The 70,330-nt window shown below is 48.8% G+C and overlaps 1 protein-coding gene across 4 annotated transcripts; it reads right to left on the bottom strand.

The window, feature by feature from the left end:
- Positions 1–10,038: 10,038 nt before the first annotated feature.
- ACP7 (acid phosphatase 7, tartrate resistant (putative)) lies at positions 10,039–39,378 on the bottom strand. Of its 4 annotated transcripts, XM_030796844.1 has the most exons (14): positions 38,732–39,378; positions 38,100–38,634; positions 37,109–37,407; positions 23,462–23,662; positions 22,975–23,157; positions 21,766–21,889; positions 21,474–21,536; positions 21,264–21,378; positions 21,060–21,167; positions 20,909–20,966; positions 20,761–20,828; positions 20,579–20,650; positions 14,155–14,292; positions 10,039–11,162 (listed from the first exon to the last, which is right to left on the bottom strand). In XM_030796844.1, the coding sequence occupies exons 3-14, from the start codon at positions 37,227–37,229 to the stop codon at positions 11,097–11,099; spliced, it is 1,317 nt and encodes a 438-aa protein (XP_030652704.1). In that variant the 5' UTR covers positions 37,230–37,407; positions 38,100–38,634; positions 38,732–39,378; the 3' UTR covers positions 10,039–11,096. The 4 variants fall into 4 exon arrangements, with proteins under 4 accessions (XP_030652704.1, XP_030652703.1, XP_030652705.1 ...); XM_030796843.1 differs by having other exon boundaries at positions 38,100–39,378; XM_030796845.1 differs by having other exon boundaries at positions 38,540–39,378.
- Between the last annotated feature and the right edge of the window lie 30,952 nt (positions 39,379–70,330).

The raw sequence follows: 70,330 nt of genomic DNA, 5'->3' as shown, positions 1-70,330 counted from the left end.
CAATCCCAGGGACAGATCCACCCCAGGGGCTTACTCAGGGTGAGCAATCAGGCCCTGCTACTGCAGGACCCTGGGAGAGGAAAATCAGACTCCAAAGAGCCTCCTACAGAGGCCTTCCCAGTAAGGGTGTTGAGGAGGTGACCCTTGAGGGATGGAAAAAGGCGAGGAGGGTGAAGAGGATTTGGCTTCATAAAAATGATACATTTCAGTACAACAAGGAAAAAGATAAGTTGCAACATATGGATGGCAAGCAAAGCTTCCTGTCCTTCATATGTAAAGAACATCTGCAGATCAATAAGAGAAAAAGGTAAACATACAACAGAAAAAAATAAGCAAAGGACCTAAAATAAATAAATAAATAAATAAATAAATAAATAAATAACAGTGAATACAAAAAATTGAATTGGTGAACAAGCAATTAATGAAATAAATATTAAACTGAGATTTGCTTTTGGTCTCTCAGAAAAATGTTTTTAAATATTACATATATTATAATACATAATCAGTGCTGATTAAAGTAGACGCTATCAGCACTCTCATACCCCACTGTGGACTGGATCTGGGCAGCTTTTTGGTGATCTTTATCAAGAGACTTAATATTCCTATCTACCTCTTGATACAGCAATTCTAATTCTAGGAACTGATCTTAAAGGAAACGAAAGACTAGTGTTGCTTTCTTTAGGAAAAAAACATAGATAAAAGTGTATATATGCAAATATTCATCATTAGTAAGTACTATTTTAATGTTTATTAGAACTATTGCTTTTTATATGTAATATTATTGATGTATCATAATGTACTTGGGCCGGGCACAGTGCCTCATGCCTATAATTCCAGCACTTTGGGAGGCCAAGGCAGGCAGATCATTTGAGATGAGGAGTTCAAGACCAGCCTGGCCAACATAGCGAAACCCCAGCTCTACTAAAATACAAAAATTAGCTCAGTGTGGTGGCACATGCCTGTAATCCCAGCTACTCTGGGCACTCAGGCTGGGCATGGTGGTTCATGCCTATAGTCCAGCACTTTGGGAGGCTGAGGTGGGAGGATCACTTGAGCCAGTTGGGGAGGGGGTGTATGTGGAGGTTGCAGTGAGCTGAGATCGGCCACTGCCCTCCAGCCTGGGTGACAGAGCAAAACCCTGTCTCAAAAAAAAAAAAAAAGTACTTGAATCCCCTATTATTGGACATTTGGTTTGCTTCCAAGTTTTTCCCTGCCCTCTTCGCCAGACCCTCTCTAAATCCACTTTACCTACATATTTTTTGTTTTGTTTTAAAAACAGGGTCTCTGTGTCACCCAGGCTGGAGTACAATGGTTGGATCATAAAGCTCACTATAACCTCTTATTCCTGGGTTCAAGTGATTCTTCTGCCTCAGCCTCCTGAGTATCTGGGACTACAGGCATGTGCCACCACACCCAGCTCATTTTTAAATTTTGTGTAGAGACAGTGTCTCAATATGTTGGCCAGGCTGGTCTCCAACTCCTGGCTTCAAGTGATCCTCCCACTTTCACCTCCCAAAGTGCTGGGCTATAGGCATGAACCAGCGTGCCCAGCCTAACTACTGGATCTTATCTAATTGTCACTATTTATATTTAAAGTGGGATCTTTAGCCCCACTTAACAGATAAGGAAATTGAGGCATAGGAGTAGAGTGGAAAGTAGAACAAAGTCCCACCACCTGGAAGCAACTCTGCTGGGCTTGCAACCAGGAAATCTTGATTTCAAAACTGATGCTTATGCTGGGCGTGGTGGTCACGCCGATAATCCCAGCACTTTGGGAGGCTGAGGCAGGTGAATCACTTGAGGCCAGGAGCTCAAGACCAGCCTGGTCAACACAGTGAAACCCCATCTCTACTAAAAATACAAAAAATTGACCAGGCACGGTGGCTCATGCCTGTAATCCCAGCACTTTAGGAGGCCGAGGCGGGCTGATCACAAGGTCAGGAGATTGAGACCATCCTGGCTAACACAGTGAAACTCCGTCTCTACTAAAAATACAAAAAATTAGTCGGGCGTGGTGGCGGGCACCTGTAGTCCCAGCTACTAGGGAGGCTGAGGCAGGAGAATCGCTTGAACCTGGGAGGCAGAGGTTACAGTGAGCCGAGATTGCACCACTGCTCTCCAGCCTGGGAGACAGAGCGAGATTCCGTCTCAAAAAAAAAAAAATTAGCCGGGTGTGGTGGCACACTCCTGTAATCCCAGCTACTCGGGAGACTGAGGCAGGAGAATCACTTGAACCGGGAGGCAGAGGTTGCAGTGAGCCAGACTGCACCACTGCACTCCAGCCTGGGTGACAGAGTGAAATCCTGTCTCAAAAAAAAAAAAAAAAAAAGGCCGGGCGCAGTGGCACACGCCTGTAATCCCAGCACTTTGGGAGGCCGAGGCTGACGGATCATGAGGTCAGGAGATTGAGACCATCCTGGCTAACGCGGTGAAACCCCATCTCTACTAAAAATACAAAAAATTAGCCGGGTGTGGTGGCGGGCGCCTGTAGTTCCAGCTACTCAAGAGGCTGAGGCAGGAGAATGGCATGAATCCAAGAGGTGGAGCTTGCAATGAGCCGAGATCTCGCCACTGCACTCCAGCCTGGGCAACAGAGCGAGATTCCGTCTCAAAAAAAAATAAATTATATCTCAATAGGGTTATATTAAAAATGTTTTAAAAATGCAGTAGAATAAAATTTGGATTTTAGTTAATAATAATATATCAATATTGGTTTATCAATTTTAACAAAAGGCCATACTAATATACTTTTTTTTTTTTTTGGAGACGGAGTCTTTGTCATCAGGCTGGAGTGCAGTGGCGCAATCTAGGCTCACTGCAACCTCCACCTGCCGGGTTCAAGTGATCCTTCTGCCTCAGCTTCCAGAGTAGCGGGGATTACAGGTGCACACCACCATGCCTGGCTAATTTCTTTTTGTATTTTTAGTAGAGACGGGATTTTACCATGTTGGCCAGGCTGATCTCGAACTTCTAACTTCAGGTGATCTGCCCTCCTCAGCCTCTCAAAGTGCTGGGATTACAGGAGTGAGCCACCGTGCCTGGCCTACATTCTTTTTGTTTTATTTTATTATTTTTTTTTATTTAGCTAGCTAGGTAGCAAGGATGGGGAGAGTGTCTCACTTTGTTGCCCATGCTGGTCTTGAACTCCTGGCCTCAAGCGATCCTCCTGCCTTGGCCTCCCAAAGTGCTGGGATCTCAGCCCTCTTTTTTAAAATTAACAGATAAAAGTGTATGTATTTAACATGTACAACACGATGTTTGAAGTATATATACATTTTGGGATGACTAACTCTAGCTAATTAACATATGCATTACCTCACATAACTATCATGTTTGTGTCTGCTTTATTCTTTTTTGCATGGTTTGAGTTTATATATTTTTAGCAATGAACGTGTGGCTTTCTCACCTGAAATAAAATAAAACTATTACCATTTTTAAAATTTGCTGAAAAGAAGCACCGAAGATCTGGAGGGAGGAAGGGGCTGGGAGGAGGGACTCCTGTCCAAGGAGGGAGCCCATATAACAGAAGCCCTTGCGAAAAACCTCCAAGAGTTTTGTCTCTTTGGCTCTGTTTGTAGGATCTGCAAGTCTCCTGCTCAACTTTTTGCCCACTCCACATGCTCTGTTCTCATCTCCTTCCATGTCCCCCTTGCTCAATCTTAGGGTGGCCAAATTTAGCCAATAAAAACATAAGATGCAGGCCGCGCATGGTGGCTCACGCCTGGAATCCCAGCACTTTGGGAGGCAGGAGGGTCACCTGAGCCCAGGAGTTCAAGACTAGCCTGGGAAACATAGCAAGACCCGCCCCCTATCCCTCGCCCCCCACTGCAGTCTCTGCAAAAAAAAAAATTTAGAAAATTAGCCAGGCATGGTGGCACTCACCTGTGGTCCCAGTTACTTGGGAGGCTGAGGCAGGAGGACTACTTGAGCCCTGGACGTTGAGGCTGCAGTGAGCTGTAATTGCACCACTGCACGCCAGCCTGGGCAACTGAGCAAGACCCTGTCTCAAAAAATAAAATAAAAATAGGCCAGGTGCAGTGGGTCATGCCTGCAATCCCAGCACTTTGGGAGGCCAAGGCAGTGGATTACCTGAGGTCAGGAGTTCAAGACCAGCCTGGCCAACATGGTGAAACCCCGTCTCTACCAAAAATACAAAAACTAGCCAGGTGTGGTGGCAGGCACCTGTAATCCCAGCTACTCAGGAGGCTAAGGCAGGAGAATCGCTTGAACCCGGGAGGCGGAGGTTGCAGTGAGCCAAAATTGCACCACTGCACTCCAGCCTGGACAACAAAAGCAAAACACTCCATCTCAAAAAATAAGAATAAAAGAAGAACTCATCCAGGTGCTGAGAGGGTGGTGTGCCCCAACTCCATGGGGACAGAAGCTGCTATGCTCACACCCTATGCATCTCTTCATCAAAATATCCTTAGTCATAAACCTGCAAATGTAACTGTTTCCCTGAGTTCTGTGAGCCGCTCTAGCAAATAAATCGAACCCCAAGAGGAGGTCGTGGAAACCCTAGCTTGAAGCTGGCCAGTCAGAAGTTCCGGAGACCCAGACATGCGACTGGGGAGGGAGGGAGCAGTCTGTGGGACTGAACCCTCAACCTGTGGGATCTGAGGCCATCTTTGGGTAGATGGTGTCAGAAATGAGTTGGAGGACACCCAGCTGGTGTCTGCTGCCTGGTCTGTGGAGGAACCCACCCCCTGTGTTTGATCACATTCTAGGTTGATGATTGTCGTTGTGGTGTTTTGTTTTGTTTTGTTTTGTTTTGTTTTTTGAGATGGAGTCTTGCTCTGTTGCCCAGGCTGGAGTGCAGTGGTGCGATCTCGGCTCACTGCAACCTCCGCCTCCTGGGTTCAAGGGATTCTCCTGCCTCAGCCTCCCGAGTACCTGGGATTACAGGCGCCTGCCACCACGCCTGGCTAATTTTTGTATTTTTAGTAGAGACGAGGTTTCACCATGTTGGCCAGGCTGGTCTCCAACTCCTGGCCTCAAGTGATCCGCCCGCCTCGGCCTCCCAAAGTGCTGGGATTACAGGCATGAGCCACCGCGCCTGACCGTTGTGGTGTGAGAGCAGTGAAAAAACACAGTTTCAAAGTTTTTCCCTTCATAGGGGGTCCATGTTTCTTTCATGGTTCTCAGTTGCCATCAACAGAAACCACTTCTGGCTGATTTGAGCAACAAAGGAGTTTAATAAATAAATACGTATTGATGAATGAATCCAGAGCTTCACAGATCCCCAGCCTTCCCGTGAGCTCTCCCCATGGCCCTGCTTCCCTTTCTGGGACCACCCGCTACCTCCCAACCCCAGCCTGCAGCGTAGGAATCTGTGCAACCTTTGAAAGCCTTGTGGCGGGGGACTTGGTGGCTCACACCTGTAATCCCAACACTTTGGAAGGTCAAGGCTGGCTGATTGCTTGAGCCCAGGAGTTGGAGGCCAGCCTGGGCACCATAACAAGACCCCATCTCTACAAAAAATACAAAAATTAGCTGGGTATGGTGGCACGCCTAGTAGTTCCAGATACTCGGGAGGCTGAAGTGGGAGGATCATTTGAGCCTGGGGAGGTCACGGCTGCAGTGAGCCATGATTGTGCCACTGTACTCCAACCTGGGTGACACAGTGAGACCCTGCTCAAAAAAAAAAAAAGAAAAAAAAGACCTTGCTCAGCTTCACATCTCAGAAGCTTCAGGGTCTCTGGCCCTGCAACCTGCAACTTCCTGTGCACGTCACACAGGGCAGGTGTTGCAACCAGTCCTGCGTGCCTATCTGCTGCGCACCCAGCCACGGGGAGCTCCCAAGGGCTGAGCCTTTATCTGAGTCACGTTAAGTCACTGTCATTCCTACTGATAAGCATCTCTCAGTGCCAGGCCCTGTGCTAAGCTTACCTTTATTTCTTATTCCTTCCTTCTTTCTTCCATGTAAACCACGTTTACTGAGCACCTACTATATACCAGTGACCAAGATAACAGCGGGGGACAGAACTGGCAAAAAACAAACAAACAAACAAAAAAACCCTGTGGTCCAGGGAACTCACATTCTCTTGTGAGAGAAAAGGAAAAAATAATCAAACATGTATCTATATAGTGGGTCACAAGATCTAAATGCTTTTTTTTTTTTTGAGATGGAGTCTTGCTCTGTCACCCAGGCTGGAGTGCAGGTGGTGCTATCTTGGATCACTGCAACCTCTGCCTCCCAGGTTCAAGCGATTCTCCTGCCTCAGCCTCCCGAGTAGCTGGGATTACAGGTGTGCATGACCACGCCAGGCTAATTTTGTATTTTTACTAGAGACGGAGTTTCACCATGTTGGCCAGCCCGATGACCTCAGGTTGGTCTTGAACTCCTGACCTCAGGTGACCCGCCCACCCTGGCCTCCCGAAGTGCTGGGATTATAGGCGTGGAACCATCGCTCCTAGCCCTCAGTGTCTTGAAGGAATATAAGGCAGAGAAGGGAGATGGGAGGTGTGTGGAGGGTAAAGCTGTTTTATTTTATTATTAATTATTAATTTTTTAAGAATTTATTTTTTTATTTTTTTATTTTTGAGACAGGATCTCACTCTGTCATCCAGGCTGGAGTGCAATGGCACGATCTTGGCTCATTGCAGCCTCAACTTCCCGGACTCCAGCGATTTTCCCACTTCAGCCTCCTGAGTAGCTGGACCACAGGTGCACGCCACCAGGCCCAGCTAATTGTATTTTTGCTAGAGACGGGGTTTCACCATGTTGGCCAGGCTGGTCTCAAACTCCTGAGTTCAAGTGATCCTCCCAGCTTGGCCTCCCAAAGTGGTGGGGTTACAGGTATAAGCCACAGTGCCCAGCCTTAGGTTTTAATTTTTGTTAGGTCCATAGTAAGTGTATGTATTTATGGGGTACATGAGATATTTTGACACAGGCATGGGGTATCCATCCCCTTAAGCATTTATCCTTTGTGTTACAACCCAATTACACTCTTTTAGTTATTTAAAAATGTACAATTATTATTGAGAATAGTCACCTTGTTGTGTGATCAAATAGTAGGTCTTATTCATTCTATTTTTTTAACCCATTAACAAAACTGAGGCTGGGTGCAGTGGCTCACGCCTGTAATCCCAGCATTTTGGAAGGCCAAGGCGGGTGGATCATTTGAGATCAGCAGTTCAAGACCAGCCTGGCCAACATGGTGGAACCCTGTCTCTGCTAAAAATATAAAAATTAGTCAGGTGTGGTGGCGGGTTCCTGTAATCCCAGATACTCAGGAGGCTGAGGCAGGAGAATTGCTTGAACCCAGGAGGCAGAGGTTGCAGTGAGCCGGTATCTCACCATTACATTCCAGCATGGGTGAAAGAGCAAGACTCCGTCTCAAAAAACAAAAACAAAAACAAAAAAAGCCCTTGCCCTGCAGCCTCCCAGCACCCTTCCCAGCCTCTGGTCACCATCCTTCTAACTTGCTGTGTCCATGAGATCAATTGTTTTGATTTTTAGCTCCCACAAATGAGTGAGACCATGCGAGGTTTGTCTTTCTGTGCCTGGCTTATTTCACTGAACCTGATGACCTCTGGGTAGGTGGAGCTGTTTTAAACAAGAGGGTGAGAGAGGGTGGCACTAAGCAAAGACCTGAGAGGGGGTAAAGGGAGTCATACAGATCCCTGGGGGAACAGTGTCCCCGGCAGAAGGAACTGCCAGTGCAAAAGTGGGCGGGGAGTCCAATGCAGAGGCCAGTGTGGCTCCAGCAGAGTGGGCAAGAGGGGTGATTGGAGGGGGTGAGGACGGGGGTGATTGGAGGGGGTGAGGACAGAGGGGTGATGGGGGCAGATCGTCTAGCGCCTCGTGGACCTGAGATGGAGCCACAGGAGGGCTGTGAGCAGGGGCGGAAGTGATCTGATGCAGGTGTTCACAGGTGCCTTTGGTTGGGTGTGGGGAACAGACTCCAGGGACAAGGAGAGAGGAGGGAGTCCAAGGAGTCTGTAGGAAATGAGTGTAGACAGGACCAATGTGGGGGCTTTGGGCGTGGCAAAAGTGTAGAGAATCTAGATCGAGCCAGGCGTGGTGGCTCACGCCTGTAATTCCAGCACTTTGAGAGACCGAGGCAGGTGGATCACCTGAGGTCATGAGTTTGAGACCAGCCTGGCCAACATGGTGAAACCCCATCTTTACTAAAAATACAAAAATTAGCCAGGCGTGGTGGCACGCTCCTGTAATCCCAGCTACTTAGGAGGCTGAGGCAGGAGAACTGCTTGAACTCGGGAGGCAGAGTTTGCAGTGAGCCGAGATCACATCACTGCACTCCAGCCTGGGTGAGAAGAGTGAAACTCCATGTTAAAAAAAAAAAAAAAAAAGAGTCTAGATCGATTTCGAAGGCAAGGCAAACAGGATTTTCTAGATACTTGGATGTGGAGCATGAGAAAAAGAGGAATCAAGATCGATCCCAAGGCTTTCAATCTCATTTAACCCCAAGGCAGCCTCACAGAGTATTATCATTCTTGGGTTACAGATGAAGAAACAGAGATTCAGAGAGGATTGCTGACTTGCCCATGGTCACACAGGAATTGGTGGAGCTGGGATTTGAACCAGTTTCTGTTTGACTCCAGTGTCCAACCTCTGCCCTCTGTGGAGGTTGCCACCTCCCGGCATGTCCACAGCCTCACCCAGCCCGGGACAGGGCATGCCAGGCCCACACAGGGCACCAGTTCAGTCAGTGGCCACAGCACTCCATGACTGTCCAGCTTGTGACCTCACAGTCTTGGCCCAGCCGGCCATGGGATTCTCTCCCTGCTCATCACCTGTGTTGAGTAACCGTGTTTCCCTGCCTGCCTGCGAGCTCCCAGAAGGCATGACTGTAGCTGATTCATCGCTGTCCCTGGCATTGCCCAGCTGGAGCCTGGCATGTGGTGGCCTTCATTAGGGCAATCCGTATTTATTAAGCATCTATCTTGTGCTGGGCAATGCTGGGACGCAGCTCTGGGCCCCATCCCTCTGAAGTTGACGTCCTGTGGGGGAGTCAGAGAGACCCATCCCCAGACAGTGATGGCCTAGAATGTGCAGGACTGGAACTAGCGGGGAGCCCAGAGTCCCCAACCCAGCCCGAGAAGGGGCCTGGGAGGATTTGGCAGAGGCGTTGAACTCATGGTCACCACCCTCACAGACTTAGCCTTGCGGGTGTAAACAGTCAATGAACAAGTTAACCAGTCAAGGAGAGAATTACAGATAGAAGTAAAACGGGGATGGGGCAGGCAGCAACAGAGGCTATTTTAGCTGGAGTTAGCAGGGAAGGCCTCTGAGGAGGGGACACCGAGGCTGAGACCTGAGGTTGAGAAGGTGCCAGCCTGGGATGAGCTGGGGAGAGGGCACACAGGGGGCATACAGCCAGCGGCCAGTCCCCGCAGTGAGAAAGAGCTGGCTGTGTTCCAGGAACGGCGAGGAGTCCTGCGTGACTTGGGCCAAGTGAGGGGTGGGTGGGAGGGAATAAAATCTGCGGAGGCACAAACCGTGCCCCGTGATGGGGGAATAGATAGATCTCAGGTCATCCGGCAGGGCTGGGAGCCCGCAGGCCCTGGGGCAGCCGTCAGCCCTGGGGCCTTTGCCTGTGACATCACTTCCTTCACCTGCTCAGAACCTCCCCTGGCTCCACCCAAAGTCCTCACCGTGGCCTGTAAGGCCCCGTACAAGCTGTCCCCACCACTGCCCTGTCCTCAAGCTTGTCTCCCTCTCACTCTCCCTGCTCCAGCCACAGTGGCCTCCTCGTGGACGCTCTAACAGGGCAAGCATGTTTCTTTGTTTTATTTTTCTCTTTTTAAAACTTTTTTATTTATATATATACATTTTGAGACAGGATCTTGCTCTGTTGCCCAGGCTGGGGTGCAGTGGCACTATCATGGCTCATTGCAGCCGCAACCTCCTGGGCTCAAGCCATCCTCCCGCCTCAGCCTCCTGAGCAGCTGGGACTACAGGCACACACCACCATGCCCAGCTAAATTTCATATTTTTGGTAGAGACAGGGTTTCGCTGCATTGCCCAGGCTGATCTCAAACTCCTGGGCTCAAGTGATCCACCCGCCTCAGCCTCCCAAAGTGCTGGGACTACAGATGTGAGTTACTGTACCCAGCCGGCCAGGCACATTTCTGTCTCAGGGCCTTTGTACTGGCTGTTCCTCTGCCTGGAATGCTCCTTCCCCATCTCCTTCAGATCAAATGCTGCCCTCTCAGTGAGATCCCCCTGAAAATTGAAACTGCTGTCTTACCGTCCCTGCATTTTCTACTCACAAATCGCTATTTAACCAACTCATTTATCGTGATTTGTGTCCAACTCTCTGGTTAGGATGTCAGCTCTGTGAGGGCCGAGATCTCTGTCTCATTCACAGCTGTCTCTCCAGCACTGAGAACAGAGCCTGGCACATGGTAGATGCTCAATAAATTATGATTCAATAAATAAAAGAAGAGAAAGAAAGGAAGGAAAGAGGGAAGGAACTGGCAAGTCTGTGGCTCTTGCGGTTCATCTTCTGTCCTAGCTGGGAGAGAAGAGTGTTAACACGTCTCCTCTTCCCAGATAAGATGGTGCCAGGCTGGGAAACTGAGGCATGAAGGGACTCTCCGTAGCAGTCCTGGAGCAGTGAAGCGGGAGCCAGGCTTCAGACCAACTCTCAGTGCCAGGCTCAGAAGAAAAAGCCCCTGACGCCACCTGCTGGTGAATAGTGTCATGATGGTTGTGCCCCCCTGGTGATGCCCTTGCCGGGTGGGCAGGAGAGGAGGAAGCCCAGGGGCATCCCCGGCAGATGTGCAGAGTCCATGGAGCCACAGCTTAAGCCTTTTGATTCCTGAAGCCCTGTGGGCACCTCTCCCGATCAGAGCTATGCAGGGGGGTGGGGCCCTGCCAGCAGAGACCTGCCCTGTGTCACTCTGTGCCCGCACACCTGCTCTCCCTCCACAGCCAGCCAGGACTCCCACCTCTGCAGGAGGGAACAGCTGCCCCAGCTCCACAGGGCTGCATGCAGCCTGCATGGGGCCTCTGGAGGGCAGGGGAGTCAGGGCCCACCCAACTCCCCACCCAGGCCTGGGCAATTTCTGGTCACAGCAGCCAAGGCAGCAAAATGTAGGCTTCTGAAGGAGAGCTGCCACCGTCCCTAGAGGTATGTCCTCCGGCCAAACAGGGGTCTCACCACCCAGACATCATCTACGATCTTCCCATCCTGTGAGGGACAAAAACAGGGGCAGTAGTTAGAGCTGAAAGCCTGAACTCGGGGGCCAGATGGCCTGGGTTCCAATCCCCTCTGCCCTCTGATGGGCTGTACCACCCTGAGCAAGTGGCTAGACCTCTCTGGGCCTCAGTTTTCCTTATCTGAAAAGTGCTAGGGAGTGTAACAGTACCCACATCATAGATGTTGTGGGAGTTCAACGAGATAGTGTTTGTAAACAGAGCCCAGCATATGGAAAGGGCTATGTAAGTGTGGGCTATTATTAGAGCACAGACTCTGGAGTCAGACAGACCTTGCTTTATATATCCACTCTTTCTCTCTCTTCTTTTTTTTTTTTTTTTTTTTTTTTGTGACACAGTCTTGCTCTGTCACCCAGGCTGGAGTGCAGTGACGTGATCTTGACTCACTGCAACCTCCGCTTCCCAGGCTCAAGCCATTCGCCCGCCTCAGCCTCCCAAGTAGCTGGGATTACAGGCATGCACCACCATGCCTGGCTAATTTTTGTATTTTTGTATTTTGTATTTTTACCAACATTTTCACCATGTTGATCAGGCTGGTCTCGAACTCCTGACCTCAAGTGATCTGCCTGCCTCAGCCTCCTAAAGGCATGAGCCGCTGAGCCTGGCCAGCGCATCCACCCTCTAGGTGGCCTTAAGCATGTTGCTGGATCCTCTGAGTATAACTTCCATGTTCTATGCAATGCACAAAGTAATAGATGCCCAGAGTCATCGCAAGAACAGAGTGAGATCATGCACACAAAAGCCTGAGCCCGGTGCATGTGCCACTCAATAAATGGTAGCTACCAGATCCCAGCTCGGCCGTCCTCCAGCTGTGTGACCCTGGGAAAATTACTTCCCCTCCCTGAGCCTCAGTTCCCTCACCTATAAAATGGAGAGGAAATTCACTCCTATGGGATTGTTTTGGTGTATAAAGTGCTACTGCGGCTGGATGCGGTGGCTCACGCCTGTAATCCCAGCACTTTGGGAGGCTGAGGTGGGTGGATCACCTGAGGTCAGGAGTTCAAGACCAGCCTGGCTAACATGGCGAAACCCCATCTCTACTAAAAATACAAAAAATTAGCCAGGTGTGGTGGCACATGCCTGTAATCCCAGCTACTCGGGAGTCTGAGGCAGGAAAGTTGCTTGAACCCGGGAGGTGGAGGTTGCAGTGAGCTTAGATTGTACCACTGCACTCCAGCCTGGGCAACAGAGTGAAACTCTGTCTCAAAAATAAATAAATAAATAAAGTGCTACTAAGTACAGAGCATCTAGGCAATGCCTGGTATGCAGTAGGTGCTCAATAAATCATAAATATTGTCATTATTTTAAAACTACAATGGCAAAAATAAATAAAGGTGAGCCATTATTATTTGGGTCCACCTAACCTTAAGCCACCTCTACCACATACTCATCTTATTGTTTTCCCCTACCTGTGTCCCATCCCCCATCTTTATCTTCCCCTGCCTCACGATGGTAAATACCTACAGAATTTACCAAGCTCCGCACTGTTCTAAGCATTTTATATATAATAAGTCCTTCAACCCCCATGTAGTCCTGTGAGGTGGAAACCGTGATCATCCCCTCTCACAGATGGGAAAACTGAGGCAAAGAAGTTAGATAAGTGGGCCCAGCGCAGTGGCTCATGCCTGTAATCCCAGCACTTTGGGAGGCCAAGGCGGGCAGATCACCTGATGTCAGGAGTTCGAGACCATTCTGGCCAACATAGTGAAAATTCTCTACTAAAAATACAAAAAATTAGCCGGGTGTGGTGGTGGGCACCTGTGATCCCAGCTACTCGGGAGGCTGAGGTAGGAGAATTGCCTGAACCTGGGAGGTACAGGTTGCAGTGAACCAAGATTGCGCCACTGCACACCAGCCTGCGTGACAGAATGAGACTCCATCTCAAAAAAAAAAAAAAATTAGATGAGTGACTCAAGGTCACTCAGCTGGTAAGTAGCAGGAGCAGGTTTCTAGTTCTACAGTCCACATTTGTTTGTTTTTTTGTTTTGAGTTAGGGTCTCACTCTGTTGCCCAGGCTGGAGTACAGAGGCAAGATCATAGCTCACTGCAAACTCTAACTCCTGGGCTCAAGTGATCCTCCTGCCTCAGCCTCCCAAGTAGCTGGGACTACAGACATCTGCCACCACACTTGACTAATTTTCCTTTTTTTTTCTTCCAAGACAGAGTCTCACTCCGTCTCCCAGGCTGGAGGGCAGTGGCACCATCTCGGCTCACTGCAACCTCCACCTCCCAGATTTAAGTGATTCTCCTGCGTCAACCTCCCTTACAGCTGGGATTACAGGCACCCACCACCATGGCCAGCTAATTTTTGTATTTTTAGTAGAGACAGGGTTTCACCATGTTGGTCAGGCTGGTCTCTAACTCCTGACTTCAAGTGATGCACCCACCTCAGCCTCCCAAACTGCTGGCATTTCAGGTATGAATCACCGCACCTGGCCTAATTTTTTTTTTTTTTTTTTTTTTTTTTTTGAGACAGAGTCTCCCTCAGTCGCCCAGGCTGGAGTGGTGCGATCTCGGCTCACTGCAAGCTCTGCGTCCTGGGTTCACGCCATTCTCCTGCCTCAGCCTCCTGAGTAGCTGGGACTATAGGCACCTGCCACCATGCCTGGCTAGTTTTTTTTTTGTATTTTTAGTAGAGAAGGGGTTTCACCATGTTAGCCAGGATGGTCTTGATCTCCTGACCTCGTGATCCACCTGCCTCGGCCTCCCAAAGTGCTGGGATTACAGGCGTGAGCCACCGCGCCTGGCCAATTTTTGTATATTTTTGTAGAGACTAGGTCTCACCATGATACCCAGGCTGGTCTTGAACTCCTGGACTCAAGCGATCCTCATGCCTCAGCCCCACCAAATTGCAGGTGTTGCAGGCACGAGCCACTGCGCCCGGCCGAGTCCGTGTTTTTAACAGCTCATTTGCCTGGCGGGGCCTGGCTGTACAGTCAGGTGACTTGGGCCTGCCCCTCACTGACCTGGTCGTCCGACACCTGCTGGATGTGGATGTGGGTCCCGTTGAGGATGTGCATCCGCGTGTACCCGTACTCCTTCACACGCACGGCACTCCAGGGCCTCGGGAAGACAGCAAAGGGCGTCAGCCGCTCCTCACAGCCCTGGGGCGGGGAGAACTGATCAGACCCAGAGCAGGTGGAGGACCCGCAGAAATGACCTGCCAGCCCAGGACCCTGCTGCCCTCAAGGAAGACAGTGAAGACTTGGCCACCATAGAGGCTGGGCGCAGTGGCTCATGCCTGTAATTCTAGCACTTTAGGAGACCAAGAAGGGCAGATCACTTGAGGTCGGGGTCAGAGACCAGCCTGGCCAACATGGTGAAATCCCGTCTCTACTAAAAATACAAAAATTAGCCTGGTGTGGTGGTGGGCGCCTGTACTCCCACCTACTTGGGAAGCTGAGGCAGGATAATTGCTTGAACCCAGGAGGTGGAGGTTGCAGTGAGCTGAGATTGTGCCACTGCATTCCAGCCTGAGAGAGAGAGTGACACTGTCTCAAGCAAAAACAAAAACGAAAAGACTTGGCCACAATAATACTCACAATTGAACAATTTGTCCCAGGCAGGCTTCCCTTGCTCCGGGTCTCTGACTTCTAGAAAAGTACATGGCTGTGTAAGGCTGCCCACTACAGCATTACAGTGAAAGCCCTGAACTGGAAGCCATCCCAACGCCCATCAGGGAGTCAGTTAAATACATTATAGCATAGCCATCGCAAAGCAGGGAAGCGGGGTGATACAGAAAGATGGCCAAGATGTGTGTGAAGGAGAAAAAGCAATTTGAAGAACAGAGAAATCACTGGATCTGAAGCCTGGCTGCACAGTAGACCCTCCAAGAAAGCTTTTTAAAACACCAGTGCCTGGGGAAACAGAATGCTCGTGCTTGCAGCAGAAAAGCCAGGCATGAGGAGAAGAGAGGATGCTGGGGTGAGGAAAATCACCATTTTGCACCCAGCATTGTAGTACTGGATTGAAGCAAGGATCATGAATGGATGATAAAACTAGCAGGGAAAGTTTGAGGCATAACAGGATATTTGCATAGTCTCAAAGTATCTCTCCAGGAGATGCTTGTTAATTACAAAGGAAAAAAGAGAATCACTTTATGGTAGAGAGGGCTGGCAGACACCTCCCTAACCAAGTGATCGAAGTGAGCATCATCAGTAATGAGACCCATCCATACCACACTTTCAGCTGAGAAATAAGAGGCTCAAAGAGGTTAAAAAGACATCGTGCAGCCGAGTGCAGTGGCTCATGCCTGTAATTCCAGCACTCTGGGAGGCCGAGGCGGGCAGATTGCTTGAGCCCAGGAGTTCAAGACCAGCCTGGGCAACATGGCGAAACTCCGTCAATACAAAAATAAGCTGGGCGTGGTGGTGCATGCCTGTAATCCCAGCTACTCAGGAGGCTGAGGTGGGAGAATCGCTTGAGCCTGGGAGGTCCAGGCTGTAGTGAGCCGAGATTGTAACACTGTACTCCAACCTTGGGGACAGAGTGAGATCCTAACTCAAAAAAGACACCATGTGCCTCCTTGCAGGATGTATTGGGAAGAACACAGTATCTGTTCTGTGTATTCTTAGCAAAGATGCACAACTTCTATCTAATCATGAGCAGACATCAAACAAACCCAAAGGAAATTCCACAAAACAACTCGCTGTGCTTTTCAAAATTGTCAAGGTCATGAAAAATGAAGAAAGAGTAGAGAATGTTTCTGATGAAAGGAATGAAAGAGATGCCGGGCATGGTGGCTCACGCCTGTAATCCCAGCACCTTGGGTGCCTCGGTCGAGGCGGGCAGATCACGAGGTCAGGAGTTCGAGACCAGCCTGGCCAACATGGTGAAACCCCCGTCTCTACTAAAAATACAATAATTAGCCAGGCGTGGTGACGTAGGCCTGTAATCCTAGCTACTCAGGAGGCTGAGGTGGGAGAATCGCTTGAACCCAGGAGGCAGAGGTTGCAGTGAGCCAAGATCTCGCCACTGGACTCCATCCTGGGCGACATAGCGAGACTCCATCTGAAAAAAAAAAAAAAGAAGAAGAAGAAGAAAGGAATGAAAGACACAAGACACCTAAATACAGATACTGGGCCAGGGTTAAAAAAAAAAAAAATCTTTGCTTTGATTTAAAAGACACCAAGGGGACAATTGACTAAACTTTAATAAGGTCTGTAGAGTAGATAATAGTATATTATCAATGTTAACTACTTGAATTTGATAATTATACTGTGATGATATAAGAATTTTTTTTTTTTTTTTTTTTTTTTAGGAAATACAGAGAAAGTGGTAAAGGGGCATCATGTCTGCAGCTTGCTCTTGATTAGACCTGAAAATAAGACTGAAATGGAGAGAGAAAGAGATTAAAACAAACATGTTTAGCCAGGCACAGTGGCTGACACCTGGAATCCCAGCACTTTGGGAGGCCAAAGCAGGAGGACTGCTTGAGGCCAGGAGTTCAAGACAAGCCTGGGCAATATAGCAAGACGCTGTCTCTACAAAAAGTAAAAAATACATTTAAAAAAATCAGCCAGGCATGCCTGTAGTTCCAGCTACTCAAGAGGCTGAGGCAGGAGAATGGTTTGAGCCCAGGAGTTGGAGGTTGCAGTGAGCTATGATCGAGCCAGTGCACTCCAGCCTGGGTGACAGAGCTAGACCCTGCCTCTATTTTTTTCTTTAAAAATATGGTTAAGCTGGGCACGGTGGCTCACGCCTGTAATCCCAGCACTTTGGGAGGCTGAGGTGGGCGGATCACCTGAGGTCAGGAGTTTGAGACCAGCTTGACCAATATGGAGAAACCTCGTCTCTACTAAAAATACAAAATTAGCAGGGGTGGTGGCACATGCCTGTAATCCCAGCTACTTGGGAGGCTGAGGCAGGAGAATTGCTTGAACCCGGGAAGCAGAGTTTGCAGTGAGCTGAGATCACGCCAATTGCACTCCAGCCTAGGCAACAATAGTGAAACTCTGTCTCAAAATAAATAAATAAATAAATAAATGAATGTGGTTAAATGTTCATATTTGGGAAATCTTGGTGAAGTGGATATGGAAAGTCCTTGTATTGTTAGCGCAACTTTTCTGTTGGTCTGAAATAATTTCAATTTATTTTTTATTTTTCATTTTTGAGACAGAGTTTTGCTCTTGTTGCCCAGGCTGGAGTGCAATGGCACAATCTTGGCTCACTGCAACCTCCGCCTCCCAGGTTCAAGCGATTCTCCTGCCTTAGCCTCCTGAGTAGCTGGGATTACAGGTGCCCGCCACCATGCCCGGCTAATTTTTTGTGTTTTTAGTAGAGATGGGGTTTTGCCATGTTGGGGCAGGCTGGTCTCCAACTCCTAACCTCGGGTGATCTGCCCGCTTCAGCTTCCCAAAGTGTTGGGATTACAGGCGTAAGCCACCACGCCCGGCCTCAAATTTCTTAATTAAAGAAAAAAACCAATTTGGCCTGATAAAATCAGAATAGCAATTACTCATGGGCAGAGCCTGGCTGCCAAGGGCCGTGAGAAGCCATCTGGTGCTGACAGCATTCTATTTCGTGATCCGCGTGGCAGCTACTCCGGGAGATCAATGCCAGGGATTCTGGTATTTTGTCCGGGGTCAGGCCCAAGCACTGGACTTTTAAAAGCTCCATAGGTAATTCTGATGTGCACCAAGTTTGAGAAGCACTAGGGCATGACCCACGATCTAAGTGTTTTTTTTTTTTTTTTTTTAAGTAAGCAATACAGTAACATGTTTCTATCTAAACAATTACTCCTTTGCATATGCAGAGAACATTGTAAAATGCCTCAAGAGAGTCAACAACCAAGAGGGGGGCAATGTGTGGTGTGAGTGGCTTCTGTTCACCTCCTGCCCTCTGTAACTGTTTGAATTTTTATTACAAGTGATTCTTATTTTTATATATATATATATATATAATTATAATAATTATTATTATTTTACCAGAAACAGGGTTTTGTCATGTTGCCCAGGCTGGTCTCGAACTCCTAGACTCAAGAAATCCATCCACCTCAGCCTCCCAAAGTGCTGGCATTACAGGCATGAGCCACCGCACCCAGCCTCACTTTGCTCTTAATCATTTGCAAGAAGCAGCTTTGGAAGGCCGAGCTGGGGGATCACTTAAGCCCAGGAATTCGAGACCAGCCTGGGCAACATAGTGAGACTGTCTCTATCAAAAACATTTTTGTTTTTCAGATGGGGTCTTGCTCTGAACCCAGGTTAGAGTGCAGTAGCGCAATCTCAGCTCACTGCAGCTTCGACTTCTTGGGCTCAAATGATCCTCCCACTTTGGCCTCCCAAGTAGCTGGGACTACAGGTGTGCACCACCATGCATGGCTAAATTTTGTATTTTTTGATAGAGATGGGGTTTCACCATGTTGCTCAGACTGGTCTCAAACTCCTGACCTCAAGTGACCTGCCTGCCTCAGCCTCCCAAAGTGTTGGGATTATAAGCATGAGCCACTGCGTGTGGCCAAAATTTTTAAAATTAAATAAAAAAATTAAAAAACTAAGCCTCGCTCCATGGAGAAGGGGTAGATTCTTAGGCTGAGCAAAAGAAAACACATGATGATCCTGGAATGTTTTGAAGTGCCAGAGAATAAAGAGGGGATGAGTGGAAAGGAGACAGGAGCCCACTGATGGCCAGAGCCGGCACAACTTAAACATCCAGATAAATAACAGTCATGTTGGATAATAACCCGCAGAGTAAAATAAATTACCCATGAGTTCACATGGACATAAATAAACAATTAACCAACTGAACAAATGTGGCAGAAGACACAAGTCAGCCTTGCAGGAGGATCTCAATTCATAAATCTTGGAAGAGTGAGGGTGACAGAAAATCCCCATTAGAACGGCACAGTAAGGCCGGGAGCAGTGGCTCTCATCTGTAATCCCAGCACTTTGGGAGGCCGAGGTGGGCCGATCACCCGAGGTCAGGCGTTCGAGACCAGCCTCGCCAACGTGGTGAAACCTCATCTGTACTAAAAATATAAAACTTAACTGGGCATGGGGGTGGGCACCTGTATTCCCAGCTACTTGAGAGGCTGAGGCAGGACAATTGCTTGATCCCGGGACGTGGAGGTTGCAGTGAACCAAGATCGCACCACTGCACTCCAGCCTGGGCGACAAGAGTGAAAAAAAAAAAAGAAAGAAAGAGAGAGAGAGAGAGAAAGGAAGGAAGGAAGGAAGGAAGGAAGGAAGGAAGGAAGGAAGGAAGGAAGGAAGGAAGGAAGGAAGAAAAGAAAGACCTCACTGGAACAGCTTAGTAATAACTGTTACAGGCAGGGTCCACTAATGGGTTCTAAAATAAGAGGGTGAAAGTTTGAGGAGAAACGGGACATTTGGGCCAGGCACACCTGTAATCCCAGCACTTTGGGAGGCCGAGGCAGGCAGATCACTTGAGGTCAGGAGTTTGAGACCAGCCTGGCCAACATGGTGAAATCCCATCTCTACCAAAAGTACAAAAATTAGCCGGAAACCTCTTGAACCAGGAGGCAGAGGTTGCAGTGAGCTGAGATCATGCCACTGCACTCCAGCCTGGGCAACAGAGCCAGACTCCGTTTCAAAACAAAAAAAGAGAAAAAAAAAAGAAACAGGACATTTGCATGGTCTAAAAGGATCTCCCCCAAGATAGTTTTTTGTTGTTGTTGTTTAGAGATACGAGCTTGCTTTGTCACCCAGGCTAGAGTACATTGGTGCGATCATAACTCATTGTAGCCTCGAACTCCTGGGATCAAGCAATTGTCCTGCCTCAACCTCCCAAAGTACTGTGATTACAGGAATGAGCCACCGCACCTAGCCACCCAGTATCTTTTTGTGTGTGTGTGAAAGGGTCTCATTTTGTTGCCCAGGCTGGAGTGCAATGGCGAGATCTCAGCTCACTACAGCCTTGACCTCCTGCACTCAATCAATCCTCCTGACTCATCCTTTTGAATAGCTAAAATTACAAGCAAGCACCACCTCGCCCAGCTAATTTCGTTTTTAATTTTTTTTTTTTTTTTTGTACAGATGAGGTTTTGCTGTATTTGCCAGGCTGGTCTCCAACCCCTGGCCTCAAGTGATCCTCCAGCCTCGGCCTCCCAAAGTGCTAGGATGACAGGCATGAGTCATTGTGCCCGGACCCCCATGATAGTTATTAATTAAAAAGGGAACTATAGTAACTTTATGGTGGAGGAACTCCCAACCTCTGCCACTTATTTGACCTGTGACTTTGAGCAAGTGTTTTCCTGACTGTGCCTGTTCCTGCATCCGTCCAGTGGACATGCTGCTAGGAGTTCCTGACCTTAGGGCTGAGGGTTAAGTGATATCCACTGTGTAAAGCACCCAGCACTCAGGCTGGAACAAAATCAGCCCTCCATAGATAGGAAGAGAGAGAGAAGGCAAAGGCACCCTTCCCCCTGCTCACGGCAGATCCTGTGATGATGTGGACAGGCCCTCGAGGGTTGGTGTAGGGCATCTCTCGGCTGCCATTAAATACCTGGGGAAGGGAACAACGTTGGGTGGCAGGCAGTCACACGAGGCCATGCCGGAGGCATCTGACCACCCTGACCCCAGCTGTGTGGGCGCCCAGCCCTTCACGTGCGTCACCTGGTAGTTGTAAATTGGCCACAGTCGTTCATACGAGTGCTCATGAGCCCACAGCTGCAGATCCACCCCTGAGACAGAGCAAGCGGCGATCAGACCTCTGAATCGGGGAGAGGTGGAGTGTGGGGCATAGGTCCTGAGGTTCACTCACCATATTTGTAGAAAAGATCCTCCAACCCGTACAGCTTGCCTTGGAGGCCTTTGCGGACCTGGGCAGGGTGAATGAGCGTGTGAGGGTGACGCAGACTGACGCCCACCTGGCTCTCAGCACCTCCCCACTGTCTCCCAGGGAGGGACCTCACCTTGCTTTCATGTCGTGTGCAGTCGTCCAGATCTGCGTTGGAGCAGTACATGGGCCGGTGCCCCATGGTGATGATCCACGGCCGGGCTGCCCGGTTCTTATTGGCTTTCTAGGGAGAAGGGCCCAGGGTGAGGGGCTAGGAGTCGGGGGCGGAGGGGGAGGTGGGGCCGGCCAGGGGACTACAGGGGACCTCCACCCAAGTTACCTGGAGGTCACTCTCCAGCCAGCGAAACTGCCTCTGTACCAGGTGGCGGCCATAATGGAGAAAGAAATAGACCTCGGTGGAGAAGGAGATGATGTGGGCGGGACCCAGATCCCAGCTGGAGGAGTCAAAGGGCAGGGGTCAGGAACCAGGCTCCCCTGCATCTCCCATCCTTCAGGGGAGAGGGCCAGTCCCCCAGCACCCCCACATTACCTGTACCACAGGCCCTCATTATCCCCCGGCATGCTGAAGCGAGCCTTGTAGTTAGAGAAGTTGCTGGAATAAAGGAAGTACAAGGGATGGAGGTGAGGGACTGAATTTCACAGCCCTATTCCTATACCACGCCACTGTCAGGCCCTGAGTCCAGCTTCCAGCCCACTCCCATCTCCTCTTGCTACCACAATTGAAATTTTGCAGCATGAGCGACTCAAGGGAGACACTAAGAAAAACGGGACCATTTCCATTGATCCAGCCCTCGCCAACCGCCACCGCCCTCGGTCCTCACTAGCGTTCTTCGTGATTCCCAGGGCATGTCATGTACGGCAGGCTGGCAGCCACGGGTTCAATGAGCCGCATGAACCTATCCCCGACACGGGCGTTGTCCTGATCCATGTTGTAGGCAAAGTCTCCTGGGGGAGGGGGCGGAAGGAGGGTGAGGACCCAGGCCCAGCTCTGCTTTCATTGGAATTGAGAGAGCCAGGTATGGTGACTCACGCCTGTTAATCCCAGCACTTTGGGAGGCTGAGGCAAGAGTATCAGCCCAGGAATTCAAAACCAGCTTCCCAAAGTGCTGGAATTACAAGTGTGAGCCACTGTGCCGGGCCAAGATGGGTACTTTTTTTTTTTTTTTTTTGAGACAGAGTCTCCCTCTGCTGCCCAGGCTGGAGTGCAGTGGTGCCATCTTGGCTCACTGCAACCTCTGCCTCCTGGGTTCAAGCGATTCTCCTGCCTCAGCCTCCCAAGTACCTGGGATTACAGACACGTGCCACCACACCTGGCTAATTCTTGTAGTTTTAGTAGAGATGGGGTTTCACCATGTTGGCCAGGCTGGTCTCGAACTCCTGACCTCAAGTGATCCACCCACCTTGGCCTCACAAAGTGCTGGAATTACAGGCATGAGCCACCGCGCCCGGCCCAAGATGAGTATAATTATTATTATTCCCATTTCAGATGGGGAAACTGAGGCCCCAGTTCACACAGCTGGCTAGTGAAAATGTAGAAGTAAAACCTAGGGAGCCTGATTCCAGAGTCTGCACTTTGAAGTACATAATCCCCAATCCCCATTACCCGTCTCATTCCCTTCCCCCTCTTAAATAACAGCAGCAGCAATAATAATAATAACCAGCACAAGGACACCGAAGTGCACCTGCAGCCTGCGAGGCAAAGCGAACTCACGTAGTCATCACAACAGTCCTGCGAACTCGGAACCAGCTTTCTCTCTAATCAAAATATACGGGGGGAAACTCCTGCTCCTGGCAAGAGCGCCAGAGTTGGGATTTTAACCTAGGCAGGCTGGTTGGCCACAGACATCATCTCCGTAGCCAGTCTCATCCCCTGTCCCTTCAGAGACACACTGGCCCCAGCCCTGTCCCCTCCATGGTCCTGGCACCGCCCCCGACTCGCGCTCCCCCCACCATCCCTGCGCGCGCCCCCCACCATCCCTGCGCGCCCCCCCCCTCCACCATCCCTCCGCGCGCCCCTGCGGGTGCCTCACCCACATGGAGAACGGCGTCATACATGCCCTGCTGGGTGTCCCTGCGCAGCCGCGGGAGGGCCTTCGGGTTGTCAGCCCCCAGGTCCCCAAACACAGCCAGACGGGGACTCCAGTGGGCCCCATTCTTGAGGGCCCTGAAGCGGAACCGACGGCTCCAGCCCTGCGCACTGCCACAGCGATAAACTGAATGGGAGAGGAAAAGGTCGCAGTCAGCTGGGGCGCCCCGGGACCCTCCCTCCAACCCCATCCTTCCCCGACTGGTGGAGGGGAGGAGATGGGCGGACTGGTGGGGGTGGGGGCTGGCCCATGCCTCTTCGGTCTGCCTTCCCCGGCACCTTCCGTTTTCATCCTGGGGTCTCATACAACAGGCTTGCAGATAGGCAGAGGAGTTACCAGCCCAGCCTGAGCCACCGGCCAGTGGTAGCTTCTAGTCTGCATCTCACTCCTCTTCCCATTCCTCAACAGCTCAGCCTGGGGCCCCTCTCACCATACTGAACCCCCGGCAGCAGCTTGCGAAGCGTGACTCGGTGTATGTAGAGCTTCCGCCGGAGAATGCCCCCGTCCACAAAGAGGACGAAGGTGCCCTGGGCGCGGAGGGGCAGGGGCCCCGACGGCTGCAACCCGAATTGCACTTCAGAGCGGGTTGGGACCCATGTGGTCCAGGTTACAGTCATGGAGCCTGGCTCACCTGGGGAGAAAGGGACAGAGGGTAGACCGGGAGTGAGGCCTGGGCAGGGTGGGAGGGATGTGCAGAAAAAGTGAGGGGCGTTGACCACTGTTGAACAGTTAGTGATTAAGGACACAGGTTCTGGAACTGCCCAAGTTCAATCCCAGCTCTGCCATTTCTTTTTTCTTTTTTTTTTGAGTTGGGGTCTCACTCTGCCGCCCAGGCTGGAGTACAGTGGTGCAATCTCAACTTACTGCAACCTCTGCCGCCTCCCAGGTTCAAGCGATTCTCCTGCCTCAGCCTCCTGAGTAGCTGGGATTACAAGCATGTGCCACCACGCCTGGCTAATTTTTACATTTTTAGTAGAGAGGTAGTTTTGCCATGTTGGCCAGGCTGATCTTGAACTCCTGACCTCAGGTGATCCACCCACCTTAGCCTCCCAAAGTCCTGGGATTACAGGCATGAGCCAGCTCTGCCATTTCTAAGCTGAGCTTTCCTGGGGCACATCACTTAACCTCTCTGAGCCTCAGTTTTCCTGTCTGTAAAATGGAAAAATAATAGTCTCTGCCCTATATGGTTGTTATGAAGCTTAGATGAATAAATATAAGTAAAGCACGTGAAACAGTACCTAGTATACTTAGGGTTATATGGGGGGAATGAGTATTATTATTAATATCATTATTTACTGTGTGCAGGTCTTGTGCCAACTATTGTACACACATGATATCATTTAAGGGTTGCCAGCTTGGGTGTCTAGAGGCCAAGACTGTAGACCCTGCCCTATCTCAAAGGGGCAGCCATCGGTCAGATCTGGCGATAGCCACAAAGCAAGCAGGAAACAGGCCCGGTACCAGCAAAGCTATTGACTTTTTTTTTTTTCTCGGAGATAGGGTCTCGCTCTATTGCCCAGGCTGGAAGTGCAGTGGTGCCATCTTAGCTCACTGCAGCCTTGGCCTCCTGGGCTCAAGTGATCCTCCTGCCTCAGCCTCCCAAGTAGCTGGGACCACAGGCACATGCCACCATGCCCAGTTAATTTTTTTTTTTTTTTTTTTGAGGAGGAGTCTTGCCCTATTGCCCAGGCTGAAATGCAATGGCGCAATCTTGGCTCACTGCAACCTCGGTGAGATGGTTTGGCTCTGTGTCCCCGTCCAAATCTCATCTTGAATTGTACTCCCATTATTCCCACGTGTTGTGGGAGGCATCAGTGGGAGACTGTTTGAATCAAGGGGGCAGTTTCCCCCATACTGTTCTCATGGTAGTGAATAAGTCTCACGAGATCTGATGAGTTTATCAGGGGTTTCCACTTTTGCTTCTTCCTCATTTTCTCTTGCCACCGCCATGTCAGAAATGCTTTTCACCAGCCAGGTGTAGCGGCTCACACCTGTAAAGCCAGCACTTTGGGAGGCCGAGGCGGGCAGATCACGAGGTCAGGGGATCGAGACCATCCTGGCCAACATGGTGAAACCCCATCTCTACTAAGAATACAAAAATTAGCTGAGCATGGTGGCATGCGCCTGTAGTCCCAGCTATTTGGGAGGCTGAGGCAGGAGAATCACTTTAACCCGGGAGACGGAGGTTGCCGTGATCCAAGAGCATGCCACTGCATTCCAGCCTGGCGACAGAGCAAGACTCTGTCTGTCTCAAAAAAAGAAAGAAAGAAAAAAGAAATGGCTTTCACCTTCTGCCATGATTCTAAGGCCTCCCCAGCCATGTGGAACTGTAAGTCCAATTAAACCTCTTTTTCTTCCCAGTCTTGGGTATGTCTTTATCAGCAGCATGAAAATGAACTAATACAGTAAGTTGGTACCAGTAGAGTGGGGTGTTGCTGAAAAGATACCTGAAAATGTGGAAGCGTGCGGTGGCTCACGCTTGTAATCCCAGCACTTTGGGAGGCCGAGGCGGGTGGATCACGAGGTCAGGAGATCGAGACCACGGTGAAACCCCGTCTCTACTAAAAATACAAAAAATTAGCCGGGCGTGGTGGCGGGCGCCTGTAGTCCCAGCTACTCGGAGAGGCTGAGGCAGGAGAATGGCGTGAACCCGGGAGGCGGAGCTTGCAGTGAGCCGAGATTGCGCCACTGCACTCCAGCCTGGGCGACAGAGCGAGACTCCGTCTCAAAAAAAAAAAAAAAAAAAAAAAAAAAAAAAAAAAAAAAAAAAAAAAATGTGGAAGCGGCTTTGGAACTGGGTAACAGACAGAAGTTGGAACAGTTTAGAGGGCTCAGAAGAAGACAGGAAAATGTGGGAAAATTTGGAACTTCCTAGAGACTCGTTGAATGGCTTTGACAAAAATACTGATAATGATATGGACAATGAAATCCAGGCAGAGGTGCTCTCAGGTGGAGATGAGGAACTTGTTGGGAACTGGAGCAAAGGTGACTCTTGTTATCTTTTAGCAAAGGGACTGGTGGATTTTGCCCATGCCCTGGAGATTACTGGAACTTTGAACTTGAGAGAGATGATTTAGGGTATCTGGTGGAAGAAATTTCTAAGCAGCAAAGCATTCAAGATGTGCTGTTAAAGACATTCAGTTTTAAAAGGGAAGCAGAGCATAAAAGTTCAGAAAATTTGCAGCCTGATGATGGGATAGAAAATAAAATCCCATTTTCTGAGGAGAAATTCAAACTGGCTGCAGATATTTGCATCAGTAATGAGGAGATGAATGTTCATCCCCAAGACGATGGGGAAAATATCTCCAGGGCATGTCAGAGACCCTTGCAGCAGCCCCTCCCATCACAGACCCGGAGGTCTAGGAGGAAAAAATGGTTTCATGGGCAGGGCCCAGGGTCCCTGTGCTGTGTGCAGTCTAGGGACTTGGTGTCCTGCATTCTAGCTGCTCCAGCTGTGGCTATAAGGGGCCAACATAGAGCTCGGGCCGTGGCGTCAGAGGGTGCAATCCCCAAGCCTTGGCAGCTTCCACATGGTTTTGAGCCTGCAGGTGTGCAGAAGTCAAGAATTGGGGTTTGGGAACCTCTGCCTAGATTTCAGAAGATCTATGGAAACGCCTGAATGCCCAGGCAGAAGTAGGGGCGGGGCTCTCATGGAGAACCTCTGCTAGGGCAGTGCAGAAGGGAAATGTGGGGCTGGAGCCCCCACACAGAGTCCCTACTCGGGTACCACCTAGTGGAGCTGTGAAAAGAGGGCCACCGTCCTCCAGACTCCAGAATTATAGATCCACTGACAGCTTGCACTGTGTTCCTGGAAAAGCTGCAGACACTCAATGCCAGCCTGTGAGAGCAGCCAGGAGGGAGGCTGTACCCTGCAAAGCCACAGAGGCAGAGCTGCCCAAGACCATGGGAACCCACCTGTTGCATCAGCATGACCTGCATGTGAGGCCTGGAGTCAAAGGAAATCATTTTGGAGCTTTAAAATTTGACTGCCCTGCTGGATTTTGGACTTGCATGGGCCCTGTAACACCTTTGTTTTGGCCAATTTCTCCCATTTGGAATAGCTGTATTTACCCAATACCTGTACCCCCATTGTATCTAGGAAGTAACTAGCTTGCTTTTGATTTTACAGGCTCATAGGTGGAAGGGTCTTGACTTGCCTCAGATGAGACTTTGGACTGTGGACTTTTGGGTTAATGCTGAAATGAGTTAAGACCTTGGGGGACTGTTGGGAAGGCATGATTGGTTTTGAAATGTGAGGATATGAGATTTGGAGGGGCCAGAGGCAAAATGATATGGTTTGGCTCTGTGTCCCCACCCAGATCTCATCTTGAATTGTACACCCATAATTCCCACATGTTGTGAGAGGGACGCAGAGGGAGATCATTTGAATCATGGGGGCAGTTCTTGTGGTAGTGAATAAGTCTCATGAGATCCGATGGTTTTATCAGGGATTTCTGCTTCTGCTTCTTCCTCATTTCTTCTTGCCGCCACCATGTAAGAAGTGCCTTTCGCCTCCTGTCCTGATTCTCAGGCCTCCCCAGCCATGTGGAACTGTAAGTCCAATTAAACCTGTTTTTCTTCCCAGTCTCAGGTATGTCTTTATCAACAGCATCAAAACTAATATACCCTGCCTCCTGGGTTCAAGTGATCCTCCTGCCTCAGCCTCCTGAGTAGCTCGGACCACAGGCATGCACTAGCATGCCCAGCTGATTTTTAATTTTTTTTCATAGAGATGGGATCTTGCCATGTTGCCCAGGCTGGTCTTGAACTCCTGGACTTGAGCAACCCTCCCTCCTCGGTCTCCCAAAGTGCTGGGATTACAGACGTGAACATGTGCCCGGCTTTTCTATTGACTTCTAGAACACATCTTTTTTTTTTTTTTTTTTTTTTTTCTGAGACTAAGTCTCGCTCTGTCGCCCAAGCTGGAGTGCAGTGACGCAATCTTGGCTCACTGCAACCTCCACCTCCTGGGTTGAAGTGATTCTCGTGCCTCAGCCTCCTGAGTAGCTGGGATTACAGGTGCGTGCCACCACGCCTGGCTAATTTTTGTAGTTTTAGTAGAGACAGGGTTTCACCATGCTGGCCAGGCTAGCCTCGAAATCCTGACCTCGTGATCTGCCCACCTTGGCCTCCCGAAGTGCTGAGATTGGCACTTTGGGTGAGCCACCACACCCAGCCTACAACATATCTTTACACAGTGGTTTTTATATCCCAGGAGCATATATAGATAGATGTGAAAATCCAGATTTTGAAGTGATAGCTTCAAATTCTTAAATGTTAGCACCCAAGTCAAGGTTTTAAAAATACCGTGTGGTGTAGCGTAATGTTAAGAGTTCTTCCTCCAGCCGTACAAAAATGCATGTGCCCAGGGTTATTTATGGCAGTACTCTTTGTAATTGCAAAATACGGGAAACAACCTAAATGCCCATATTTAGGAGAGTGACTCAATAACATCCATACAATGGTGTAAAAAAGAATGAGGACAAGTTCCAAGAACTGCTATGAAATGTTTCCAGGACATATTGTTAAACCAAAAAAAGCAAAGTGCCTAAGAGTATAGTTAGCTGCCCTTAATGTAAGAGGGTATAGAAAATATGCAGGTGTCTCTGCTCATTTGTACAAAAGAAATAAAGAAAGGATACACCAGGTACTAAAGAGATGAATTACTTACAGGGGATGAGTGGTAAATGAGGTAGAAAAAAAGGGGAGGCCAGACGTGGTGGCTCATGCCTGTATGCCTAGCATTTTGGGAGGCTGAGGTGGGTAGATCACTTTGAGGCCAGGAGTTTGAGACCAGCCTGGCCAACAGGGTGAAACCCCACCTCTACTAAAAATGCAAAGATTAGCTGGGTGCGGTGGCTCACGCCTGCAATCCCAGCACTTTGGGAGGCTCAGGCAGGTGGATCACTTGAGGTCAGGAGTTCGAGACCAGCCTGGCCAATATGGCAAAAGCTGGTCTCTACTAAAACTATAAAAATTAGCTGGGCATGGTGGCATGTGCCTGTAATCCAGCTACCCAGGAGGCTGAGGCAGGAGAGTCACTTGAACCCAAGAGGTGGAAGTTGCAGTGAGCTGAGATTGTGCCACTCACTCACTCCAGCCTGGGTGACAGAGCAAGACCCTGTCTAAGAAAGAAAGAAAGAGAGAGAGAGAGAGAGAAAAAAGAAAGAAAGAAAAAGAAAGAAAAGAAAGAAGAAAGAAAGAAAGAAAGAAAGAAAGAAAGAAAGAAAGAAAGAAAGAAAGAAAAAAGAAAGAAAGAAGGGAGGGAGGGAGAGAGGGAGGGAAGGAGGGAAGAAGGAAAGAAAGAAAGAAAGAAAGAAAAAGAAAAAAGAAAGAAGGAAAGAAGGAAAGAAAGAAAAGAAAGAAACGGGGGCCAGGCGCGGTGGCTCACGCCTGTAGTCCCAGCACTTTGGGAGGCCAAGGCAGGTGGATCACCTGAGGTCAGAAGTTCAAGACCAACCTGGCCAACATAGTGAAACCCCATCTCTACTAAAACTACAAAAATTAGCTGGGTGTGGTGGCACACACCTGTAGTCCCAGCTACTCAGGAGGCTGAGACAGGAGAATCGCTTGAATCTGGGAGGCGAGGGTTGCAGTGAGCCGAGATCACACCACGGCACTCCAGCCTGGGTGACAGAGTGAGACTCCATCTCAAAAAAAAAAAAAGAAAGAAAGAAAGGGGGAATGGGAAAGAGTAGTAGGGATGAAGAAACAGAGACACTTGTCTGAGTCAGGCTTTTCGTATAATTTTGACTCCTGGAACTACAGTCATGTTTCACATTTCCCTCACACACCCACAAAATAAATAATTAAAACTATCAGGATGTGGGGGGAACCCAATATGGAATAGAAACACTAATGAGTGGACCTAACCAGCTAAAAAAAAAAGAATAACATAACCACATGGAAGGGGGTGAGGAAGAATAATAACTGCAAGAAACAGTGTCGTAACTGGGTATTATTATAAGGCAAAAGGCAAAAAGGACTGTGCATAAAGGCTGTCACCTTGGCATTGCATGCTTCTCACAGGCACACCTGTAAATGATTCTGAAACTGCTATATATATACACACACACACATATATACACATACATAGAGTTTCGCACTTGTTGCCAAGGCTGGAGTGCAATAGCACGATTTCGGCTCACTGCAACCTCCGCCTCCCAGGTTGAAGTGATTCTTCTGCCTCAGCCTCCAAAGTAGCTGGGATTACAGGCATCTGCCAATACACATGGCTAATTTTTTGTATTTTTAGTAGAGACGGGGTTTTACCATGTTGGCCAGGCTGGTCTTGAACTCCTGACCTCAGGTGATCCACCTGCCTCTGCCTCCCAAAGTGCTGAGATTACAGGTGTGAGCCACCACATGCTTTATGTATACACTAGGATTGAACAAATAAATATATTGTAGACAGTAAGAGTGAGGTTTCTGAGTGTTAGAGAAAGAAGTTACGAATAAGGAAAGATAAGGCTAAAATAAACCCATGGTGCTGGGCTGATGTCGGTCGGGGATATCAGTATGATCTCATGGTAATTCAATTTTATTTATTTATTTATTTATTTTCTTTTTAGTTGGAGTCTTGCTCTGTCGCCCAGGCTGGAGGGCAGTGGTGTGATCTTGGTTCACTGCAACCTCTGCCTCCCAGGTTCAAGTGATTCTCCTGCCCCAGCCTCCTGAGTAGCTGGGATTACAGGCACATGCCACCATGCCTGGCTAACTTTTTGTATTTTTGGTAGAGATGGGGTTTCACTATGTTGGCCAGGCTGGTCTCGAACTCCTGACCTCAAGTGATCCACCCGCCTCGGCCTCCCAAAGTGCTGAGCCACCATGGCCAACCAGGTAATTAATTTTTACACAGATTCACACATAGATGTATGAATATGCAGCTTTGTGTACATGCATGTATTGCCTCGCTGTGTTTGTTGAGAGGAACTAGAAGCAATGACATCCCAGAGGCAATGAGCACACCTAGTGCCCAGATCTTAGTTTCTAAATACCCATGTTCCAATAAAAAGGAACTGGAGGGCTGGGCGCAGTGGCTCATGCCTGTAATCCCAGCACTTTGGGAGGCTGAGGCAGGCAGATCACGAGGTCAGGAGTTCGAGACCAGCCTGACTGACATGGTGAAACCCTATCTCTACTAAAAATACAAAAGTCAGCTGGGCTTGGTGGTGCGTGCCTGTAGTCCCAGCTACTTGGGAGGCTGAGGCAGGAGAATCGCTTGAACCCAGGAGGTGGAGGTTGCTGTAAGCCAAGATCACACCACTGTACTCCAGCCTGGGTGACAAGAGCGAAATTCCATCTGGAAAAAAAAAAAAAAAGAAAGAAAAGAAACTGGAACTTATTGTGGGAAACAGATGCTTCCCAGGATGGAACAGGAAATACACAAGAGGAGCCTGGAATCATTTGTGATGTCATCAAGTGAGGAAGTGCTCAGAAATGATGGAGGCTTGTTGGAAGAACACAGAACCCAATCTGAAGAAATTCTGAGAGACCAAATCTGGGACAATCATAACATCAGATTTTTCACCCATGGAATAAAATGGATATCCATGAGTCCATGATATAAATAAATCATTGAATAAAGTAATAAAGGGAGCAGGGAGGGACAGCTCTTTCTTACAATAAAATTTCAATTAGATGGAAGGAGCTACTATATTGAATAGGAACAATAGACCAAAAAAAAAAAAAAAAAAAAAGAAGTGGGGAGGCTGGGCACAGTAGTTCACATATATAATCCCAACACTTTGGGAGGCTGAGGCAGGTGGATTGCTTGAGCCCAGGAGTTCCAGACCAGCCTGGGCAACATGGTGAAACTCTGTCTCTACAAAAATACAAAAATTGCCAGGCATGGTGGTGCATCCCTGTAGTCCCAGCTACTCAGGAGGCAGAGGTGATGAAGGTCACTTGAGCCTGGGAGGTAGGGGTTGCAATGAGCTGAGATTGCGCTACTGCACTCCAGCCTGGGTGACAGAGCAAGACTCTGTCTCAAAATAAATAAATTAATTAATTAAAAGTTATTGGCTGGGCACAGTGGCTCATGCCTGTAATCCTAGCACTTTGGGAGGATGAGGCAGGCAGATTGCCTGAGCTCAGGAGTTCAAGACCAGCCTGGGCAACACAGTGAAACCCCGTCTCTACTAAATTACAAAAACTTGGCCAGGCATGGCAGCATGCACCTGTAATCCCCACTACTCAGGAGGCTGAGGCAGGAGAATTGCTTGAACCTGGGAGGTGGAGGTTCCAGTGAGCCGGGATTGTGCCGCTGCACTCCAGCCTGGGCAACAGAGCAAGACATCATCTCAAAAACAAAACAAAACAAAACAAAAGTTATAAAATTTAAAAAGAAAACAGAAGGAGGGAATTAGAAAATCAGAAAATCACCATTAGGCAAACACCACACTAATAATTGTTGCCGACAAGGTCCACTTATTGATGCTAAAATTAGTGAGCAAACATTGAGGAGAAACGGGATTTGCATTGTCTTGAGCCATCTCCCTCAAGATATTTATTAACTACAAATGGAAGAATAATTATAGTGGAGAAACCCAGAAGGCACCTCCTTAATGAAACAATCAGGGTCAACATCAATAAGTCACAGCAATAAGTCACAGCAATAAGTCACAGCCACATCTTGATCCTTCGTATCATGCACCAAGAAGGGCACAACATCACATCTATGATAGTCTTGCCAAAAATACATAACTTAATTCCAGTCGTGAGAAAGTATCAGACAAATCCCAAACGAGAGATACTGTATAAAATAGCTGATCAGTCCTCAGCAATACCAAGATCATGAAAGACAAGGGAAGACTGAGAAACTAATGGATGGGAGGAGACTGGGGAGGCACAACCGCTAAATGCAATGTGAGATCCTGGATCGGATTCTGGAAGGGGAAATGGACATTAGTAGAAAAACGGGTGAAATTCAAATGAGATCTGTAGTTTAGTTAACAGGATTGAACCAATCTTGATTTCTCAGTTTTAATCATTGTACCATGGTTATGTAAAATGTTAACATCAGGGGAAACTGAGTGAGGGGAGACAGGAACTCTGTAATATTTTTGGAATGTTTCTGCTAAATCTAAAAGTAGTACAAAATTAAAAAGTTTAAAAATAGGCCGGGCACGGTGTCTCACACCTGTAATCCCAGCACTTTAGAAGGCCGAGGCGGGTGGATCACTTGAGGCCAGGAGTTCAAGATCAGCCTACCCAACATGATGAAACCCCATCTCTACTGAAAAATACAAAAATTAGGGGCCGGGCGCAGTGGCTCATGCCCGTAATCCCAGCACTTCGGGAGGCCGAGGTGGGTGGATCACTTGAGGTCAGGAGTTCGAGACCAGCCTGGGCAACACGGTGAAACCCTGTCCCTACTAAAATACAAAAATTAGCTAGGTGTGGTGGCATGCACCTGTAGTCCCAGCTACTTGAGAGACTGAGGCAGGAGAATCACTTGAACCTGGGAGGCAGAGGTTGCACCGAGCTAAGATCGCACCACTGCACTCTAGCCTGGGCAGCAGAGTGAGACTATGACTCAAAAAAAAAAAAAAAAATGCAAAAATAGAAATACAAAAATCAGCCAGGCATGGTGATGCACGCTGGTAGTCCCAGCTACTTGGGAGGCTGAGGCAGGAGAATCTCTTGAACCTGAGAGGCAGAGGTTGCAGTGAGCCAAGATCGCACCACTGCACTCCAGCCTGGGTGACTGTTTTGAGACTCTGTCTCAAAACAAACAAACAAACAAACCCACAAAGATCACGGGCTCCTGAGCCAGCCTGCCAGCATTCAGATTCCCAGGCTGTGTGAACTGGGGTCAGACTCTTCCCCTGCTATGAGTCTCAGTTTTACTCTCTTGTCAAATGGGAGTAGCAATGGTACCTACAGCTTAAGGTTGATACCAGGTTAAATGAGTTATCTGTCTAAAGCACTTATAAGAGTGTATTTGCCATTGTTACTGTGTAGGCTGAAAAAGGACAGCCATGATCTCACTGGATTCTCACAGCAGCACTATGAGATGGGTTTTTACTGCCTTTCCCATTTTTACAGAGGCCTCCAGGCAAAGTGCTTTGTCCAAGGTCATTAGGCTGGCAAATGCCAACCCAGTTCATTCATGTGGTTTCTGATTCCACATTGCAGCTAACCTTTAAGAAACCCTCTCTCTGCTGGGCATGTTAGCTCACCCCTGTCATCCCAGCACTTTGGGATGCTGAGGTGGGAGGATCACTTGAGCCCAGGAGTTTGAGACCAGCCTGGACAACATAGTGAGACCTTGTCTTTACAAAAAATAAAATAAAAAGAATTAGCCAGGCATGGTAGTGCACGTCTGTAGTCCCAGCTACTCAGGAGGCTGAGTCAGGAGGATCACTTGTGCCCAGAAGTTAGAGGCTGCAGTAAGCTATGATTGAGCCATTGCATTCCAGCGTGGGTGACAGAGTGAGACCCTATCTAAAAAAAAAGAAGAAACTATCTTCTTTGAAGATGTAAAAGACATGAAAAACAAGGAAAGATAAGGAATGACTGAGGAACTGTCACAGATAGAAAAGAGTAGGACTAGAACCAGGCACGGTGGCTCACGCCCATAGTCCCAGCACTTTGGGAGGCAGAGGTGGGTGGATCACTTGAGGTCAGGAGTTCGAGGCCAGCCTGGCCAACATGGTGAAACCTCGTCTCTACTAAAAATACAAAAATTAGCCGGGCGTGGTGGTGCATGACTGTAATCCCAGATACTTGGGAGGCTTAAGTAAGAGAATCGCTTGAACCCAGGAGGTAGAGCTTGCAGTGAGCCGAGATCATGCCATTGCACTCCAGCCTGGCCAATAGAGTGAGGCTCCATCTCGAAAAAAAAAAAAATTAGCTGGGTGTGGTGTCATGCCCCTGTGGTCCCAGCTATTCGAGAGACTGAGGTGGGAGGATCGCTTGAGTCTGGGAGTTGAGGCTGCAGTGAGCCATGTTTGTGCTACTGCACTCCAGTGCCAAACCCTGACAGAGCCAAACCCTATGTCAAAAAACAAACAAGCAACTTTTCTCCCTGTTTCAACCACATGTCTGTGCAAGAACAGATTTTCTTCACAGGCAAAATCCAAAACAACAAATCACAACAGACTAAAATGAAAACAGATCTGAGGAGAATCCAGGTGTCAGTTACCAAACCAGATACTAAAGAGATTTTAGGCGGGGCGCGGTGGCTCATGCCTGTAATCCCAGCACCTTAGGAGGCCGAGACTGGAGGATCACTTGAGCTTAGGAATTCAAGACCAGCCTGGGCAACATGATGAAATTCCATCTGTATAAAAAATACAAAAATTAGCCAGGTATGGGGTGGTGGGTGCCTGTAATCCCAGCTACTCGGGAGGCTGAGGTGGGAGAATCGCTTGAACCCTGCGGGGCAGAGGCTGCAGTGAGCCAAGATTGTGCCGCTGCACTCCAGCCTGGTTGACAGAGCAGGACCCTGTCTCAAAAATAAATAAATAAATAAAAGATTTTTAAAAGATGCAAGTCAATGCCACTCTCCTCACTCAATTTCTTCTTTTGCAAAATACAGTTTTTTCCTTAAAAATATCATTTACATTAATACAGAAGGTGTTTGTTATTGTTAATTTTAAATGACAATAAAAAATTTTAAATGCCTCAGTTTTAATACCTCATTTAGTAAATATTGCTAGCTATAATGCACATAAACTAAAGCTCTTTGAGGTTCTCCATAAATTTTAGCAGTGTAAAATGGTCCTGAGATTAACAGTGTAAAACAAACAGTCCTGAGATTTAAAGTGTATGGAAATTGCTGCTACATGCCAAGCTCCATTCTGTCCCCCTCACCCTTTTTTTTTTTTGAGACAGGGCCTCATTCTGTCACCCAGGTTGGAGTGTAGTGGCATGATCTTGGCTCATTGCAACCTTTGCCTCCTGGGCTCAAGCGATCTTCTTGCCTCAGCTCCCCAAGTAGCTGAGACTACAGGCGTGAGCCACCATGCCCAGCTAATTTTTAAATTTTTTTATAGAGACGGGGTTTCACCATGTTACCCAGGCTGGTCTTGAACCCCTGAGGTCGAGTGATCCACCCACCTCAGTGTCCCAAAGTGCTGGGATTACAGGAATGCACCACTGTGCCTGGCCTCCACCACATTTTTTTTTTTTTTTAAAGACAGGGTCTCTCTCTATTGCCCAGGCTGGAGTGTAATGGCCAATAATGTCTCACTGCAGCCTTGAACTCCTGGGCTCAAGCGATCCTCCCACCTCCGTCTCCCAAGTAGCTGGGACTATAGGTGCATGCCACCACACCTGGCTAAGATTTTTTCTTTTTCCCTAAGATGCAGAGGTCTCAGTATGTTTCCTAGGCTGGTCCAAAACTCATGACCTCAAGTGATCCTCCTGCCTCAGCCTCCCAAACTGCTAAGACTACAGGTGTGAGCCCCCACACCCAGCGTCAGTTCTGCCTCTTTACAGGTAGCAACTCATTTACACCTCACCATGAGGTTGTACTAATATTACCCCATTATCCAGATGAGGAGACTGAGGCCAGAGAGGTTAAGCCACTTGCCCAAGATCAGGCAGCAGGTACATAGCAAACCTGGGATTCTAACCCACGTGGTCTGGGTGCCAATGGTCCAGAGTCCAAGCTCTCACCCCCACAGTGGAAGGATCCTAATTAGAGATCGGGAGGCAGTAAGCTTCGTGGGGAAGAGGAGAGGAGGGATGGAGAAGGGGCTGGGTAACCCAGCTCTGTTATCATTCATCCACTGGTTCCTTCCACAACTGGCTCTGAGGCCTACCATGCACGAATGAACAAACGTGCCAGGTCCCGGAAACACAACAGAGATGCAATGAGCAAGGACAGCAGCAGCCCCCTTTTGAGAGCAGGAGAGCACTCTCTGTGGGCTAAGCACCGTGATCATTCCCCACACTTCCAGGTGTACCACAGACTGTACTTCCCATTCCACAGAGGTGGATGGCGGAGGCTCAGGAGGAATGAGCCACCTGCCTAGGGGCTCACAGTGTGGGATTCCTGAGCCCTCAAACAATGAAGCACTGCTGGGCCTTGCTGGGAGAGGCATAGAAATGAGTTAGGGACGCTTACCTGGGTAAGACAGATGGACTTGCTCTGGGGCAGCGCTGGGAGCCCCCAGGGACCCCTGGACTCCCAAGGAGAATAGCAGGAGTAGACAGCAACAGGACCAGTAGCCAGGAAGGGGGTGCATGGTGGTGGGGTGGTGACGGCAGACAGGGGAAAAGCAGGGGGGCAGAGGAGATCAGCTCCCCACAAGTACAGCAGGAAGGGCTGGGAGGATGGGGAACGGAGGATGATCAGGCAGTGCTCTAGAGGACAGAGGCAGGAGGGCAGGGAGGTCTCCTTCAAGACGGGTGGTTATCCAGATGCTGGAGAGAGAAACCAAAAAAAAAGAATTGCTAAGGAACAGCAGCAGAGCTCTCTGAGCCTCATTCACGGTGTGCCAACCGCTTGACATAGATTAACTCACGGAAGCCTCACGACATTGCTATGAAGTGGTGGCTGTGAGCATCATCGTCCCCATATCACAGATGAGGAAACTGAGCAGCTGAGTGATTCAGCTGCACAGCTAGGATGGGATGGAGCCAGGATTTGAACCCAGGAGGGCCTGATTCCAGAGCCTTGCTCCTAACCAGAGCTCACTGTCAGTGCTGGGGGTCTGGGAGTGGGGTGGAGGCTGTGTAGGAGGTTGCATTCGGCAGCCCCATCCCCAGCTTTCCATCCTGCTGTTAGAAACCCCAGTTCTCCTACCTACTCCCGAGATTCCAAGCATTCCCGCCTGCCCCCGGGACCTCGCCTCTCTACTCCATCCTTAGCCTTCTATTTTGCTCCTAGTGACCCCAATCCTCCCACGCCACCCCCAGGTCTTTTAGAGTCCATCATGGCCAGAGCGGCAGCATCCTCTCTCCCTGTCCCCAGTGTCCCTGCCCTTCCCCCATCTGTACCCACCCCCCTTCTCTCCAGCGCTTCCCCGCTTGCTCCAGCTCTGCCTCCAGCTGCCAGGCTGGAGCCGGGTCGGGACCATCCGGGAAAGGGGACGCCCTCCCGGACCCCGGCTCACCCTCGGGGGCGCCGGCTGCCCGCACGCGCCTCTCCCGCCACCAGCGCCACCCCGGTATTTATGAGTTCGCGGGTGCCGAGGCCTCTCGCCGCCTACAGCCGTCCCAGCCCCGGAAGAGCCGGTCGCCTCGGGGTGACAGCCTCCCTAGACAGCCAGGGCCCCGGGTCCCACAGGTCCAGCCGGTCCTGCCTGGGCGCCCCACACCCACCCGCCCACCCCCCCAGGGCGTGGCGCGGGAAGGGGGACCCAGGAAGGCTTGGTACGTCTCCGCCGCCACCTCCGAGCCGGCCACCAGGTGAGCGCCCGGGCAGGTAAGCCCGCGCTCGTCCCTCAGGCGCCCACTCATCAGCTGGGGAGCCCCCAGGGCACGGACACCGGCCCCTACCCTGGCCCTGCCCGATCCCCAGGTACCAGGTGTGCAGGACCGGGGGATCCCCAACCTTTCCAGCCTCGCTGCATCTTCCTCGCAATTCCTTCCGGCTTCCTTCCTCTCCATGCTGAGCCCACTGACTCCTCCTCAGAAGCCCGGGACAACCTGAAAACAAAACCAGAATCCCGGAATTGCGGTGGGCTTTCTGAGCTGTGCGACCTAGGTGAGTTATTCAACCTCGCTGGACCTTGAGTTTTTTCACCTGTAAAAAGCAGGTGATGCTCTTATACACCCGTGGGCTGTTGTGAGGAGTAAACGAGTTGCTGCATGAAATTTCATGCCGATAACAGGGCCCGGCCCAGAGTAAGGGCTGGATAAGAATCAGCTGTTCTTTTTATCGTATTAACGCATGAACTCCAGAAACTGACGTCTAGGGTACAAGTTAGGGTTCTCCCCTGTAAACCTTTGCAAGCTGTTTGAATGTGAGGAGCGGCTGCCACAAAAGGAGAAGCAGGGAAGAACTGGGGGACCCGGATTTCCAGTCGTTTCCCCTTCCTGACTGCAGATACAATGACCTGCCACCACTTGGCTTTGTAAATTCAGAGCATATAGGCTTCTACTGATTGTGGACACCAATTTCAGAAATTGGCACTAGGAGCGTGGGAAAATCAAAACGAGCCCTTTGCACTGTTTTGAGTTTTTTTTTTTTCTTCCCACTTCCAGAGTCTCCATTACAGCCTAAAATATAACGAAAGCAGCTCTCATAACCAAACTTGAGTATCTGCCACTCCTGTGGCCCCCAATTATAACCTCCCCTTATTCTTAGTTCTTCCAGAATGGGAGGTTCCTAAGCTCTTTTGTGCTAAAGATGCCTATGGCAGGCTGGTCAAGCCCTTCTCAGGATCATGTTGTTACATGCATAATATAAATACACAGAAATACAAAGGAAACCAGTGCTATTGTGATACAAGGTGTTGGGGTTTTTTTTGTTTTTGTTTTGGTTTTGGTTTTGGTTTTGTGTGTGAGTGTGTTTTGTTTTTGTTTTGAGACAGAGTTTCACTCTGTTGCCCAGGCTGGAGCGCAGTGTCATGATCTCGGCTCACTACAACCTCTGCCTCCTGGGTTCCAGCTATTTTCGAGCCTCAGCCTCCCGAGTAGCTGGGACTACAGGCATGAACCACCGCGCCTGGCTGAAAACGAGAAGTTTTAAAAACCATACGAATATACATGCATATATTTCTATTAGCCATCAGAGTGATGACATTATCACAGGTCAGGTAGTCTCTGGAGAATGAAAAGGACAAACGTCTTAGTATAATTATGAAAATACTTTTGACCTCACTAACCCCCTGAGAAAGGTCTTGGGGACCCACAAGTGTCCCCAGACCACATTTTGAGAACTGCTAGATTAAAGCATAAAGGAGAGGTAAAAAAATTTTCCCCTATCCAAGTTCACATAGCTCCTGAATTCCCAACCACCAGCCCAGGTGAGAAAAGCCCACTGGAGTTACAGGCAACTCCATGACTGGCGGATGAGGGCTTATAGCTCAGGTGTAAGCTTGTGGTGGGGAACGCAGCATCGACTCTGGGGCTAGATGGCCTGCTTATAAATCTATCTTCAGCATTGACTAACTTAGACAAGTGATTTAACCGCACGGTGCCTCAGTTTCCCCATCTGTGAAATGGGAACAATAGTAGCGCCTTATAGGGTTGTTGCGAGGATTAAATAATAAACCCCTTAGAACAGTGCGTAGCACAGAGCACGTGCCCCCATACAATCTTCTAATTATTATAATTAGAAGATTATTATCAATAATGCATGAACTTCAATGATAATAATGAAGATTATTATCAATAATCTTCTAATTATTACCAAGACATCTAGTTTGCCCAGTTTGTAAGACAGAGTTTTAACAAGCCTAGTTTTCTAAGTCACTTTACTCTGTCCCCCAGGCTGGAGTGCAGTGGCGCGATCTCGGCTCACAGCAAACTCTGCCTCCCAAGCTCAAGCGATTCTCATGCCTCAGCCTCCTGAGTAGCTGGGATTATAGGTGTGTGCCACCACACCCAGCTAATTTTTGTATTTTTATTTTTATTTTTTTGTTTTTGAGACAGAGTCTTGCTCTGTCGCCCAGGCTGGAGTGCAGCGGCACGATCTCAGCTCACTGCAAGCTCCGCCTCCCGGGTTCTCACCATTCTCCTGCCTCAGCCTCCTGAGTAGCTGGGACTACAGGCGCCTGCCACCATGCCTGGCTAATTTTTTATATTTTTAGTAGAGACGGGGTTTCACCGTGTTAGCCAGGGTGGTCTCGATCTCCTGACCTCATGATCCGCCCACCTCGGCCTCCCAAAGTGCTGGGAGTACAGGTGTGAGCCACTGCACCCGGCCTTGTATTTTTAGTAGAGATGGGGTTTCGCTGTGTTGGCCAGGCTGGTCTCGCACTGCCGGACTCAAGTAATCCACCCACCTCGGCCTCCCAAAGTGCTGGGAGTACAGGTGTGAGCTGCCGTGCCCAGTCAATTTAAACCTTCTAAATTATGAAATGTGATATATATGCAGAAAAGTACATGAGACATAAATGTCCCACTGAATGAATATGACAAAGTGAACACACCTGTGTAACCACCAACCAGGTGCAAGAAAAATAGTCTTACCAGCTTCCCCCAAGCCCCCTCCTGCTTCCTCTCCAGCACAGCTTTCTTCCTTCCTGTAAAGGAATCCACTTAACTTTTACCTGACTTTAGTTTCCCCACCTAAGTATGCCTTCCTATACACTGTGGTTTGATTTTGCCTATTTTTGCACATGGCGTAAATAGAAATATACAGGATTAACTCTTTCACTCAACTTTATGATTGGGAAATGTATCTGAGTTGGGCGTATAATTGCAACCCATTTTCTTTCTCATTGCCAAGCAGCCCTCCATTGTGTGAATACATCCCAATTTATGTATCAATGGTGGTTTTTTTGTTTGTTTGTTTTTGTTTTTGTTTTGTTTTTCTGAGACAGAGTTTCGTTCTTGTTACCCAGGCTGGAGTGCAATGGGGTGATCTCGGCTCACTGCAACCTCCGCCTCCCAGGTTCAAGCGATTCTCCTGCCTCAGCCTCCTGAGTTGCTGAGATTACAGGCATGCGCCACCACACCTAGCTAATTTTGTATTTTTTAGTAGAGACAAGGTTTCACCATGTTGGCCAGGCTGGTTTCGAACTCCCGACCTCAGGTGATCCACCTGCCTCAGCCTCCCAAAGTGCTGGGATTACAGGCGTGAGCCACCATGCCCAGCCATCGGTGGTTTATTTATCAATTTATTTATCAGCTGGTTTATCTATCAAAACCAATTGTCAATGGAATTTTGACTTACTTCCTTTTTTTTGGCTTTTGCAAATAGCGCTGCGATCAACATTCTAGTACATATTTTGTTAAGCATATATACACATTTCTCTTGGATGTAAACTAGGAGTATGAGATGGCTGGGTCATAAGGTGCATGTATCTTTATCTTTGGTAGATACAGCCAAAGAGGTTTCCAAAGTGGTATTTCTTCTCCTCCCACCAGCCACGTTAGAACATTTCCATTGTTCCACGTTGCTGCCAACACTTGGAACCAATAAAGCATTGTCAGGTGCTTTATTTTTAGTCATTCTGGTGGGTGTGTAGTGCTAGCTCATTGTAGTTTTAATTTGCATTTCCCTGCTGAGTAATGAAATTGAACATCTCTTTATTTGCATATCAGCGTTTTGGATATCCTTTTTGTGATGTGCTTGTTCAAGTGTCTTGTCTGGTTTTCTACTGGGTTGTCCATTTTTATTGGTTTATTTATTTTTATTTCATTTTTTTTTTAGATAAAGGGTCTTGCTCTGTCACCTAGGCTGTAGTGCAGTGGCATCACCATAGCTCACTGCAGCCTCTACCTCCCTGGCTCAAGCAATCCTCCCACCTCAGCCTCCCAGTAGCTGGGGCCACAGGCATGCACCACCACCATGCCTGGCTAATTTTGTTTATTTCTATTTTTATTTTTATTTATTTATTTATTTGAGACAGAGTCTCACTCTGTTGTCCAGGTTGGAGTACAATGGCACGATCTCAGCTCACTGCAACCTCTGCCTCCTGGGTTCAGGCGATTCTCCTGCCTCAGCCTCCCGAGTAGCTGTGATTACAGGCGCTTGCCACCACGCCCGGCTAATTTTTGTATTTTTAGCAGAGACGGGGGTTTCACCATGTTGGCCAGGCTGGTCTCGAACCCCTGACCTCAGGTGATCCACCCACCTCGACCTCCCAAAGTGCTGGGATTACAGGTGCGTACACCACACCCAGCTAATTTTGTTAATTTTTTTGTAGGGACAAGGTCTTTCCATATTCCCCAGGCTGGTCTTGAACTCCTGGACTCAAGCGATCCTCCTGCTTTGACCTCCCAAACTGTTGACATTACAGGAGTGAGCCACTGCACCTGGCCTCTTCTTTTACTTTCCAACAGCTTTCTCATTTGAGTTACCCCTAGGTTGGCAATCTATCTGGAACTGATTTTTGTGTACAGTGTAAGTTAGGGTTTTAAATTTTATCAAAGTAATGCACATAGCTAATAAAATAAAAATAAATGAGTCTACTTTCTTAAGGAGACTTCTTTTTAAAAAACTATTTCTCCATTATGAAAATAGTAGCATCGTTGGCCAGGCGCGGTAGCTCACGCCTGTAATCCCAGCACTTTGGGAGGCCAAGGTGGGCAGATCACGAGGGCAGGAGTTCAAGACCAGCCTGGCTAACTTGGTGAAACCCCATCTCTACTAAAAATACAAAAATTTGCCAGGCATGGTAGTGAGCGCCTGTAATCCTAGCTACCCAGGAGGCTGAGGCAGGAGAATCACTTGAACCTGGGAGGTGGAGGTTGCAGTGAGCTGAGATCACACTATTGCACTCCAGCCTGGGCATCAGAATCAGACTCTGTCTCAAAAAAGAAAAAGAAAAAGAAAAAGAAAAAAGAAAATATTCGCATCTCATTACCGAAAACTTAGAAAGAGCCAGGGAGGTTTCATGGCTCAAGGAACTAACAAACCTGGGTTTTGTTTTTGTTTTTGGAGACAGGGTCTCACTCTGTCACCCAGGCTGGAGTGCATTGGTGCAATCATGCAATCATAGCTCACTGTGACCTCAAACTCCTGTCCTCAAGCAATCCTCCCACCTCAGCCTCCCAAAATGCTGGGATTATAGGCGTGAGTCACTGTGCATAGCCACAAACCTGGGTTTGAATTCTGGTTCTGCCACTTTGTGACAGGGTAACCTTGGGTGAGTGTCTGCTCTTGTGTTAGCCTCAGTGACCTAATATCTAAAACTGATATACAGTGCCTACTTTGCAAGTGCTTGGAAAGATACAGCAAGTAAAACGTGTAACACGGGATGGGGCTGATCAAAAAGAGCTTCATAGATAATAGCCACAATTATTTACGAAAGATTTCATTCAATCACTCAGTGGCCATTGAGAATGTTTGGAGCATTTTTTCTTGTACACAGGAATTGGGCTGAATCACAGTCATACCACAGTCTGACGTTATTTTTACTGGACTCTTCTAAGCATTCTTTGATACTGGCTCATAATATTCCATTGTGTGGTTTACTTTACCCAATCTGAGAGATGGCATCCATGGAAAAAAGCCAGGGCTTTGGAGGCAGACAGCTTGCGTTTAAACCCAGCTCCAACATTGAGTAGCTGTGAGCCATTTGCCTCTCTGTGCCTCAATTTCCGCATCTGCAAAATGGTGACAATAAACCATGCTGTATATTTGACGTATTTTAGAGAGTTGTGAGAATTAGATGAGTAAATGAATGGATGTAATGAACTAAGACCTGTGGTAAAAACAGCACTTGGTATAAACCGAGTCCTTAAAAATCTTAATAGAAATATTTCAAGGTTTTAGCTGGGTGCGGTGGTACATACCTGCAGTCTTAGCTACTTGGGAGGCTGAGGCAGGAGGGTTATGTGAGCCTAGGAGTTCAAGACTAGCCTGGGCAACACAGTGAGACCCCCATCTCTAATTTATTTATGTACATATATAAAGAATAGTAAGATGTGGGCTTTTTGGATTTGGTTTTTTCTTTTCTTTTTTTTTTTTTTAAAGTCAGGATCTTGCTCTGTTTCCCAGGCTGGAGTACAGTGGCTCGATCTCAGCTCACTACAGCCTCGACTTCTCGGGCTCAAGCAATCCTCCCACCTCAGCCTCCCGAGTAGCTGGGACTACAGGCTCACACCACTACGCCCGGCTAATTTTTGTATTATTTGTAGAGGCAAAGACTTGAGATGTTGCCCAGGCTGGTCTCAAACTCCTAGGCTCAAGGGATCCTCCCACCTTGGCCTCCCAAAGTGCTGAGATTACAGGCGTGACCCACTGTGCCCGGCCAAGAATAGTAAGATGTTAATGATAGAATCCAGGTGGATATATGGTGGATATATGTGTGCTCCTTGTAAAGGTCTTTCAATTTTCCTGTGCATTTGAAAATGTTCATAATAAAATGTTGGGGGAAATGCTTGGGGACATCCACGTAGTTGCTGTTGTCGACAGTCATGATGAAGCCAGAGCAGCAACTGATTCCCGAGTGATTGACACACCCTGTATGTTCATTTAATGACCCTGACAATCTTTAATGCAGACTTTAGAAATTTTACAGATGAGGACCCATTTTACAGTTGAGGAAACTGAGGCTCAGCAAGGCTAAGCACCTTGTATGACCTTCAGGTCACCGACTGGGTAGGGGGCAGACAGGGTGAATGGTAGAGTGACAGCTCCCTTCCGGAAGGAAGGGTAGCATGCACCTGGGGACAGGGACCTGGGCTAACAGGTCTTGGGGTCACCCCGGGAATGATCCCCATTATCGCAGCTTCCCTGTATGGAGTGCTTGGCTGTGTGCCGAATGCTCTGCATGAATAATCCCATTGATACTGCACACTGCTTATTAAGCCCATTTTATAGACAGACAAACTGAGGCTAGAGACATTGAGCAATTTACCTAAATCACACAGCTGGTGTGTGGCAGAGAAGCCAGGACTAGAACCCTGGTGTGTCTGATTTTAAAGCCTGGTGTGTGAATACTTTTGTTTTTTGAGACAGAGTTTCGCTCTTGTTGCCCAGGCTGGAGTGCAATAGCATGATCTCAGCTCACTGCAACCTCCGCCTCCCGGGTTCAAGCGATTCTCCTGCCTCAGCTTATGGAGCAGCTGGGATTACAGGTGTGCGCCACCACGGCTGGTGAATTTTTTGTATTTTTAGTACAGATGGGGTTTCAGCATGTTGGCCAGGCTGGTCTCGAACTCCTGATCTCAGGTGATCCACCCGCCTCGGCCTCCCAAACTGCTGGGATTACAGGCGTGAGCCACCACGCCCAGCTGTGCAAATACTTTTAGGAGCTACTCTTCCCAGCTTAGAATATTATCCGCTGTGAAATGCTGTCAGCTCCACCCTCCAATCTATCCAGAACCTGCCCACTTCTGCAGCCCCTATCCATCCTCTCCTTCCTGGGCTGTCTCAGCAGGCCCCTCCCTGGTCTTCCCGCTCACATCCTGTCCCCCTCCTCATACCCTGCAGTCTGTCCCTCACATGTAACCAGAGGGGTCCTGTGAACACCTGAGTCAGATCACGTGTCTCACCTGCTCAAAGCCCTCCTGATCCTCTCACTCAGGGGAAAGCCAGAGACCTCCCTATGGCCCACGAGACTCCACATGGTCTGCCCATCACTTCTCTTTCCTTATCTCTTACTACTTGCCCCCTCCCACAATGGTTCAGGCACGAGGCTTCTACACTGTGTTTTGTTTTGTTTTGTTTTGTTTTGTTTTGTTTTGTTTTGTTTTGTTTTGTTTTGTTTGAGATAGAGTCTTGCTCTATTGCCCAGGCTGGAGTGCAGCGGTGCGATCTCAGCTCACTGCAACCTCTGCTTCCTGGGTTCAAGCGATTCTCCTGCCTCAGCCTCCTGAGTAACTGGGACTGCATGTGCACGCCACCATGCCTGGCTAATTTTTGTATTTTCAGTAGAGGCGGGGTTTCAGCATGTTGCCAAGGCTGGTCTTGAACTGCTGACCTCAAGTGATTCGCCCATGCCAGCCTCCCAAAGTGCTAGGATTACAGGTGTGAGCCACTGCGCCTAGCCTCTACACTGTTCTTTGAACATATTAGTCATGTTCCCACTTCTCAGGGCCTTCTCATTGCCTGTTCCCTTGACCTAGAACATTCTTCCCCAGGTGCCCACGTAGCCCCTTCTCTCCTTCCTTCAGGCCTTACCCAGATGACACTGTCTCAAGGAACCCTCCCCCTGACTAATTTAAAATTACAATCCACCTCCACACACTACTCCCCACCCCACAAGCCAGGGGTCTGCAAAAGTTTTTTGGTAAAGGGCAAGATATTAAATATTTTAAGATTTGCAGGCCACATAGCCTCCGTCACAGCTACTGGACTCTGTCATCAAACAAAAGCACCTATAGACATTACAGGACCCAATGAGTGTGGGTGTATTCCAGTAAAACTTTATGGAGGCCAGGCGCAGTGGCTCATGCCTATAATCCTAGCACTTTGGTAGGTCGAGGCAGGAGGATTGCTTGAGGCCAAGAGTTCAAGACCAACATGGCCAACATAGTGAGACTTCATCTCCAAAAAACAAACAAATTTATAGACACTGAAATTGGAAATTCATATAATTTCCTTTTCTTTTCTTTTCTTTTCTTTCTTTTTTTTTTTTTTTTTGAGATGGAGTTTCTTTCTTGTTGCCCAGGCTGGAGTGCAATGGCACGATCTCAGCTCACCGCAACCTCTGCCTCCCTGGTTCAAGCGATTCTCCTGGCTCAGCCTCCCGAGTAGCTGGGATTACAGGCGCCCACCATCACATCAGGCTAATTTTTGCATTTTTAGTAGAGACGGGGTTTCACCATGTTGGCCAAGCTGGTTTCGAACTCCTGACCTCAGGTGATCCGCCCTCCTCGGCCTCCCAAAATGCTGGGATTACAGGCGTGAGCCACCACGCCCAGCCAAAATTCATGTAATTTTCATATACCAGAAAATATTATTTTTCTTTTGTTTTTGTTTTCCAACCATTAAAAAATGTAAAAATCAACCAGGCATGGTTGCTTATGCCTGTAATCCCAGTGCTCTGGGAAGCTGAGGCAGAAGGATCACTTAAGTCCAGAAGTTTGAGACCAGCTGGGGCAATACAGCAAGACCCCATCTCTTAAAAAAATACTAAAATTAGCAGGGCATGGTGGCGCACACGTGTAGTCCCAGCTACTTGGGAGGCTGAGGTGGGAGGATTATCTGAGCCTGGGATGTTGAGGCTGTAGTGAGCCGTGATCGCACCACTGTACTCCAGCCTGAGTGACAGAGATGAGAACCTGTCTCAAAAAAAAGTTTTTTTAAGTTAAAATCAGGCCAAGCGTGGTGGCTCATGCCTATAATCCCAGCACTTTGGGAGGCCAAGACAGGCAGATCACTTGAGTTCAGGAGTTTGAGACCAGCCTGGCCAACATGGTGAAACTCCGTCTCTACTCAAAATACAAAAATTAGCTGGGCATGGTGGTGTTTGCTTATAATCCCAACGACTCAGGAGGCTGAGGCAGGAGAATCGCTTGAAACCGGGAGGCAGAGGTCGCAGTGAGCCGCGATCACACCACTGCACTCCAGCCTGGGTGACAGGGAGAGCCTTCGTCTTTAAAAAAAAAAAAAAAAAAAGTAAAAACCATTCTTAGGTTGTAGGCTGTACAAAAACAAATGACAGGCTGTATTTGGCCCCCCGACTGTAGTTTGCTGACCCCTGCCCTAAGCTTACCCTGGCTAATGTTTGTTTCATAGCATTCATCACCTTCTAACAGACTGTAATATTTACTAGTTTATTATGTTTATTGTCTAGCGTCTCCCCTGGAGCTATCAGCCCCAGCTTCCTAACAGCTCCAGGAAGGCAGGGATGTTGGCTGTCTGGCACATAGCAGGTGTGCAGTAAGGATTTATTAAATGATCGAATACATGGATGAATCCTAATGACCGTTGGGATCATGAACCCATTCGTGCTGCCCGGCTAAGCGCTGGACCCTAGAATTTGAGATTGGAGGAGGAGGAGAGCACAGAATCATTTTCTCTTTCCCTCCCTCCCTCCCTCCCTCCCTCCTTTCTTTCTTTCTTGCTTTCTTGCTTTTTCTTTCTTTCTTCTTTCTTTCTTTCTTTTTCTTTTCTTTCTTTTCTTTCTTTTTCTTTCTTTCTTTCCTTCTCTCTTTCTTTCTTTCCCTCCCTCCCTCCCTTCCTTCCTTCCCTCCCTCCCTCCCTTCCTTCCTTTCTTTTTTTCTTTTCTTTTTCTTTTCTATTTTTCCGAGTCTTACTCTGTCGCCCAGGCTGGAGTGCAATGGCGTGATCTTGGCTCACTGCAACTTCCGCCTCCCGGCAGAACCATTTCCTTTCATCCCAAACTTTGAGCTCCATGATTTCATCCTGACTGCGTATGATGTCACACGTCAGGGGACCTGTGAGCCACCAGAGGTGGGCAGCATGCCCAGGGCACAGCTCACCTCCTGAGAGATGCCACCCTGCTTCAAATTACAGCAGGAAGGAAGAGTGACTCACCCTCTCAGATGTGGAGGCTTCCTGTGATGGACCCAGGACAGCCCACCCCACGCTTCACCTCGTAATCACAGCCACAGCCAGTTCGCTGGAGGCTCCCTGTGAACCGTGTATGATTGCATGGATTCCTCACCGCTTCACATGGTCCCATTTTGTATTACAGAAGAGGCAACTGAGGTTCAGAGGAGTGAGCTCACTTACCTGACCTCACACTGTCAGTAAGAGGAAGAGCTAAGCCAGGTGCAGTGGCTCATGCCTGTAATCCCAGCACTTTGAGAGGCCGAGGTGGGTGGATCACCTAGGTCAGGAGTTCGAGACCAGCCTGGCCAACATGGTGAAACTCTGTCTCTGCTAAAAATACAAAAATTAGCCAGGCATGGTGATGGACACCTGTGTTCCCAGCTACTCAGGAAGCTGAGACAAGAGAATCTCTTGAACGTGGGACGTGGAAGTTGCAGTGAGCTGAGATTGCACCATTGCACTCCAGTCTGGGCAACAGAGCAAGACTCTGTGTCAAAAAAAAAAAAAAGAGCTGACATTCATTCCCTTCTGCCCCCTTGGCCTTAACCACCAGGCCCCACTGTCTCCAATTCATCCCTCTGCCATCTCGTCCTGGATTTCAGGCCTCAGGTCCTGTGTCATCTCCCAGCATGGTTTTTTTTTTGTCTTTTTTTCTTTTCTTTTTTTTTTTTTTTTTTTTTTGAGATGGAGTTCTGCTCTTTCTGCCCAGGCTGGAGTGCAATGGCGCGATGTTGGCTCACTGCAATCTCCATCTCCCGGGTTCAAGCGATTCTCCTGCCTCAGCCTCCCGAGTAGCTGGGATTACAGGCATGCACCACCACACCCAGCTAATTTTGTATTTTTAGTCGAGACGGGGTTTCTCCATGTTGGTCAGGGTGGTCTGGAAGTCCCGACCTCGGGTGATCCAACCATCTTGGCCTCTCAAAGTCCTGGGATTACAGGCGTGAGCCACCCTGCCTGGCCATGTATTTTGTTTTTTAAGACAGGGGCTCATTCTGTTGCCTAAGCTGTAGTGCAGTGGCATGATCATAGCTCACTGCAGCCTCGAACTCCTGGACTCGAGTGATCTTCCCACTTCAACCTCCCTAGTAGCTGAGACTACAGTTTCACGCCACCTCACCCACCTGATTTTTAAAATTTTTTTGTAGAGACAGAGTCTCTCGCCTTGCTGACCAGGCTGGTTTCAAACTCCTGGGCTGAAGCGATCTACCTGCCTTGGCCTCCCAGCGTGCTGGGATTACAGGCGTGAGCCACCGCATGTGGCCTCCAAGCACAACTGTATCATGGGGTGGACATGATAGTTCCATAAAATCCGGAATTGAGGCCAGGGACAGACTAAACCCTCAAACAAACATGAGCTCTTGTAAATATTGGCCCAACTATTTATTTATTTTTATTTTATTATTATTATTATTTTCTTTTTTTTTTTGAGATGGAGTCTTGCTCTGTCGCCCAGGCTGGAGCACAGTGGTGTGATCTTGGCTCACTGCAACCTCTGCTACCTGGGTTCAAGTGATTCTCCTGCCTCAGCCTTCGAAGTAGCTGGGAATACAGGCACATGACACCACGCCTGGATAATTTTTTTTTTAAGTAGAGACAGGGTTTTACCATGTTGGCCAGGCTGCTCTTGAACTCCTGACCTCAAATGATCTGCCCACCTCGGCCTCCTAAAGTGCTGGGATTACAGGTGTAAGCCACCATGCCTGGCCCCAACTATTTATTGTACCATTGTTGGGTACACCATTTTCCACTGGAGTCACATTGAGGAGTGTTGGAAGATTTTGAAGTCCTACAGGGGTGTGCTTGGGAGGCTGAGGTGAGAGGATCACTTGATCCCAGGAGATTGCAGTGAGCTGTGATCATGCCACTGCACTCCAGCCTGGGCAACAGAGCAAGACCCTGTCCCCCACAAAAAAATGCCTTAAAAAATATCTTATTAGGCTGGATGTAGTGGCTCACACCTGTAATCCCAGCACTTTGGGAGGCTGAGGCGGGCTGATCGCTTGAGCCCAGGAGTTTGAGACCAGCCTGGCCAACATGGCGAAACCTCGTCTCTACAAAAAATACAAAAATTAGCCCGGTGTGCTGGTGTGCGCCCGTGGTCCCAGCTATTCGGGAAGCTGAGGTGGGAGGACCACTTGAGCCCAGGAGGGAGGCAGAGGTTGCAGTGAGCCAAGATCTCACCACTGCACTCCAGCCTTGGTAGAGCCTGTCTGTAAATAAATAAATAAAAACCCACTGGAGAGCAAGGCTCATCCTTCTGTGTGAGGAAAGGGCAGCCTGGCCCCTGTTGTGTGAAGGATGAGCTGGGTCATATCAAGGTCAAATCTGGTGTGACCTTCCCTGAGGGTCGACACAAACCCTTCCTCGTGAGTTCAGTGGGTGAGAACAGGAGTTGAGTCCTAGAGGGCACATGACTCACCACCAACCGGGGGATCTGTCAGGGCTGAAGCATGGGCCACGCTGTGCATGGTCAGCAGGAGTGCGGTCAGCTCTGTGTATCCTACCTCCAGGAACACCCCAGCCCTCCAAGGCTCTCAGGCGTGGACCTAGCAGCACAGTTACTACAGGGAAACGAGTGTAGCCCTGGGTCCATGGCAGGTCACGCAGGGAGAACAAGCTTTCTGCCACGGTCAAGGCAAGTCAAGTATAGACAGGAATGTGGGCCGGGTGTGGTGGCTCCCAGCACTTTGGGAGGCTGAGGTGGGAGGATCTCTTGAGCCCAGGAGTTCAAGAGCAGCTTGGGTGATGTAGTGAGACCCTGTCTCCAGTTAAAAAGAAAGGAAGAATGTGGTTCACGTTCACCCAGCCATACTCTCTTCAACTTAAAAGACAAAACAAAGGCTGGGTGCAGTGGCTCAAGCTGCAATCTCAGCACTGTGGGAGGCCACGGTGCAAGGTGGGCAGATTGCTTGAGCTCAGGAGTTCGAGATCAGCCTGGGTGACATGGTAAAACCCCGTCTCTACAAAAAAATACAAAAACTAGCCAGGTGTGGTGGTGTGCACCTGTCATCCCAGCTACTTGGGAGGCTGAGGTGGGATGATCATTTGAGCCCAGGAGGTCAAGGCTGCAGTGAGCTGAGATCATTATACCACTGCACTCCAGCCTGGGCAACAGAGTGAGACACTGTCTCAAAAAAAACAGTACAATGGCAGTTGGCATGCTGGCGATGATTGCCCCCACATCAGCCTCATGAGTCACACAGGCCTATTTGGACTGGTTGCCCTCTAACCTTTTCTATTTTATTTTTATATAATAGAAATAAATAAATAATTTGTATATTATATAATTATAGAAATATGTAGAAATAATTTTTATATAATAGAAATAAATATTATATATTTATTTTTATATAATATTTTTATGTCTATGTTAGAGAAAGGGTCTCTGTCTGTCACCCAGGCTAGAGTGCAGTGGCATGATCATGGCTCACTGCAGCCTCGAGCTCCTGGGAGGAAGTGATCCTCTTGCCACGGCCTCCCCAGTAGCTGGGATCACAGGTACACAACACCATACCCGGCCTGCCCTCAGACTTTGATGCCCTGCTGCCATGCTGGGACCTCGTTTACTGCCATCCTGAGATGCCCCTTCACTTCTGTCCTATGTCAGGTCCCCTGTGTCCTGGATATTAGTGCTCCCCTTTTTCTTGGTGGTGCTCTCATTTCAGTGGAGTGCATCCTGGAGCTTTTTTTTTTTTTTTTTTTGTGAGACAGAGTCTCGCTCTGTCACCCAGGCTGGAGTGCAGTAGTGCGATCTCGGCTCACTGCAACCTCCGCCTCCCAAGTTCAAGCGATTCTCCTGCCTCAGTCTCCCGAGTAGCTGGGATTACAGGCACACACCACCATGCCCAACTAATTTTTGTATTTTTAGTAGAGACAGGGTTTCACCATGTCGGTCAGGCTGGTCTCGAACTTCTGACCTCGTGATCCACCCGCCTCGGCCTCCCGAAGTGCTGGGATTACAGGCGTGAGCCACCGTGCCTGGACATCCCGGAGCTTGCTTCTTGAGCAAGGTCATGGGAGGTAAACGTTTGAGACTTTACATGTCTGAAAATGTCTTCAACCTCTCCCCTGACTTGATTGATAGTTGACTGGCCACAGAATTCAGGGACCAAATTCCATTTGTTTCAGAATTTTAAAGGCATTTTTCTCTCATCTTGTTTGCAGTATTGTTCTTGAGAAGTCTGAGGTTTTTGTTGTTGTTGTTTGTTTGTTTTGTTTGTTTTTTGATGATAGTGGCAAAGGAGAGAGTAGTGAGGCCAGGGGTGGTGACAGAGAAGGTGGTACACGGAGGGGGAGGCACAAAAGAGGTTGATGGGAGGGGAGGAAAGGTGTGGCAGGGTCCACTGGCTGTTCACAGTGGCCATTTGCACATTTGCACCTTCTATAACAGCACCCTCAGGTTTCTCTCTCTCTTTTTTTTTTTTTTTTTTTGAGACAGAGTCTCGCTCTGTTGCCCAGGCTGGAGTGCAGTGGCACCATCTTGGCTCACTGTAACCTGTGCCTCCTGGGTTCAAGTGATTCTCCTGCTTCAGCCTCCCGAGTAGCTGGGATTACAGGTGCCCAAAAAAAAGAAACAGAGGCTGGGGGTGGTGACTCACGTCTGTAATCCCCGCACTTTGGGAGGCTGAGGTGGGTGGATCACCTGAGGTCGGGAGTTTGAGACCAGCCTGACCAACATAGAGAAACCCCATCTCTACTAAAAATACAAAATTAGCTGGGCATGGTGGCACATGCCTGTAATCCCAGTGAGAGGTGAAGCCAGCTGGACCTCCTGGGTCAAGTGGGGACTTGGAGAACTCTTCTGTCTAGCTAAAGGATTGTAAACACACCAATCAGCACTCTGTAAAAACACACCAATCAGCGCTCTGTGTCTAGCTAAAGGATTGTAAACGCACCAATCAGCACTCTGTAAAATGGACCAATCAGCACTCTGCAAAATGGACCAATCAACACTCTGTAAAATGGACAAATCAGCAGGATGTGGGTGGGGCCAAATAAAGGAATAAAAGCTGGCCACTGGAGCCAGCAGTGGCAACCTGCTCCCGTCCTCTCCCACGCAGTGGAGGCTTTGTTCTTTCGCTCTTCACAATAAATCTTGCTGCTGCTCATTCTTTGGGTCCACACTACCTTTAAGAGCTGTAACACTCACTGTGAAGGCCTGCGGTTTCACTCCTGAAGTCAGTGAGACCATGAGCCCACCAGAAGGAAGAAACTCCAGACACATCTGAACATCTGAAGGAACAAACTCCAGACACACCGTCTTAAAGAGCTGTAACACTCACCCCGAAGGAAGGTCCGTGGCTTCATTCTTGAAGTCAGCAAGACCAAGAACCCATCAGAAGGAATAAATTGCGGGCATGTCAGCTACTCAGGAGGCTGAGGCAGGAGAATCACTTGAACCCGGGAGGCAGAGGTTGCAGTGAGCTGAGATCATGTCATTGCACTCCAGCCTGGGTGACAAGAGTGAAACTCCATCTCAAAAAAAAAAAAAAGAATATTAAAATGGGGAGATGATCCTGCATAATCCATGTAGGCTCCAAATGCAATCACAAATATTCTTATAAGACGAGGCCCTTAGCTGGGAGTGGTGGCAGGCGCCTGTAATCCCAGCTACTTGGGAGGCTGACGCAGGAGAATCTTTTGAACCCAGGAGGCGGAAGTTGCAGTGAGCCGAGATTGTGCCACTGCACTCCAGCCTGGGTGACAAGAGTGAGACTGTCTCAAAAAAAAAAAAGAAAAGAAAAGAAAAGAAGAATTGAGGCTGGGCATGGTAGCTCATGCCTATAATCCCAGCACTTTGAGAAGCCGAGGTGGACGGATCACTTGAGGTCAGGAGTTCGAGACCAGCCTGGCCAACATGGTGAAACCCCATCTCTACTAAAAATACAAAAATTAGCTAGGTGTGGTGGCACATGCCTGTAGTCCCAGCTACTCAGGAGGCTGAGGCAGTAGAATCACTTGAAGCCAGGAGGCAAAGGTTGCAGTGAGCTGAGATTGCACCACTGCACTCCAGCCTGGGTGACAGAGAGGGACTTCATCTCAAAAAAAAAAAAAAAAAAAAGAATTGAACTTTGGATTTGGCACCATGGAAGTCACTGATGACCTTGACAAGCTGTTGGATTTGTTTTTCATGACTGCATTTTATGCTCTAGGTACCATGGCTGATATAGTCTAGGTGCTATCACCACCAATCTCTTGTTGAATTGCAATTTCCAACATTGGAGGTGGAGCCTGGTGGGAGGTGATTGGATCATGGGGTGGATCCTTCATGAATGGCTTAGCACCATCCCCTTGTGAGTGAGTTCTCAAGAGATCTGGTCATTTAAAAGTGTGTGGCAGCTGGGCATGGTGGCTCTCACCTGTAATCCCAGCACTTTGGGAGGCCGAGGCGGGCAGATCACCAGGTCAGGAGATTGAGACCATCCTGGCTAACATGGTGAAACCCTGTCTCTACTAAAAATACAAAAAATTAGCCAGGCGCAGTGGCAGGCACCTGTAGTCCCAGCTACTCAGGAGGCTGAAGCAGGAGAATGGTGTGAACCTGGGAGGTGGAGCTTGCAGTGAGCCGAGATCGCGCCACTGCACTCCAGCTTGGGTGACAGAGTGAGACTCCGTCTCAGAAAAAAAAAGACAGTCTCACTCTGTTGCCCAGGCTGGAGTGCAGCGGTGCGATTTCGGCTCACTGCAACCTCTGCCTCCTGAGTTCAAGCGATTCTCCTGTCTCAGCCTCCCGAGTAGCTGGGATTACAGGCACCCACCACTGCGCCCGACTAATTTTTGTATTTTTAGTGGAGACAGGGTTTCATCATGTTGGCCAGGCTGGTCTCGAACTCCTGACCTCAAGTGATCCACTCACCTCGGTCTCCCAAAGTGCTGGGGTTACAGGCATGCGGCACGGCGCCCGGCCTTAAGAACCATTCTTATTTCCTTTTCTATGAACTATTTGTTCACATTCTGTGTGCATTTTTTCCCCTAATGAGATTGTTCCTTTTCTTTTTTTTTTCTTTTTTTTTTTTCTGAGACGGAGTCTTGCTCTGTCGCCCAGGCTGGAGTGCAGTGGCACAATCTCGGCTCACTGCAAGCTCCGCCTCCCGGGTTCACGCCATTCTCCTGCCTCAGCCTCTCCGAGTAGCTGGGACTACAGGCGCCCGCCACCACGCCTGGCTAATTTTTTTTTTGTATTTTTAGTAGAGATGGGGTTTCACCATGGTCTTGATCTCCTGACCTCATGATCCGCCCACCTCGGCCTCCCAAAGTGCTGGGATTACAAGCGTGAGCCACCGCGCCCGGCCTGAGATTGTTCCTTTTCTTATTCATTTGTGGGAAATCTATTAAAATTAGCCCTTTGCATGCGATGCAATTTGGAAATGTTTTTCCAGGTTTGTCATGTTAATTCTGGATTGATCAAATATAGACATCATTATGAACAATGAGCATTCAGCTCTCACCCCAACACTCTTTTTATTCCCCATCCCCGTGATTTCTGTTATTAGAACTCACTCTACCACATTTAATCCTCTTTCAAACACAAGCTTCTGACTGTCAGTCTTCTCGGATAAAATCATGATGATCTAATCACATCTCAGACATTGCTGCAAAAGAGGTAAGAGATCTATGTTTGAAAGTCTGGCAAGTACCATTTTAGTTTTTTCAGTGTTTTTGACTACAATTCAAAATAAGACATGTACTTACAACACAACCTAGCACACATGCATATATGTATATCTATTACGTAATTAAAGTTTACAAAACTTGGCCAGTTGCGGTGGCTCACGCCTGTAATCCCAGGAGTTTGGGAGGCCAAGGCAGGTGGATCACTTGAGGTCAGGGGTTCAAGACCTGCCTGGCCAACATGATGAAACCCCGTTTCTACTAAAAGTACAAAAAAAATTTAGCTGGGCATGGTGGCGCGCATCTGTAATCCCAGCTACTTGGGAGGGTGAGGTGGGAGAATCGCTTGAACCCAGGAGGCGGAGGTTGCAGTGAGCTGAGATCATGCCACTGCACTCCAGCCTGGGTGACGGAGTGAGATTCTGTCTCAAAAAAAATAAAAATAAAAATAAAAAAGTTTTATACAACTCGTGCAAGACTCGCAATGTGGGCAGTGCCAGCCTCTTATCTCTTCTGTTTTTGCTTTTGTTTTTAAATGCTGGTCTAAATCCACTTAATTGATTTCAAGGCCTTAGCAGATCTCTATCTGCTTTCTAGAACAAGTCTGCTTTTTGTTTTTTGAGACAGGGTCTTGCTCTGTTGCCCAGGCTGGAGTGCAGTGGCAAGATCTTGGTTCACTACAACCTCTGCTTCCCGAGTTCAAGAGCTTCTTGTGTCTTAGCTTCCCAGATAGCTGGGATTACAGGCACCCGCCACCATGCCTGGCTAATTTTGTATTTCTAGTAGAGGTGGGGTTTCTCCATGTTGGCCAGGCTGGTCTGGTCTTGAACTCCTGACCTCAAGCGATCCGCCCACCTCCCCCTCCCAAAGTGCTGGGATTACAGGCCTGAGCCACCACGCTTGGCCAAGTCTATATTTTTAAAGTTTCTATGCAGATATTTTAAAATTTGTTTTATTCCACTCGAGTGAGGTATAATTTACATTATAATTACGGTAAAACGCGCCCACTTTAAGTGTGCAGTTGGATGAGTTTTGACAATTGTACACCACCTCAATCAAGGCAGAGAACATTTCTATCCAGAACATTCCTTTGTGCCCTTTTGCAGTCAATCCTCTTACCGCCCACCCCCCACCCCCAGGGGTAACGGCTGTTTTGATTTTTAGCATAGATTAGTGTTATAATAAATATTTTATATGCTCCCTTTACCACCCTGAAATAAAGTTTATGGATAATATAACCCACCCACATACAAAATAAAATTTTTAATCAAGGTAATGTCTTTATTATAATGAAGAAAGAATAAGCGGAAAGTAATTTATAGTAAAATGTTCAAAAAGCTCAGACTTAGCTATAAAACATAATAAAGGGTTAGAGGTGTGCCAGGGGCAGAAGCTTTGTGAATGCCAGCTGGAAAGCCACAAATGAAGACAGACACAGGTACATTGGCTTTGTGACTCAGGCACCAAATGGTGAACAATGAACACACATCCCTGATTCTACCCAGTAGGTGCATTCCTGAAAAATTTAAAACCGTTTACGGGCCCAGTGCGGTGGCTCACACCTGTAATCACAGCAGTTTGGGAGGCCGAGTTGGGAGGATCGCTTGAGCCCAGGAGTTTGAGATTACAGTGAGCCATGATCGCACCACTGCACTCCAGCCTGGGTGACGGAGTGAGACCCTATCTCTAACAACAACGACAACAAACTTGGTTATGAGTATAATGGAGTTCCATGCTGGGCTCAGGTAATTTTGTTTTTTTGTTTTGAGACAGGGTCTCGCCCTGTCACCCAGGCTGGAGTGCAGTGGCGTGATCATGGCTCACTGTAATCTCAAACTCCTGGGCTCAAGCAATCCTACCACCGTGGCCTCCCAAAGTGCTGGGATTACAGTCATGAGTCACTGCATCCACCCCAGGGCACATTTATTTATTTATTTATTTATTTTCTTTTTTTTTTTTTTTTTTTTTTGACAGAGTCTTGCTCTGTTGCCCAGGCTGGAGTATAGTGGCTCGATCTCAGCTCACTGCAACCTCAATCTCCCCAGATCAAGAGATTCTCCTGCCTCAGCCTCCCAAAATGCTGGGATTACAGATGTGAGCCATCGCGCCTGGCCTGGGCACATTTCTTCCTTTTTTTTTCGAGACAGAGTCACTCTGCCACCCAGGCTGGAGTGCAGTGGTGCGATCTCGGCTCGTTGCAACCTCCACCTCCTGGGTTCAAGTGATTCTCCTGACTCAGCCTTCCAAGTAGCGGGGACTACAGGCGCCTGCTACCATGCCTGGCTATTTTTTTTTTTTTATTTTTAGTAGAGATGGGGTTTCACTATGTTGGTCAGTCTGGTCTCAAACTCCTGACCTCAAATGATCCGCCCGCCTCGGCCTCCCAAAGTGCTGGGATTACAAGCGTGAGCCACCATGCCGGGCCTCTCAGGTATTTCTTTATAGCAATACGAGAACAGACAAATACAGGTAGCTTGTCTGATATTACAGTTTGTAACTGGTCCAGATCTCTCCCAGTCTGCAGCTTCACCCAAGGCTCCGTACTCCGCCCATCCTCAGCATTAAAACACACAGGTGTTTCTGCTGAAGCAGAAGCTGCTTCAGCAGAGGTTTCCTAAAAGCCTCAGTTTATTTTAAATCACTGCAAGTGTAGCCTTTTTAAAAAATTTTTTAGACAGAGTTTTGCTCTTCCCAGGCTAGAGTGCAATGGCGTGATCTTGGCTCACTGCAACCTCCACCTCCCAGGTTCAAGCGATTCTCCTGCCTCAGCCTCCTGAGTAGCTGGGATTACAGGCATGTGCCTCCATGCCCGGCTAATTTCGTATTTTTAGTGGCGGGGTCTCTCCATGTTGGTCAGGCTGGTCTCAAACTCCTGACCTCAGGTGATCCACCCCCTTCAGCCTCCCAAAGTGCTGGGATTACAGGCGTGAGCCACCACACCCGGCCAACTGTAGCCTTTTTAAAGGCTCCCAGTGGAGAGACATCGATGCTTGGTGACAACCCTCAGCCCTCATGTTGGCCGGCTGAGTGCCCTGCTCTGTGCATTTGAAAAGAAAACCCAAGAAAGAAGAGTGAGTCTCACCCCCAAGCCAGACAAACTGCGGACCGTCGCCAGGGGGAAAAAATAGTGCAGGGTTTCTCTAAAACCAAGCTACCCAAACTTCAGTGGCTTACATACCACTTGAGATTTTTTTGTCCTATTCAAGGACTACTTGAACTCTCATTTACTTAATTTCTTTAAATAATGTTTAGACTTAATTCATTGTGAAGGCAACATTGTATCACTACTATAAAGAGAAAACCAAAATCATTTTTTTTTTTTTTTTTATTATACTTTAGGGTTTTAGGGTACATGTGCACAATGTGCAGGTTTGTTACATATGTATCCATGTGCCATGTTGATTTCCTGCACCCATTAACTCGTCATTTAGCATTAGGTGTATCTCCTAATGCTGTCCCTCCCCCCTCCCCCCACCCCACAACAGTCCCCGGAGTGTGATGTTCCCCTTCCTCTGTCCATGAGTTCTCATTGTTCAATTCCCACCTATGAGTGAGAACATGCGGTGTTTGGTTTTTTGTCCTTGCGATAGTTTACTGCCAAAATCATTTAATACTTGTTCAAAGAAAATGCAGGGCTGGGCATGGTGGCTCACGACTGTAATCCCAGCACTTTGGGAGGTCGAGGCGAGTGGATCACCTGAGGTCTGGAGTTCGAGATCAGCCTGGCCAACATGGTGAAACCCCGTCTCTACTAAAAATACAAAAAATTAGCCGGCGTGGTGGCGGGCGCCTGTAATCCCAGCTACTCAGGAGGCTGAGGCAGGAGAATCTCTTGAACCTGGAGGTGGAGATTGCAGTGAGCCGAGATCGAGCTATTGCACTCCAGCCTGGGCAACAAGAATGAAACTCTGTCTCAAACAAACAAACAAACAAAAAAAAAACACCCAGGTGCCTGTACACCCAGAGCTGGGCTGGGTGTAGTGGCTCATGCCCGTAATTCCAGCATGTTGGAAGGCCAAGGCAGGAGGATTGCTTGAAGCTAGGAGTTCAAGACGACCAGCCTGAGCAACATAGCAAGACCCCATCACTACAAAAAAATTTTTTTTTTAATTAGCTGGGCACTGTGGCATGCGCCTGTAGTCCAAGCTACTTGGGAGGCTGAGGTGGGAGGATCACTTGAGCCCAGGAGGCTGAGGCTGCAGTGAGCCAAGATTGCACCACTGCACTCCAGCCTGGGTGACAGAGCAAGATTCCATCACTAAATAAATAAATAAATAAATAATGGAGGCTCCTCTCTAGCTGGTTTATAGGCACAAGAATAAGTTCCACTAAACCATGGGTCCTCCCCCACCGCCACCCCCAGGGAAGGCATGAGGGACAGAGACAAACTGCAGCTGTTCTTCCTCCACTTGTCTTTCCTGGAGAGTGCAATAAAACACTTCCTTTATTTGGTAACATGAGGAATGAGAAAACCCCTTTCAAAGACACATCAAAGAAGAGATCAACTGCCTTAGTAAACAGATCTACACTTAATGTAGACCGCCAGTTAGGGATGAAGTTAGAATCTCACCACATGATGGATTCCTGTGTCTTCTTCACCTTGGACCAGTACTGGGATCCTTTCAAGAGTGTCATCAGCACCTTCACAGATAGCTCTGCAAAACGGCAGCTAACCTATGGCTCCATTATCAAGTCAACAGCCCACACTATTTCCCAATATAAGATTTCACCATGGTCAGCTGGCCTCATGACTTACGTTCCTAAAGGAAATGCATTATCTGATCTTTTACTTCCTTCTCTTGTGGCTTTCAGTCCACACCTCTGAAGGCTTGGGGTGTAGCCATCATCCAACTTGTAGGTGTCCTCCCTCATTCCTTCTTCCATGTCATTCTGGGAAACCACAAACTCTTACTACAAACCTTAGATCTGTGATCCTCTTTTTTCTACACTTTTTCAGAATATCCCCCTCCCCTTGCATCCCATTGGCCAGAACTAGGTTGGATGCCCATTCCTGAACCAATCACAACACAGAAGATTAGACTCATTGGATGAATCAGGATGAACGCTGGGGGCTGGGTTAGGCCTCTGCCCTCTTGGGTCCTTACTGGAGAAAGGGTTGAGTGGGAGTAGAGGGTCTTCCCCAGTGTCCACTGCTCTTAGATCTGGGGGTCATGTCCATGGTTTTCCCACATACTGGTCTGCTTCAGTGAGTCCCCACTGGGGTGGACTCCCCAATACCAGTCCACCATCTGGCTGGTGAGCTACCAGAAGACTTTGCTCTGTACTTAAGACTCCTCTTGTTGGCTGGGCGTGGTGGCTCATGCCTGTAATTCCAGCACTCTGGGAGGCTGAGGTGGGAGGATGGCTTGAGGCCAGGAGTTCAAGACCAGCCTGGGCAAAATAGAAAGACCCTGTCTCTACAAAATAATAATAATAATTTTGTAAAAATCGGCCAGGCGCGGTAGCTCACGCCCATAATCTCAGCACTTTGGGAGGCCGAGGTGGGAAGATCACCTGAGGTCAGGAGTTCAAGACCAACCTGGCCAACATGGTGAAAACTTGTCTTTACTAAAAATACAAAAAATTAGCTGGACGTGGTGGCATGTGCATGTAATCCCAGCTACTCGGGAGGCTGAGGCAGGAGAATCACTTGAACCCGGTGGGGCAGAGGTTGCAGTCAGTGAGCCAAGATTGTGCCACTGCACTCCAGCCTGGGCAACAGAGTGAGACTCAATCTTAAAAAAAAAAAAATTGGAAAAACCTACCTGGGGGTGGTGGCGTGCACCTGTGTTCCCAGCTACTCAGGAGGCTGAGGCAGAAGGATTGCTTGGGCCCAAGAGGTCGAAGCTGCAGTGAGCCATGATCACGCCACTGTACTCCAGTCTAAGTGACAGAGCGAGACCTTGTCTCAAAAAAAAAAAAAAAAAAAGGAATAAGAACAAGCAGCCAGGCACAGTGGCTCACGCCTGTAATCCCAGAACTTTGGGAGGCCAAGGCGGGTGGATCACCTGAGGTCAGGAGTTCGAGACCAGCCTGGAAAGCATAGTGAAACCCCATCTCTACTAAAAATACAAAAATTAGCTGGGCGTGATGGCGGGCGCCTGTAATCTCAGCTACTCAGGAGGCTGAGGCAGGAGAATCACTTGAACCCGGGAGGCGGAGGTTACAGTGAGCAGAGATCATGCCACTGCACTCCAGCCTGGGTGACAGAGAGAGATTCCATCAAAAAAAAAAAAGAACAAGGAAGTGGGCAGGCTGGATTGACAATGGCCACCATCCTTGCTCAATAGGGAGACCAGTGCAGAATGGACCTGACCCTGTAAATGACAGGTGACCACAGGTGACGATATAAGTCACCATTTTGTCTCTGCATGTTGTGAACTACCAGTGCCCCTTAACCATGGCAACAGGGTTGATGATGCTCTTAAGCCCTGTAGATTAGAGAACCGGCTGCAGACGCACTTCCCTAAGGCTCTGTTCTCCTGGAACCACCATCAGTCAGGACCTGATTATCAGTAGGCTGAATAACGACCCCCAAATATATTCAGGTCTGTGATGGTCTCAATGTTTGTATCCCCTCTGAAATTCACATACTGAGGCCAGGAGCAGTGGCTCACGCCTGTAATCCCAGCACCTTGGGAGGGCAAGGCAGGAGGATCGCCTGAGCCCAGGAATTCAAGGTCAGCCTGGCTAACATAGTAAGATCCCTATCTCCACAAAAAAATTAGCCAGGCATGGTGGGATGCACCTGAAGTCCCAGATACTTGGGAGGCTGTGGTGGGAAGATCACTTGAGCCTGGGAGGTCGAGGTTGCAGTGATCTGTGACTCCAGCCTCGGCAACAGAGAGAGACCCTGTCTCTAGAAAAAAAAACCAAAATTCATATATGGAAATCCCAACCCCCAAGGTGATGGTATGAGGAGGTGGGACCTGTGGGAGGTGATTGGGTCAAGAGGGCAAAGTCCACGTGAATAGGATTAGTGCCCTTATAAAACAGGCCACAGAGAGAGCTCTTGCCTCTTCCACTCTGTGAGAACACAGGGAGAAGACCCCCTCTATGAGGAAGCGGGGCCCTTATCAGACATCGAATCTGCCAGCACCTTGATCTGGAATGTCCCAGGCTTTACAACTGTGAGAAATAAACTTCTGTTGAGTTTAAACCTCCCAGTTTATGGTATTTTGTTCTAGCAGCCTGAACAGACTAAGACAGGAACCCAATCCCTGGAACCTATAAATGTATGCTATACAAAAGAAGGGTCTTTGCAGATGTGAGTAAGTTAATTTTTTTTTTTTTTGGAGATGGAGTCTCGCTCTGTTGCCCAGGATGGAGTGCCGTGGTGCAATCTCAGCTCACAGCAACCTCCGCCTCCCAGGTTCCAGCAATTCTCCTGCCTCAGCCTCCCAAGTAGCTGGGATTACAGGCGTGCACCACCACACCTGGCTGATTTTGGTATTTTTAGTAGAAACGGGGATTCACCATGTTGGCCAGGCTGGTCTCGAACTCCTGACCTCAGGTGATCCACCCGCCTTGGCCTACCAAAGTGCTGGGATTACAGATGTGAGCCCCTGTGCCCAGCCAAGTTAATGATTTTGAGATGAGATTATCCTGGACTACCTGGTAAACCATATATGCTGGCACAAGTGTCCTTATAAATTAGAGGCAGAAGGAGGTTGCACACAGAAGAGGAGAAGGCAAAATCACTCCAGAGGCAGAGATTGGAGTGATGCAGCCACAAGCCAAGGAATGCTGGCAGCCTCCAGAAGCCAGGAGAGGCAATGAATGGCTCCCCCCAAGCCTCCAGAAGGCAGGCAGTCCTGCCGCTCCTTTGACTCCTGTCCAGTGAAACTGATTTTAGACTCTGACCTCCAGAGCAGCAAGAGAATAAATGTCTGTGTTTGAAGCCACCAAGTTTGTGATAATTCGTTACAGCAGCAATGGGAAACTAATAAAGGACTCCAGCAGAGAGGCTGAGCTGACCAGTCCTCCTGGAGCCTGCGTACAGTTGACAAGTCATAGTAACAAGGGAAGGTGGCCGTGGCCAGTGGCTGGATGAGTGGGATGGTGAGAGGAAGCTGTGAAGTCTATGGAAGGTTTCCAAGAAAATCAGAATAGGCAAAGGGGGTAAAAAGGGCAGGGTGGTGGCCAGGTGTGGTGGCTCACACCTGCAATCCCAGCACTTTGGGAGACTGAGGTGGGAGGATCACTTGAGGCCAGGAGTTTGAGACCAGACTGGGCAACACAGTGAAACCCCATCTCTATAAAAAAATTACAATTATAGGTGCTGGGTATGCACCTATAGTCCCAGCTACTTGGGAGGTTGAAACAGGAGGAATCACTTCAGCCTAGGAGTTCAAGGTTGCAGTGAGCCATGATCACGCCACTGCACTCCAGCCTGGGCAACAGAGCTAGATCCTGTCTCAAAAAATAAAAATAAAAAATTAGGAGTTCAAGAAAAGGCAGGGTAGTTAAAGTATTAAAGGCAGTGGTCAGGAGAAGCCTGGCTGGGAGGGCAAGATTTGAGCAAACATTGGAAGGAGGGTAGGGAGTGACCCACGGGGAGGGACAGCCAAGCAAAGGCCCAGTGGTGAGAACAGAATAATAAGCAGTGGCCGGGCTGGGTGAGCAAGGAGGCTGTGGGTGGCCACAGAGTCAGAGCGGGCAGGGCAGATCATGTGAGGCCTGGTGGGCCGTTGGGGAGGACTTTGCCCTTTACTCGGGGCAGGATGGCACCCCGGGAGGGTTCTGGGAAGAGGAGTGACACAGGTGTTCACAGTCTCCCTGTGGCTGTGGAACAGATTGCGAGAGTGGGGTGGGGAGGAGCAGGGAGTCTGTGAATGGGAGTGATGGTCCAGATGGAGACAGGGGTGGACGGGCCCAGGGTGGTGGCCATGGTTGGGCGAGAAAGGGTAGGTGCTGTGCAGGTTTTGTGCAGCTGGAGCTGCCTGGGTTTGCTGAGAGGTTAGGTGTGGGCGTCAGAGATGGACTCAGCCTGGGCACTGCAGGATGGAGTTGCCTGGTACTGCCCAGGGCACAGGCCACAATGAGGCTGCCCGTGCCAGCCCTGTGGGGGCCGTGCTGCCTTCTGGTTCCTGATTGTGAGCCAGGATGCAGCATGGTGTCCTGGGTGTGGACAGGCTGACGATGACTGTTTTCCACTGTCCCCAGGTGGATGGCAATTTCCCAGCCTCTCCACAGGCATTTGTATGGGGACCAAGCAGGGCCGGCGGCACCTGGGCCAGGTGGAGCTGTGGCCAGCTGGGTTAAGGCAAAGCACAGAGGCAGGAATGGATGGGAATGAGGCCCTATGGCCCCTTGGGCGCAGGCAGGAAGCCCCCTAGTACCCTGACTCCTGGAAGGAGGAGGGAAGTGGGCAGAGGGAGGCTCAGAAAAGCCCGGCCTGGGGCCGAAAGGGGTTGAGGTGGTTCTGTGAGCCTAAAGTGGGCCTGGACTCAGAGCACACTAAAATCTGCCACCTGCTCCATCTAAGGCCTCGGCAAGGTCTTTCTGAGCCTCCCTTTGTTCCCCCTAAATGGGATCAAAATGCTCATTGTTGATGAGACTAAATGAAGTCATTTGTGAAAATGTTTAGCATCATGAACGCTTTACAACCTCATGTGGAACTGGGGCAGGCGGTGTCGCCCGGGGGTTACGAGGGAAATGGTTTCACATCCTTGCTCGGTGCCTGTGGGCTTTTCTGAGCCTCAGTTTCCCCAAAATTAAGCCCTGATTTTCCTATTCCTTCCCCCAATCCTGCCCCATTCCCCTTCCCAGTAAATGGCAATGTGACTGGTAATCTTGGAGAAATCCAAGTCTGGAAATGCTGGACTTTGCTGTTTCTCTCACACCCACCAGGAGCATCCTTGGACCAGGCAAGTGGGAGTCCTGCACTGTGTGGCCCTTTCCTGTAAGTCCCTCTCCAGCAGCTGGGGCCAGCCAAGCCACAGTGCTCTCAGGGCAGGGTACGCCCAGTTCAGACCAGGACCTGTGTGGGCTTGTCCCGTTTCTCCCCTTTAGGGTGCTCTGCAGAGATCTAGTGCCACCTCCACCACCGCCCCTGTGTGCATAGGTTCAGCTGGAAACTACCAGGAACTCTAGGACTCTTGCCCTACGGCGTGGTCCTGGGGCCCTGTGGCTGGACCCCAGTTCTAGGACTGCTGCCTGGCAAGCGCATGGCGCCCCCTGGCGGCCACCAGAATGCTGCCACGAAGATTCTGGACATATCTGGGCACAGGACACATTCAGGACACTGGGTCATCAATGGTCCATGACCATCTCTTAGCGTGGAGCCAGGTAGATGGGTCCATGTATCAACTTTCTTTTTTCGAGACAGAGTCTCGCTCTGTCACCCAGGCTGGAGTGCAGTGGCGTGATCTCAGCTCACTGCAACCTCTGCCTCCGGGGTTCAAGCGATTCTCCTGCCTCAGCCTCCCAAGTAGTTGGGATTACAGGTGTGTGCCACCATGCCCAGCTAATTTTTGTGTTTTTAGTAGAGACAGGTTTTTGCCATGTTTGCCAGGCTGATCTTGACAACTCCTGGCTTCCAGCGATCCACCTGCCTCCACCTCCCAAAGTGCTGAGATTACAGGCATGAGCCACCATGCCCAGCCAAAATACAGATTATATACACGTAGGATGTCTTCTGGTACTTCATATCTAAATGGCCTATCATCTCAGAATTGTACTTTCCCCAGTGTTTACACTGAGGCTAGTTGCTTAGCAAGCTTGGATTTACAATAAGGCAATGCTGCTTTATTTTATTTTATTTTATTTATTTTATTTTATTTTATTTATTATTGTTATTTCTTTTGAGACAGAGTCTCACTTTGTTGCCCAGGCTGGAGTACAGCGGCCTGATCTCCACCCACTGCAACCTCCGCCTCCTGGGCTCAAGCAGTCCTCCTGCCTCAGCCTCCCCAGTAGCTGGGATCACAGAGGTGTGCCACCATGCCCAGCTAATTTTTGTATTTTTAGTAGAGATGGGGTTTCGCCATGTTGGCCAGGCTGGTCTCGAACTCCTGACCTCAAATGATCCACCTCCCCTTCAGCCTTCCAAAGTGCTGGGAATAAGGCGTGAGCCACTATGCCTGGCCTACCCAGGAAAGAATTCAAGGGCAATCCAGAGGTAGAAGAAACAGCTTTATTGAAGTGGCAGTGTCACAGCTCGGTGGCCACTACTGCAGAGCAGGGCCATTCATAGGCAGGCAGTAACAGCCCAGGGCAGTTCCGCAGTCATATTTATACCCACTTTTAATTTTGCATGCAGATTAAGGGGCGGTTCATGCAGAAATTTCTAGGGAAGGAGGAGTAATCATTGGCTCATTGCTATGGAAAGGGGCAGTAACTCGTGGTGTTGCCATGGCGATGGTAAATTGACATGGCACACTGGTGGGCCTGTCTCATAGAAAGCTGCTTCCGGCTGAGCGTGGTGGCTCACACCTGTAATCCCAGCACTTTGGGAGGCCCAGCTGAGTGGATCACCTGAGGTCTGGAGTCCGAGACCAGCCTGGCCAACATGGTAAAACCCCGTCTCTACTAAAAATACAAAATTAGCCAGGTGTGGTGGGGTGTGCCTGTAATCCCAGCTACTCGGGAGGCTGAGGCAGGAGAATCACTTGAACCTGGGAGGCAGAGGTTGGAGTGAGCTGAGCTTGCACCACTGCACTCCAGCCTGGCCGACAGAGCAAGACTCCGTCTCAAAAATAATAATAATAATAATAATAATAATAATAATAATAATAAAAAAGAAAGCTGGCCGGGCGCCGTGGCTCACGCCTGTAATCCCAGCACTTTGGGAGGCTGAGGAGGGCGAATTGCAAGGTCAGGAGATGGAGACCATCCTGGCCAAAACGGTGAAACCCAGTCTCTACTAAAAACACAAAAAATTAGCCGGGCGTGGTGGCACATGACCGTAGTCCCAGCTACTCGGGAGGCTGAGGCAGGAGAATCGCTTGAACCTGGGAGGCGGAGGTTGCAGTGAGCCGAGATCGTGCCACTGCACTCCAGCCCAGCAACAGAGCGAGACTCCATCTCAAATAAATAAATAAATAAATAAATAAAATAATAAAACTGCTTCCCACCCTCCCACCCTCCTGCTGTCCTCCACCGCCCTGTTCTACCAAGTTCTCAGTCTGATCTGGTGTCCAAGCCCCGCCTCTGGAGTCGAGTCCCGCCTCCTACCTCACTCTAATCCTGTTAACAATGGCCTCCAGGGAGAGCTGTAGTCCAGAAAGCCACACCGGTGGAAGCTCTCACACCCTTGGAATTATTTGTGCAGCCCACGTCTATGTTCCCGGAGGTCCATGACATTTCTACTTCTGCAAACTGGACCAGCAGGACTTTCCCCAACTTCCCACCCACACCCCTAGCAGAGAGAGAAGATTGCAGCCCCCACTCACCTCTTGCTTTGCATCGGTGTTGCTCAACCTCATCAGAGCCAATGCCCCCGATGTATAGCAAATAATTTCTTTATTACCTTGAAATGAAACACTTAGATAATAAAACCTAGCTCCAAAATGCCCTAACCATAAGGTAAAGGGGAAATAAAAGGAGAGAAATTTAAGTTAGCAGGGCCTGGTGGCATGTGCCTGTAATCCCAGCTACTCGGGAGGCTGAGGCAGGAGAATCACTTGAACCCAGGAGGCAGAGGTTGCAGTGAGCCAAGATCGTGCCACTGCACTCCAGCCTGGGCAACAGAACGAGACTCCATCTCAAAAATATATATATATGTGTGTGTATCAACATGCAAGGGATGTTTGGCTTGATTCCTGTAAGATTCAGCTACTCAATGCTTCATCCTGGGAGCATCAGCTTTGGCATCTTCTGGGAGTTTGTTACAAATGTGGACCTGATGATTTGGAATCCCCAGGGGGTTTGGTATCTCTCTAGAACATTTCCCCCTCTGTGTGGAGTCTCTGAAGCAACAGCTCCATAGAACCCACAGCTGGCCCTCCTAAATTAAGAGATTTCCTGGTTTGCTGAACTGAAGAACAACTCTGCTTTATCCATTACAAGGAAGGTAATTTTGAAAGTGCCAATCCGTTTTTTTGTTCTCTGTTTCTGCTTTCCTCAGCCCTTTTCTGTCTATAATGTATAGGGACAAGGCCAGTGTGACGGCTCACACCTGTAATCCCACACTTTGGGAGACCAAGGCAGGAGGATCACTTGAGGCCAAGAGTTTGAGATGAGTCTGGACATTGTAGCAAGACCCCATCTCTGCAAAAAAAATGTTTTAATTACCCAGACATGGTGGGATTATAGCTGTGCCTATAATCCCATCTATTTGAGAGGCTGAGATGGGAGGATCACTTGAGGCTGGGAGGTCAAGGCTGCAGTGACCTGACTCATACCTGCAATCCCAGCATTTTGAGAGGCTGAGGTGGGAGGATGGCTTGAGCCTGGGAGGTCAAGTCTGCAGTGAGCCAGGATCACACCACTGCACTCCAAACTGGGTGACAGAGTGAGACCTCATCTCAAAAGAACTTTATAAAATTTTAAACAAGTGAAGGGACAAGTGAAACTTTCCATCCACCGTCTCTGAAGGCTTGATAATTTGAGTCTCTGAAATAAACTTGACAGTAGACAAATTAACCAGAGAAAAGGCACACAAATCCATTATGTGCACACACAGAGAAACCCCACAAAGTATGA

This window comes from Nomascus leucogenys, chromosome 17, assembly GCF_006542625.1.
Source record: "Nomascus leucogenys isolate Asia chromosome 17, Asia_NLE_v1, whole genome shotgun sequence".
NCBI lineage: Eukaryota > Metazoa > Chordata > Mammalia > Primates > Hylobatidae > Nomascus > Nomascus leucogenys.
The sequence above is the reverse complement of the archived record's forward strand: the minus strand, read 5'-3'. Positions and strand labels throughout refer to the sequence as shown.

Bases quoted from the DNA above. Each gene is read 5' to 3' on its own strand.
- ACP7 (XM_030796843.1), bottom strand. From the start codon at position 37,229: ATGCACCCCCTTCCTGGCTACTGGTCCTGTTGCTGTCTACTCCTGCTA. The intron at 21,379-21,473 runs GTAATGTGGGGG...TGACTCCTCCAG, and splicing joins AATGAGGGCCTGTGGTACAG to CTGGGATCTGGGTCCCGCCC. The intron at 20,967-21,059 runs GTGAGGTCCCTC...CACCCTGCCCAG, and splicing joins GCACACGACATGAAAGCAAG to GTCCGCAAAGGCCTCCAAGG.